The 72089-nt window shown below is 40.9% G+C and overlaps 1 protein-coding gene across 3 annotated transcripts; it reads right to left on the bottom strand.

Moving 5' to 3' along the window:
- Window positions 1-14979: 14979 nt before the first annotated feature.
- AGTR1 (angiotensin II receptor type 1) lies at window positions 14980-65795 on the bottom strand. 3 transcript variants are annotated; one of them, XM_034781763.1, is made up of 2 exons: window positions 65573-65795; window positions 14980-19080 (listed from the first exon to the last, which is right to left on the bottom strand). In XM_034781763.1, exon 2 carries the CDS (start codon window positions 19029-19031, stop codon window positions 17952-17954), a length of 1080 nt encoding a protein of 359 aa, XP_034637654.1. In that variant the 5' UTR covers window positions 19032-19080; window positions 65573-65795; the 3' UTR covers window positions 14980-17951. The 3 variants fall into 3 exon arrangements, with proteins under 3 accessions (XP_034637654.1, XP_034637653.1, XP_034637655.1); XM_034781762.1 differs by lacking the exon at window positions 65573-65795 and adding an exon at window positions 65043-65351; XM_034781764.1 differs by lacking the exon at window positions 65573-65795 and adding an exon at window positions 64869-65029.
- Between the last annotated feature and the right edge of the window lie 6294 nt (window positions 65796-72089).

Genomic DNA, 72089 nt, shown 5'->3' with positions numbered 1-72089 from the left:
TGTAGTCCACGAAAGCTTATGCTCTAATAAATTTGTTAGTCTCTAAGGTGCCACAAGTACTCCTGTTCTTTTTATATGAATTCAACTAACTTTAATCAGGCTATAAAAGTGTCTCTCCAACATAGAGCGAACTAGCACCTGGGACAGGAGGTCGCACAGGCAAAACACTTGGAACAGCCAACCGTCTAGAAAGCTTAGGTTGAGATTTGTGTTTCTTATTATTTGAGTCACCAGTTAAACCCAAACCCCAGGTAGGGAGTAAATTTCACTATATGCAATGTATGTATAACCTATTATGGCAAGAGCAAGGTGGGATTGACACCAGTTTACAGGCCTAACTACCAATTTTTTGTCATTCTTAGCAAGGTGGTGCCGTTTTTCCTCTTTATTTTCATGCAGTCATATTTTTGAGACTTTTATGATTGGTGTACAGAATCACTATTTATGCTGTAGGGGCAAATCCTAGATGTTTGAGGATAGCTGTTATACCAAGTTTGTAGGGCTTATTTTATGTTCACGAGAAAGCAGCAAATGCTTCCTGCAAAAAGTCAGTATTATGTCATTTAAATCTGTGCAGAGTTTCTTGTAACTTGTGATGGATTTTTTTCTGGCCTTCATTCTCTCCAAGAAGCAACAATGCGTAAATTGCTTATTTTGGGCTATTTCATCCTCCTTTGTCTTGATCCATGCTCCTGTTTGGAATGCTCATGATCTTTCTGTGTATATTTAAAATAACAGAAGATGCAAGTGTCAAGTTAAACAGAATGTTGATGTTACACATCACTTTTTTGTGTGTGTTATGTGTTGCATAAGTGATGTCAAAATAAAACCCTTCATGTTTTGTAATGGGAAGCTAAGGATATACCATTAATGAATTACCCCTCAGCAAGAAATGCTTATCCTTATTATCCAGCATATTTCACTGTTCTATGCAGCTGGGATACATCTGTTCCTACTTGGTTGTTTCTACAATTGTATGAAAGTATCAGATGTTAATATGTCTCTCTCATTCAGGGTAGAGGAAAAAGAAGCACATTATGGATTTGTTTTTCTTTGAGCTTTTCATTCAAGTCATTCTCTTGGGTTTCTGGCATTTGTTCCTTAGCAAATCCATTCACAGCTGTGTGTTTATGCTGGGGGATCGCAACCCATCATCATGGAATTCAAATTACAGTACTAAAATCTAGATATTTTTGTGCCTGGCATTTTGCACCAAGTTGTGTTAACCCAAAGTAAATTGTCATTGAATAGGCTGCATGTTTTAATTTATGATGTTGGTTTTCATCTTGTAGCATGTGAATTGCTTGCTGGTGGTCAATAGGGAGCTGGCATCTGACCTAGGTATCTGCTAGACCTTGTTTTCAGGTACACGGGCTCTTCCTGAGAATGCCAGGCAATATGTGCAAGTGGAAAGTGAGTTTAAGAAAATCCAGGGCAGAGCCCTGACATGGTGCCCCTGTGTCTCTGCCCCTATAGCCCCATGTCTGCACTGGGGCCCCCCACTTGGAGCAGTGCTGGTAGCCCCCCCCCCCCAGAGAAGTAGTGGCATGAGGCAGTATCAGCAGAGGAGCAGGGGCACCCTCTCCCTCTGGAGAAACAGGGTGACCCTCAATACTTACCCTGTAGGCAGAGTATATCTGCTTGTCTGGGTGGGTTGGGCTAGTTGCACTCTTTTGTTACACACAGCCCTCTGCTTGGGCAGTGTTGGAAGGGCCTCCTGGGCAGTGGTGCTTGGAGTTAAGACCCTATTCAGATTAATTGAATACTTCCCCCTCTTAGAACTGTTGTTTCATGCTGTCTGAAGACTCAGGCAAACATCATTGCATAGGTTAACTGTGATTATGTTTTCAAGCTTTCCTTCACAACCAGGAGGAACACAAGAATGCCCATGCTGGGTCAGACCAATCGTCCATCTAGCCCAGCTGTCTTCAGACAGTGGCCAGTGCCAGATACTTCAAAGGGAATTAACAGAACAGGGGAATTATTGAATGATCCATCCCCTGTTGTCCAGTCCTAGCTTCTAACAGTAAGGGGTAAAACATCTAATAATTTTTTTAAAATGAAAGCTGAGATTCTGATATAATCACCTGTCTTCAAGAGGCAGGGCCTAAAGGCCCAGAGCCACAAAGGTATTTAGACTAAATCCCTTTGTTGATCCGGGTCACAGTGTCTGTGCCTTAATGTGGTCCTGTCAAGTGAGATGAGGAGAAGGCGACCTGTGGCAGTGGTTCTCAACCAGGGGTAAGCAGAGGTCTTCCAGGGGGTACATCAGCTCATTTAGCTATTTGCTTAGTTTTACAACAGGCTACATAAAAAGCACTAGTGAAGTCAGTGCAAACAAATTGCATACAGACAAAATGAGAAAGTAAGCAATTCTCAGTAATAATGTGTTGTGACACTTTGTATTTTTATGTCTGATTTCGTTAGCAAGTAGTTTTTAAGTGAGGTGAAAGTTGGGGGTACACAAAACTTGGGTGAAACAAATCCAACTTCTGAAAGGGGTACAGTAGTCCCTTTCAGTGAACTAGGGGCCTGTTGGCAGAGAAGCAGGTACAGGATCATGGGTAGGAACAAATGGAAGAGGCAGCTAACACGAAGAGCAGAAGAGACCGTGAGATCAGTCCTTTTTCAAAGAGGAGTAAACTATTAAAAGCAGATAAAAATATACAATGTCTTTCCCAATACTGCTTTTCTATATAAACAAATGCTGTAGTTGCCACAAGGATGTTGAATGATTTTGAATAGGTTTGATTGGAAGGGGAGGTGATCCAGGAGATGGTCTTTCTGAAGTGTGGTCCACATTTAAGAACACTATTCAGAATCCCCTGATCTTTGGAAGCGTTGTTGTGTTACTTTTCGTCTTAACTTACAGTAACGTGTGTTACTGCTAGATGGTAGAAATAATTCTTGTACAATTTTATTTGTAGATATCTTTGTTCAGGTAGCGGTAGAAATTTTAGTGAAATAGCTGAAAGAGCTCATGTAAAATAGACTTTGTTACAACATTGACTTTTCTCTTTATAACATTTCTCTTTCTGTCATTTTGGTGGTACTTAATAAAATTGTTTCATAACCGCTGTTCCCCTTATAATTCCTTTACTGTAATTGGCTTATATTATGTTGTACAAAGGTGGAAAATATGTAAGTGCTCAGTACTAAAGTGCATGTTATTATTTCAAAAACTCTGCTTGGGTGACAAGAATTAATTAGAATTCTAAATTATTACATAAGCCTTCTGTTCTACAGTGGGAGCTTTAGTGAAATGCTGACACTGGATAATTAACCGGCACTATTCTGTCTCTTCATTTTGGATAGTCCATAAAAGATTTGATGCTTCCTTTCCTGAAACAAACAAAAACAGCTTCTGAACTGTCAGAAAATAACAGCAGTTCTTGAAGGCTAATCATTACCAGCCTTTGTCATGGGGTTGTAATTGTTTCATGAATTCTGCTTCAATCAGGGAAAAATATGTTTAAGTGCCAATAAAAGTTTTTATGCTGCTATGATTTCCCCCCCCCCAATTTATGGCTTTATTCTACTGTTTGTGTCTAAGCAACACTGTACATGTTAACACAAATTATTCCAAACTCTCAGACAGTGAGGCAGGATCTAGTGCCAATAGCATTGGGTTAATTTTCTGATTAATATGTGGTAAAAAGAAATGCTGCGGCACTGGAAAAGGCAGATAAGAAGGCTAGGAAGCTGGTTTGAAGGTCAAAAGGGAATAAAAGATTTTAATATTAATTTGAGTGACTGTAGCAATTCCACATTTAATAGCTGGCCCTCCTTCTCGAACAAGAGGCACCAAAACTTCGCCGCCCAAGGTTCTATCACTTTGATTGGCATTGCTTTTTGTTAAGCAGCTCAGTGGGTCGCACTGTGTACATCCCATTGTGACACAAGTTCTGTCATTGTGATTGTATGTCATTTTCATATGTGTACAAGAAGAGAGAACATGATTATACATCTGATATTTTACTTTTATTCTGCTCGATTTTCAGTATTGGGTGGTTTCCATTGAAGTCAATAGGAAAACCACCCCTTGACATCAATAGGACCAGAGCTAAATCAACACTAAAAGCTTCCGATAATCCCGCCCATGCTATGCAACCTCTTAAATATTGTTCATTGCAAGAGATTCCAAGTTTTATTCTCTGCACATACACTACTCAAGATAGTTTCATTTAACAGGCTTGAAATACAGTTTGTTCCTGAAAGTAATTTTTTAGGTAGAAAGAACTAAGGTAGACCATCTCAGAATGGTGCGAGAGAATGCTAGAAGCCACACTGAAGGGTCATGTTTGATCACAGGAGCATCTTATTTCAGAATTGCTTTTAAGGATTGATTATACCCTCACTGAAGTTGATGGCAAAACTCTTAGCATCAGGCCCTTAAAACGTTGCTGAAATAAACTGGTGAAATATAGAATCTTCCAACAGTTTAAGTTCTAGGTGTAAAACTTCATGTACTTGCATGTATTTTTACATTTTTAATTGCTATAGTGTGTGAAGATGTAGATCTTTAAAACAAACTAAAATGGGAATCAGCCTTGATTGGCCCAAAGAGCTGAAAAGGGACATTGAGACAGATTAGATTTCAAGTTGCCTAAGTATTAATAGTAATATAGTGAAAATAGCTTCAGATACTATTCATGCCAATGAGTCCCCCTCTCATTTTGTGTGGTTTTTATTACTTGTTTTCCATTTAAAAAAAATGTTTTCTGTCCTGTTGTGAAAGATCCACACAAATGGAAGGAGAAACTGAATATGCAAAGGAAACAGTGAATCTTACTGCACAGGAAATGGTGGTTAACTGTACAAAGTGAACAGACTGAAATTTAGAAAGAAAAATCAGTTTTCATCCTTAGATCTTATTTGCAATAAAAGATAAACATTTTCATACAAAAACCTGACTTTTTCTAAGCTGACGATGTCCTTTAAAAGTAATTGCATATAATCTGAGATAATAGACAAAAAAGTCCACAAATAAGAGCGCCTCATCCTTTCTCCTTATGTTTTAGAGAAGTGTATTGGATTTAAAAACATAAATGATAAAATTATGGATTGCATTCTTGATATTATCCTATGTGTTTTCCTCCGTAGTTTACAGCCACTTTAACAGCTGTGGATCAAAGTATTATCTGAAGGTTAAAAAAAGAACATGTATTACAAGAATTCAGCATAAACTTTAATAGATACAGTTAATCAAATTTAAGCACCTGCCAAATCCTAAAAACAAGCCAAACTGTACTTCATTAGCATTTGTAGTATGTGAGAATGTGGCTACAACACAAATACTGCATGTGTTTGCTAGTTGGAATATGCAGTATGTTATAAAGGAAAATGAACAGTGCAGGCATGGACATGGCTGATTTAGTGTAGAATTCAAAGAAAAAAAGATGTCACAGCCTATGCAATTCATTGGGCCAGATTCATCCACCTTGCTCACTTTAAGTAGGATCTTACTCCTCAAAACACTACTCAGCATGTCTATTGCTGGAATTTATGGAGCCGTAGATTTGACAAAATACTGCTAGCCTCTTCTGTTGCACAGACACATCATCAACAAAATGGTAACACAAAAGAGCTGCTCTTATTCTACTTTACTGTTACCACTTATTTTACACAAATATAATGGGCCAAATTTTTTGATAGTGTAACTTTTAGTCAATGGAGTTAATTTATAGAGAATGTGACCCTAAACCTACTCCAAGATAAGCACTAAAATGCAGGGTGAAAAATGTGCCTCTTGACTGTAATTTATTTAAAGCGTTTCATTGGAGAGAGGGTCAAAATTGAAGAACACAACTTAAGATTTTTTAAATGTACCATATTCTTTTTGTAACATTATGACAATACCATAGTTCACTGGTCCACCTAAAGGCAAAAGGTAACGTATTGACCACAAACCTGAATTTTAAGGTTTCTTTTTGACCCTGATCCTGCAAACTCTTATGCACATTCTTAACTTTATACACCTGTATAGTCTCACTGAGTTTAATAAGCATTTATAGTCTATCATGTAAACTAATTCACAAACCAAATTCATCGGCAATGTAAAAATCACATTACTGCTTCCTAACCTTTAGGAGTATATATTGTAGACAATTTGCATTTCCAATTGTAACACAGCATTCTTTCTTTTGTTTTGTTCTATATACTGGGACCCATTTAAACTGATTCTCTGTAGCACTGTTCAACCAAAGATATCACACTGGTATTGAGAAGCTTCATATTTTTGAAGAAGTATGATTTTTTTTCTGATAGGTAAACAAGTCACAGAGCAGTAAAGAGACTCTCCCAAGGTCACAGAGGGTATGTCTACCCCACAGTCGGGACAGCACACTTAAGCAGCCCAGAGCTGGCTGGCTGAGCTAGCTTGCTAAAAGCAGTGTAGTGTAGCTGTGGCATCATGTTAGCTGCCCAACTGTGTGTGTAGGATCTCAGGTGGGTTTGGAGTCGAGGCTAGCCTGAGTTGCTGCTCATGCTGCCATGGCTGCCTTGCTATTCTTAGTGAACGATCTCACTCAAAGCTAGCTCAGATATGCCTACTTGTGCAGTGATCATAGTGAGCCCTACCAGAGTCAGTGGCTGAGCCGTTCAGAGCCCAGGTGTCTTGCCTCCTAGTTTGTACTGTCAAATAATAGCCTCAGTAGGTTCACAAATATCCTGCTGACGCTAAACACGTGCATTAGACATTGTAGGCAAACAAAATTTGAACAAACCACCACCGGTTACAAACTGAAGATTAACTTGAACAAATGCTTAGTTTAAGTTCCGCTGGTTAGGAAAGATAGAAAATGTGGCAAAAGACCACCTTGGCTTAACCACGAGATCTTGCACGATCTAAAAAATAAAAAGGAGTCATATAAAAAATGGAAACTAGGACAGATTACAAAGGATGAATATAGGCAAACAACACAGGAATGCAGGGGCAAGATTAGAAAGGCAAAGGCACAAAATGAGCTCAAACTAGCTACGGGAATAAAAGGAAACAAGAAGACTTTTTACCAATACATTAGAAGCAAGAGGAAGACCAAAGACAGGGTAGGCCCACTGCTCAGTGAAGAGGGAGAAACAGTAACAGGAAACTTGGAAATGGCAGAGATGCTTAATGACTTCTTTGTTTCGGTCTTCACCGAGAAGTCTGAAGGAATGCCTAACATACTGAATACTAATGGGAAGGGGGTAGGTTTAGCGGATAAAATAAAAAAAGAACAAGTTAAAAATCACTTAGAAAAGTTAGATGCCTGCAAGTCACCCGGGCCTGATGAAATGCATCCTAGAATACTCAAGGAGCTAATAGAGGAGGTATCTGAGCCTCTAGCTATTATCTTTGGAAAGTCATGGGAGACGGGAGAGATTCCAGAAGACTGGAAAAGGGCAAATATAGTGCCCATCTATAAAAAGGGAAATAAAAACAACCCAGGTAACTACAGACCAGTTAGTTTAACTTCTGTGCCAGGGAAGATAATGGAGCAAGTAATTAAGGAAATCATCTGCCAACACTTGGAAGGTGGTAAGGTGATAGGGAATAGCCAGCATGGATTTGTGAAGAACAAATCATGTCAAACCAATCTGATAGCTTTCTTTGATAGGATAACGAGCCTTGTGGATAAGGGTGAAGCGGTGGATGTGGTATACCTAGACTTTAGTAAGGCATTTGATACGGTCTCGCATGATATTCTTATCGATAAACTAGGCAAATACAAATTAGATGGGGCTACTATAAGGTGGGTGCATAACTGGCTGGATAACCGTACTCAGAGAGTTGTTATTAATGGTTCCCAATCCTGCTGGAAAGGCGTAACGAGTGGGGTACCGCAGGGGTCTGTTTTGGGACCGGCTCTGTTCAATATCTTCATCAACGACTTAGATATTGGCAGAGAAAGTACGCTTATTAAGTTTGCGGATGATACCAAACTGGGAGGGATTGCAACTACTTTGGAGGACAGGGTTATAATTCAAAATGATCTGGACAAATTGGAGAAATGGTCTGAGTTAAACAGGATGAAGTTTAACAAAGACAAATGCAAAGTGCTCCACTTAGGAAGAAAAAATCAGTTTCACACATACAGAATGGGAAAAGACTGTCTAGGAAGGAGTACGGCAGAAAGGGATCTAGGGGTTATAGTGGACCACAAGCTAAATATGAGTCAACAGTGTGATGCTGTTGCAAAAAAAGCAAACATGATTCTGGGATGCATTAACAGGTGTGTTGTGAGCAAGACACGAGAAGTCATTCTTCCGCTCTACTCTGCTCTGGTTAGGCCTCAGCTGGAGTATTGTGTCCAGTTCTGGGCGCCGCATTTTAAAAAAGATGTGGAGAAATTGGAAAGGGTCCAAAGAAGAGCAACAAGAATGATTAAAGGTCTTGAGAACATGACCTATGAAGGAAGGCTGAAAGAACTGGGTTTGTTTAGTTTGGAAAAGAGAAGACTGAGAGGGGACATGATAGCAGTTTTCAGGTATCTAAAAGGGTGTCATAAGGAGGAGGGAGAGAACTTGTTCACCTTATCCTCTAAGGATAGAACCAGAAACAATGGGTTTAAACTGCAGCAAGGGAGGTCTAGGTTGGACATTAGGAAAAAGTTCCTAACTGTCAGGGTGGTTAAACACTGGAACAAATTGCCTAGGGAGGTTGTGGAATCTCCGTCTCTGGAGATATTTAAGAGTAGGTTAGATAAATGTCTATTAGGGATGGTCTAGGCAGTATTTGGTCCTGCCATGCGGGCAGGGGACTGGACTCGATGACCTCTCGAGGTCCCTTCCAGTCCTATAATCTATGAATCTATGAATCTATGAAAGTGCGACTGAGATTGTTTTAATGTTTCTGACAGCTTAAAAAACCTGATGGGAAAACCTTTTGTGAAAAACCATTACTATTTCTGAGAATAGTAGTATAATTACTACTGGATTTCTGTCAAAATGTTGATAGATTTTCAAACTAGTAATACATGACTATCAAAATATCTAATATTTATTTAATGATTGTGCAATAAACACATCCGCTGTTCAACTCTCATGTAAAGATTAAAAGAGTGAAACATGAGGGATAATAAATAAAATAGGTAATTGTCAAAGTTAGTGTAAATACCCAGAGAAACTACTCACTTATAAATATCAGATATACACCATTTCCATATGGAAAGCACAGAGATGCTTTGTAATATCATACTGAACTGTGTATAATATGGGAAAATGCACACTATCTTTTCTGTATTTTTCTTGACATTCATACTAAAGTAATAATCTCAGCCAGCTTCTTGAAAAAGTTTCAAAATTAATATATTTTTATTATCTAAAATGTACACATAATAAAATTCGTTTTTACCATATCACTGAAGGGTACACTGTAGGTCATTTACAATCTTTCTTGGTGGTCATATGGTGTACACAGTGAGGGGATGGGGTGTGTTTAAACATTGTTGGCTTACCTGATTATTTTTCACAGTGAAAAATTACATTCTAAGTTATAATAATAAATATATAGACTCTTATTTCCAGCTTTGATTTGTTTTTTCTATGTATATATTTTATATATAGTAGGTGTATATCTTTTGTGCAATGAACTAAGGAATATGTGATCTCATGTTATTTATGCATAGCTAATACACATTGCAGTATATTCCCTTTCATAGGTATAGAATTATCTATTGCAGTGGTCTTCAACCTTTGTTTTTTGTTTTTCCATTTGTGGACCCCTAGAACAATTTCTGAAAACGGACAGAACAGAATTAAACTATAAATGTAGCACATGCTCAGCACGGCATTTGATGCAGCATGAGAAAGGGCGCTAAACTGTGGGCTTCTATGGTAATGACAACACTTCTGGGTTTTGACCTGTGGATGGGGATATTCAGGGCCAGCTCCACGCACCAGCTTAACAAGCAGGTGGGTGGGGCAGCCAAGGGAGAGGGGTGGCACCTGTGGCAATTCGGGGCAGCAGGTCCCTCACTCCCTCTAGGAGCAAAGGACCTGCCGCTGAACTGCTGCCGCCGAACGCTTGGGGCGGCAGAAATGCTGGAGCCAGTCCTGGGGATATTCACATACTTTTGATTGATCAGAAAACCAGAATGCCTTTTCTGGGCTCTGAATTTTTTTATTTTCGTAGTCTTCTTTCATGGACCCTTAGACTGTGGTCTGGGGACAGGAAGGGGGTTCCCAAACTATGTTTGAAAATCACTGATCTATTGTTGCCTTTTCCCCTTAAGAACTCTTTTTTTTTATGGAAGAGCTGCCAAACAGTTGCAACTAGCCACTAATAGATCTGGTCTAAATGTTCTGGCCCAAAGATTTATTTTATTGTATTTATTGTGTTTGAGTTTTATATTAAAAAGCCTGTTTTTATGAAAATTTTGAGGAAATTTTTTTTGTGCATGGGAAACTTTGTCCCCTCCTCCCCCGCAAGAAAACACCAAATTAAAACCTTTACAATATTCTGGTTTTCCCCTTTTTCAGTGGCAAATGGAGAAAAAGGAGCAGAAGGACCAATTAATTGCTCCTTTTTTAAAACCTGTGGGACAAAAATGAGTTTGAAATTTTTGCACTTTTGCCACAAATAAATAATCTTTATTCAGCTGGCTTCTAGCTACTGCCAATATCCTCCCCCAGTTAGATTATAAGCTCCATGAGGCAGGGATTGTGTCTTCCCGTATGTTTGATTGCCTCCTATTAAAATGGGCCCTGATCCTGAGTGGAGCCTCTGGGCACTTCCACAATATGAATAATAATAGGGATAATTAAAGTACATCAAGACTAAGTAAGTTAAATAAAAATGTACAGGCCCAGATGTACTATAATACTCATCTGTTTTCTACAGTGTGGAAATCTCTACAAGGCTATGCCCGCGGGCTGAGCACTGCTAAGGATTTGCATGGTTTCTAGAGTTCAAAACATAGACAGGAGTGGTGCCATTTGATTTCAGCCTAGAAGTTCTGAGCACTGTGTTTGGGCTCAATACTGCATTCTTTCTGCAAATAAACCCTCCCTGGAGTCTGGTGCCTGATCCAATTTACAATGAAGTCAGGTGGAGTCTTTGCATTTATTTCAAAGGGAATTGGATCAGACCCTCCCTGGAGCACAACGACCATAGTATAGTATTAATTATGAGAACTTCAGTATGATTGAGGAACAGAGCTAACATTTCGTTCAAACTGCCATTATATTTGCCACTTTCTCCAGTTTTCAGCTTTTCGTCATAACTCTAATACTTCTTAAGTACTTGTAATAAAATGGAAACGTTTTAACTGTCCCTCCCAAATGGCCAACATAACAGGAAAGCTGCCCCTGTGAAAAACATTATCTTTAAATGATGACCCAGGCATTAATGTTCATAATAAAGACAACAGAAGCAACTCTTATCCTATACAAGAATAATACAGTTACACAAGAAGGCCTTATGCAATTTAAAATTATTTCTAATAAAGCAACAAACAGTTAACATTCATCACTTTACAAATTATCTGCACAAAAACACTGTAGAAAACATTCTACATTTAAATCTTGTTGCTTAGTTTTTCATACATCTATTTAAAGTTATAGAACATCACACTAGGCACTACAACTATCATATTTCTCACTGCTGCGCTGCTTTAAATTCATATGTTCTCCCCCCCCACAATGATCTCAATGAGTGTATACACAGGGCTTGGACCTAAGGCGACAATCAATGGCAATGAGCCTGTCAACTCTTGCCATTGGGATTAGCAATGTGTTAGTTCAGCCTTGGTAGCGAGGTCGCTGGGGAAACGGACTTGATGATTGATAACTCAGCCTCGTCGGCTTGCAACCTCAGGTGTCATGGGGTTTTGGCCAAGCCCTTCAGCATGATGTAGAGGAACAGCGTTGAAGAGACCTTGGCCTTGCAGTGGGATAACAATAGCTTGATGAGAGTAGATAGATATTGTATATCTGGATCTGGTCATGCTGTTTTCAGAGATATGCCTTTCAAAACTTTTTCTAGCTATTACTAACACAATGAACAGATTTTGTGTTTAGTGTTTTAACATCACATACTAAAAACAACTTTCTACAAACTCAAATGATGAAAATTTTCAATATAAGCAACCTCCCACTTTGTAGGGTTTTTTTCAGTGTTTCTGACGTTTGGCCCTCTTTTCTTTGCAAAACTTATCTTGGGGAACATCAGCACGTACAATTGTAATATACAGTATATTTTGACAGGAAGTCACATTAGATGAGAGATGAATCATTACTGGAGCTACACAAGGAAAAGAGAAAAACCTGGGAATCACATACACAGCCACTGATGCTGCCAGAATTGCAAGTACATGATGACACGTATCGGGGGTAGCCATGTTAGTCTGTATCCACAAGAACAACAAAGAGTCCGGTGGCACCTTAAAGACTAACAGATATATTTGGGCATAAACTTTCATGGGTAAAAAACCTCACTTCTTCAGATGCATGGAGTGAAAGTTACAGAGTACAGATGCAGGCATTATATAATGACACACGAAGAGAAGGGAGTTACCTCACAAGTGGAGAACCAGTGTTGACTGGGCCATTGCCTTGTGAGGTACTACCTTCTCTCCACTTGTGAGGTACTCCCAAGTAATGCCTGCATCTGTAACTTTCACTCCATGCATGTGAAGAAGTGGGTTTTTTACCCACAAAAGCTTATGCCCAGATAAATCTGTTAGTCTTTAAGGTGCCACCAGACTCCTCGTTGTTTAAGTACATGATGAGAATCTTAACAGAATGATAATTCTGGAAAATCAGAAAAGCCTTTTGGCATAATTCACTCCGCAGTACCTTGACAAACACTGTAAAACAAAAATCATTAAGATAATGGCCAAATTCATCCCTGATATAACTCTATTGTCTTCATTGGAATTTAGTCCAGTAAATGCGCACATATATGATGGAGCATAAGAACACGAAGTACAGGGTAGGAGGATGTTCAGAGTGAAACATGAGTCATATAAAGTACTATTACACAATAAATAGAAATAAATATAATGCACATCTCAGGTATACCATTGCTTAAACATGATTCTGCCAGCAGAAAGGAAATACAAAATATTCATTCAAACATGGCAACAGCATATATGTGTGAAGTGACAGGAGTGGGTGAAGTAATTCCTGTATTTAGGACTGTATACTGTCCTTGATTCACAGCTAGAGACTCCATTAATATATGCAGGAGTTTCCCATACTAACTGAGGAAAGTATTGAGACAGATTCATAGTTGATAAAGTGCTTTGGCCCTTCTCAGGATGAAAGGTGATCTATAAATACATCTATTTTAAAATAGTCACATTATAATGACCTCACCACACATTAAGCTGTGGGCACCTTTGGCTGGCTTGTTGGAAAAGGTGTGTGCCCCTGTAAGGGTTAGAGAGCCAGGGAATGACTTTGCTGCAGCTGAAGACCAGGTCAGCATGGGGATGTTGATCCATCCCCCCAGATCTACCAGAAGAGTGGGGGACTATAAAGGTCCATGTTGGTGCAGGAAAAGCCCTCTTTTACGTGAACCAGATGGAGCCTCACCTACCTATGGAAGTAGTCAAATCCCAGGTTTTGTCAGGACTTACTGTGGGCATTGTGTTAGTTGCTCCTTTCTTGGGGTGCTGGGAAGAAATTTTTCCTTCACCGCCAGATTGGCCAAGGTGAAGTGGGGTTTTTCCACCTACCCCACAGTGGGTTTTAGGGGGCTTAGTTGGGGCAAACATGAAATGGGAGTTAGGCTATAATATCACAACTCTTTACATGGTTGGGCAGATGTCCATTACCAGTACTCCACAGGGAATGGATACAGCGATCAGATAAAGCAGATTGGTAAAAGATTTAAGAGAGCAGAAACAGGAAGTGTTTGGGGCCCCTCCTTTATAGCCACCCCCTAGCCATCATTTTGGTGAGGTCCCAGCAGCCAGCTGGCTGGGGACCAGGATGGGTAAGGGGGCAGGTTGATGGAAGCGCCTGTATATAGTGAAATGATTATGGAATTACCTACACTGTACACTTTTATCTGCTGGGTACTCCCAGACATTTAAGAATAAAATTGTGGCCTAATTAAACCACATCCAGTGTCTCCTGTCCTTCTTCCAGCATACATGGACAATGTGTACATTATATTTATTAAACCGTGTATTTATTAAGCCCTTAGGAGTTTGTTCTCCTTAGGACAGTATAACTAACATTTATATTGAGGGCAAATTATACAGGCCTGATTAAAGGCCCACTGAAGTGAACGGGAGTCATCCGAAGTGTCTAAGGAGCCAAATCTTACTTTTTCCTTCTGACCATAGGCAAAGAGCTGAACTGCAGCAGTAGATTGTGGAGAGGCAGCTTTCTCCACAGAAGTGGAGAGGAGGAAATGGAGGTGTGGCCGGGGGGCATCTTCACTATGTGGATTCACTGGGCCAACTCCCCTTCCCCATATATTAGGGGCAGCTGCTGTCACTACAGCCAGTGGACTGTAGTAGTGGCTATGAAGGAGCTGTGCTAGTGCTCTGTCTCCCTCCTTACACATAGTGAGTTCAGGCAGATTTTGTGCAAGAGACCAAGACTTGGCCTGTGGAGAGCATTCCAGGGCAGGCTAGGAGATATGAGGCATAAAAGCAAGAACACTCTTGTGTTGCTGCAACGGCCCATAGTACTAAAACCAGGGATGAGTCTGCTCTTAAATGTCAATTTGGTGGCTTTGCAGAGGACCTGGGAACTGTACGTACACCTCTACCTCAATATAACACTGTCCTCGGGAACCAAAAAATCTTATCGCGTTATAGGTGAAACCGTGTTATATTGAACTTGCTTTGATCCACCGGAGTGCGCAGCCCGCCCCCAGAGCACTGCTTTACCGCGTTATATCCGAATTCGTGTTATATCGGGTCACGTTATATCGAGGTAGAGGTGTACTGTCCTTCCCACTCTTCTGACTCTGTTTTAAAAGAGTTAGCAGTGCTGCCTCCACCCAGTGTCCCTGGAGGCTGCACACTTGGAAGCCTGGTCTTTTTTAAGATTTCTTAATTTTAATCTGTAGTATTTGGGTAGTTTCTTATCCACCATCTGTTAATTTGGTTTTGCAAATCCTAGACTAGGAACCACCCACATTTAGCACCTATTCTCTTCCTCCCCTCCAATAAAAGCCATGACTAAATAATTATTTAGCAAAAGATTAATCCCCTACTCCCTCTAATTACCAGTGTGGGGTTGGTTGTTCATTAAAAACACACCATGTGCACTACTTCTCTACCTCTCCCATAGTCACACATCCAAGTATACATCTCTCTTATTTGCCCCAGGATTTGTACAAGCTTAGAACCCCAAGCAGTAGTTTTCCTGCAATTGTTACTAAGCCACAAGCTTTCCTGAGGCCAAAGTGATCAAAACCACTGACCAATGTACCTCCCTGTTCATTTTCTGCTGCTAGACAATTGTTTTTCCCCCCAGATAATTTTAAAAATAACACTCACAAGCCTGTGAGGTGGTTAATCCTATGGAACTCATACCCCAGATGGGAAGATGAATTGGCTTGCAGATGCATGAGAAGACAGGGAGATCATCTCTCATCTTAAGCTGATATATGAGTATCCAACACACATAAATGGCCTGGTCCAGCAGATAGCATCCACAGCCAGCTAACCTGCAAATGGGAAGGATGGATGCTCTCTGGTAGATGAGGCCCTAAATATCAATGCGTGCATATATCTATCAAAATCTAATACTCCTGCTTCAACTTATTGAGTATTTAATGCAATGCAACTACTTTGGATACTATTCAAAGTATAATGGACCAAATTTTGCCTTCGGGTACATATCTTCCATTGGTGTTAATTGAATATCATGTGCAAATCCGAGAGCAGATTTAGCCTAAATGTAAGTTATTAAATACATAAGTAGAAAGTTTATTTAGGTGATTATCATTTACATATATTTCATTGTCTAATTCTGAGCTATACTTTAATATTAAAATCAATATAATAAATAATATAACAATAATGGTGCCTTTCATTTTCCACAGTGAAAATAAATCCTGGAATAATATTTCTCTGTGTATAATATCTATATTCAGAAGTTAGGGATAATCCTACAACTCACAATCGGACTCAAAAACTAGTTAAATGTGTCATCTCTAATTTGTGAAAATACTGCATTTAGGATGATAATCTCACTGTTATGTATTTGTTTATATCATTCATCTGAAATGATCAGGAACTTTTTCTTAAATTTTTATCTTTCTCTGCCAGACTATTTTGTAAACAGATGATTTGCTTTTGCAGAGATTAGACAATTTTAAATTAGAATTGAACAAAGTTTTCTGGAAAGTTATTAGGTGAATTAAAAAGGAGGTAAGAAAATGTTATAAGTTTAGGTTTCCTCAAAGAGGTGTCACTGTTCTCATTTAGAATTATAGAATCATAGAAATGTAGGGCTGGAAGGGACCTCAAGAGGACATTTAATCCATTTCCCGCACTGAGACAGGATTAAGTATACCTAGACTATCCCGGACAACTGTTTATCTAACCTGTTCTTAAAAATCTTCAGTGACTGGTATTCTGTAATCTCCTTAGGTAACCTGTTCCAGTGCTTAAATATCCTTTATAGTGAGAAAATTATTTTAGAAGTTAGAGGTTTATCGGCAAGAATCTGTCTGCAAATATTTTTTTTTTAACTGGGCCAGATTTTGCTCTCAGTTATTCAGACGTAAATAGGGGAATAATTCCATGACCTTCAGGATCAAATTCTGCTCATAATTATTTTGGTGTAAATATAGAAATTGAGAGCAAAATTTATTCGTACATTTTCATTTCTATGATTGAGAGCAGAATTTGACCCAATAAGTATTAGTACATTTTTGCTTTGTGGAGTTTTGAGTGTCCAAAAATACTGAAGAAAATGGAACATTTTTTAGGAGTTTGAGAAGTTCTGAGTGGATTGAATTAATGTGTTTATTTTTCATTTAGTGCTGTAATTATTCTATGAAAATAATTTTGGCTTATCCTTTAAAGTTTGCTAACGACCTCTATCACAGGATGTCCATATTTTGCTAATATGGGGCAGATTCTGATTTTCTTACTCACATAAAGTAAAATTTTATTCCATGAGTAATCCCACTGAAGTCAATAGGGGATATTCATGGTCCAGTGAAAGTAAGACTGGTTCATATATAAACTATGGCCATAAAAATACCCAACCTACATTTAACATAGTGATAAAAATGTGTGTGTACAAAGTAATGTTTCCTTGTATAGAATATAACTAATAGAAATATAGATTTATAAAAAAATATATTTAATAAATAAAACTGCATTTTATTTCATATATTATATAAACTTTTGCCATGTTTAAAATGAATAATAATAGCAAAAATGTATGTGAACACAGTCTTGATCCTTAAATCTCAATCTGAGATGGGAGTGAGACCTGCATATGTAGAATATATATATTTTCACCAACTGGGTATATTATAAATGTAATGATACGCAATATTTGTATCAAGGAAAAATGGATATTTTTCATATTTCAGACATAGCTCTGTTCTCCACCATCCCCACCAAATATCATGTGAAAGAAAACAAACATTCTGTTTGACTCTGGCAACACTTTGCATAACAATTCCATGCTTAGAATTGCTTATGTATGTTGAAAGTAAATTCTGCAGAGTTCATATAATTCATAAATGATCATGCCTTAACCTAAGTTCTGAGATCTTTCCAGGAGCATCATGTACGCTTCTTCTAAAGTTCTGAGCTCTGAGGAAGGATGCTAAATGACTTCCAACTGCCACCTTCTTGGGTTGCTTCAAATAAAAATAACAAACTGTCCTCTTGACAATATAAAAGGACACTGCTAAATCTTCCAAAGATGATTTCTAGTAGATGATTTAATGTCTTAGTAATGTGCAGTAAGCTCTGATGGTCAGGACTGTGGGTGAAGTTTGATATGCAAGGTTGTTCTAGAAACATATAGCACAAAAGACATCACTCAATGTCAAAAGACCCAATAGTCTTTTTCATGGATAAACTTAAGTTTTCTGATGGTCGATAGGAAAGGGAGCTCATTTTTGTTGTTAGACTTGGATGTGCTCTGACATTTGGTGGAATGTATTTTAGTAGCTGCAGGAAATATTTTTTAAATTTTTTTCCAAAAAAACCATAAAGAAAGGGATTCAAGCAATTGTTGAAGTAAGCTATGCAGATGGTGAAGGGCATAGCTGTATCCACAACATCAACAATTTGGCAATCTGTTATGATACGTAGCTGGATTAATACATCCAGAAATGTAAACACTTGATGAGGAATCCAGGAAAAGAAGAAGAAAAGTACTATTGCCACAATCATCTTAAAAATGTCATCATTTCTGGTCTTGTTTTTCTGAATTTGGTAAGCCTTCTTGAGTGTCTTCCAGATTAAGGTGTAGCTTGTTAAAATTATCAAAAAGGGAATTAAAAAACCCAACATGTTCTTAGATAAACCTAGCCCAACAGGCAGTGTTGTATTATGGGTCTTGTACCGAAAAGCACAAATTGTCATATTCATATTCTCAACAAAAAATACATCACGGTGAATTAGGACAGGCAAACTAGCCAGTCCTGCTAGCAGCCAGATGCCGATGCAGGTTATTTTGGCAACAAGCATGGTGCGCCGAAGTCGGGACTTCATTGGATGTACTATAGCCAGGTAACGGTCAATGCTAAGACATGTGAGTAGAAACACACTGGCATACAGGTTGAAACTTACCACAGCTGATGCTATTTTACATAAACAGTTGCCAAAAGGCCAGTGGTATTCCATGGCTGTGTAGGCTGCCCACAGTGGCAATGTCATTAGGAAACACAAGTCAGCCAGGGCTAAATTCAACAGAAAGACACTAGCCACAGTCTTTAATTTCATGTAGAAACAAATGACAATGACCACCAAGCTGTTCCCGAATATGCCTACAATAAAGATGATGCTGTAAACAGTTGGAACCATAATGTATATATAGGCATGCCTTCCTGAAACGGGGCAGTCAACATGGATTCTTTTAACAGTCCCTTCGGTAGATGAATTAAGGCTCATCTTGATCTCTTCAATTGCAGGTTGGTTTCAGGCACAATATAAACTTTATCTGGGTGAAAAAGAAAAAAGTCATAAGTGAGGTTTTTTGGGGGGCTTTTTTACAGTTAAATTCAAGACTGTACCTTATGTAGCAATGATGAATCCAGTTCACTGAAGAAAATTTTAACTACACTTCTAAGGAAATGAGGACATGAGAAATTAATCTACTTTTCCTTAACTGAACATCTCCATCCGATTCAGATGAAGTCTGGGTTACAGGCCAAATCCTTAACAAGCCCTTATTCAGGCAAAATTCCTGTTGCAAACAGATGGGGAAACATTTTCCAGTTCTTTATATTTCTCTCAATGTGTGCTGTCTTCTCTTTGTATTAATGTATACCCTGGGCTATACATGCCTATTTTATGTATTTAACACTACCAAAATCCTTAATTTTTTTAAACCTCATATCATTGTATTTATTCTATTTCATTTTACACTCCTCTGGCCATATCCTGCCATCATTCTTTATGAAATCAGAATTTCAGTACACAAATGGATGTCGGGATAGGGCCTTTGGTTAGTTTCAGGTGGAAGCAAACATTCAGTGGTGCATTCTAGGAATACAAACTCACAGGTCTATTTTCCCCAGCGCCTTTGCACAAAACTCCCATTGATATCAACTGCCTCAATCCTGTAGTTGTTTCTTGCCTGGAACACTTATTGACTTCAGTGGGAAATTCACACAGAGAACCTCTGTGTAATTGGACCTTGGTGGAAATTATGTGCATGGAACAGGTAGAATATAGCTGTTGTTGCATAGGACCAAATATGGAGTACGATAAAAGTTGTAATGATGTTTAAATTCCCTAACCAAGTTTGCTCTCTCATTGAGCCAGTGACGTATCTCACCCAGCCCTGTTCTCTGATTTGGGATGAGAGATAAAGCCAGGTAATGAATTAAGGGCCTGATCAACTCCCATTGAAATCCACAGGAATCTTTCTATGGACTCCAGTGGGACTGGATGGAGACTCTGCAGTGCACTGCCCAATACCAAAGCAGTAACAAAAGAACAAACGCACCTATGGGAATCCTCAACACTGGCCCACAAACAGTATGAGACAAAACTCAAACAAGGAACAAACACAATGCCCAAAATGTGATACATAATGTCAGTGCTGTTCTGGAAGGTAAAAACCACTCCACTGCACTGCCAATTATCTACAGGAATAAAATGTCTTCCCATCCCCAGAACTGGCAGTCAGCTGCTTCTCTAAGCAAACCAGCAGGTATGGTTTATATACCACACTCTTAAGTGGAGAACAGCAGGCTGAAACTGACAACACTCAAACGGAAAAGTATTACTTATAAGTTGCCTTAATGCATACTCAAGAAATGGGGAAAAGAAAGAGGATGTGTAGCTGTGTTCCACATTTTTCTGTGGTACTGTAAATAAAAAGGAAAGTTTTAATTTAGCATAAATGATTCCTTTATTTCTATGCACTATCTTTCTAATGTCATTGCAGTAAAGACTAAAGATAGTGAATTTCCATGGTTCCAAAAGTCCTTGCTTTCTGTTCCAGTTCAGTCATGGGAAAAAACTAATTTTAACCACCTAAATAAACTACTTTTGAAATGCAGTGAGAATTTTGTATCTGTCCCCAACATATGTTTGGCTGCTCTCTGGAAGCCATGGCAAACTATATGAATTGTGTTGAAGAGATTTGCTTTGCAGCCTTCAGAGGTTTACCAGCATTTCTAACTCTCTGAACATGCACAAAAACCAGAAGGCCAGAGCCTCAGTTGCTATAAATTGCGATAGCTCCATGGATTTCAATGGAACTATCCTCACTTACGCCTGCTGATGGTTCAGCCCACTAAGTGTTTATTCTTACAAATTCTAAAATGATATTTCTCATAACATTTTAATTGTAAATGTAAAATTCTGAAGTGCTTAGTCAGGTAATACTGTCAAGAAGGTCAATAGACCTTTGTCAACTGAACTGAACATGAGTAAGGTCTTTAGGATTTGGCTCAATATTGATAGCTTCTTTTTAAGGCAAGCTAAAACTCAGATTCAGTATAATTTTCAATGAGGCTGCAACTTAAAGCAGAAATAGCTAATGACTATATGCAAAAAAGCCTCACTGTGATAACAGGCAGGGAATAAAAAAAACCCCAGGTAATTACATTTTAGAAGAATCTTCTGTCTATCCAGCCTACTTTTTCAATGTGCCAAATGGACCAACTTACTCAGATGTTTTTTAGATTCTATACTTAGATGTCATGCCAGTTCATACAGTAAATATGATACATGTGCCATAGGCTGGAGTTTTATCTAAAGCTGTGAATTCAAGCTAGGTACTTATTTGGTTCTATGGTATCTGTACTCTAATGTTCTTTCGACATAGTAGTTTAAGCCTAATTTTTTAGGACTATTTAGAGTTTATATAGGCAGAACCGAGTGGGTCTTACCACTTAGTGGTTTGTTGCATTCACCAAGATTGTAAACACATAAACCACTCACAAATTATACATCCCAGCCATTTAGATTGAAAAATATGATGTTTAATTGACAATGGAAAACAAAATCTGTAAAAATCCAGGGCCAGATTGTTTTTGTCCCACATTGAAACCTTTAGAAAGGTTTCAGGGGAAGGAATCACAGCTCCTGTTACCTCTTCAGTTAGTGCCTAAGTATGGATCTAAGTGCCTAAATTTAGGTGCCCAAGTGTGAAAATTTTGGCTTAAGTCTACTAAAAATATATCCAAGCTGCGCAAACATGTGCAAGTTGTGTAAAATCTATTTTATGTGGCATCTTTGGCTTTGCTAGGGCTTCTATGGTGTGCAAAAAACAACTTACTTCTTAATGAATTGGAACCTCAGGGTGCAGATACTAAATTATAACTAAAACAGGCAGAACATTTTCTCAACCGCCTACAGACCAGCAAATTTTGCACCCAAATTAGTGGAAACTTCCAAGATGACACAGCATTCATTTGACAGGTCTGTGAGGACCCTAGCTGACTATCAAACCTAACTTGTGCCTGAAACACAGATTAATATATTGGCTTTACTCTTAAAACAACCTGGTAAATGTTAAGTCACTATTACAAAAATGAATATGCCCCTAAACCACTGGGGCATTATAACTACTTTACTTCATTTAAAAAAAAGATATCTGCATCTAAAGAATCTAACTATATACTGTACAGGCAATGGAAAACTTCAGGGACTAATACTGATACTTTGTTGTTGCTCATTATTTGTACTACAGTGGCACCAGAGGTTCCAAATAAGATCACTCTAAAAGTTTTACACAGACATAGTGGGAGACACTTCCTGTCTCAGAGAGCTTAAAACTAAACATACAAGCCAGACAATGGGAGTATTATTTTCCCTTTTTTAAAAAATGGGAAACCTAGACACAGAGAAATTAAAGCTCAGATTTTTAAAGATATTTAGGTGTTCTGCTCAGTGTTGCAACATTTATCTGATTTACAAGTCTACGGGCTTGTCTACACAGCCCTGCAGTTTGGGCTGGGTGTGAATTGCAACATGCACCAAAGTGCTGCGCTGTATCCGCCCCATGTGGATCCTGTTGGCATGAACTAAAAGGTACCTAGTTTGTACTAATGTAGTCCTGTTAGAAGAGGGCTAAGTTAATGCGAACTAGGTATCATGCTGGCAGTGTCTGCATGCGGGAGTTACAGTGCAGCACTTTGGTGCGCACTGCAGTTCACACCCCTGTAGTCTACACTATGCAGCGCAGCATCGAAATAGCCTCAGAGTATGTCTACACTGCAGTTGAAGGCCTGATTGCAGTTTGGGTAGGCATACCCATGCTAGCATGCCTAAAAACAGCAGTGAAGACACAGTGTCTCCTTACCCAGGATTCAAAGAAGGCTTGTAAAGCCTACGCAAGCTGCTGTCACACCTCGGACTGCAGTGTCAACGTAGCCTAAGTCTCACTGAAAGTTAATGGGACTTAAGTGCCTAGGTGCCCAAGACACTTTGGCCTTCCAGTGTTTAGCTGAGGAATGCCTAAAAACCTTTAAAAATCTGGGCCTAAGTGACTTGCCCAAGATCAGACAGGAAATCAGGCAGAGCCAGGAATTGAATTAGATCTCCTGAAGTTCAGTGCCTTGAGCCACAAGATCATCCTTTTACTTTAATAGGTTGCTCTTTTCTAAAAATGGAGTGAGCCTCAAATGTTTTTTTTCCATGAGTAATGATCTGTTAATGCCTCATTTATCCTTCTGATACACTTCCTTGTTCTAGGAATAATGCCGGACTTACAAAGCTGATTAATTTAAAAAAAGATAAAAGGGCAATTTCAAGATTTAGCTTCTTGGGAATTACACCAAGACTGGAATATCTAATTAAATGTAGCTTTAAATACAAAACATTTACCAAGAACTCAGGGCTGGCTCCAGGCACCAGCTTGGCAAGCTGGTGCTTGGGGCGGCCACTCCGGACAGGGGCAGCAGGTCCAGCTATTCGGCGCAATTTGGCGGACGCTCACTCCCGCTAGGAGTGAAGGACCTTCCGCTGAATTGCCGCTGCAGATCGCGATCGCGGCTTTTTTTTTTTTTTTGTGTGGCTGTTTGGGGCGGCCAAAACCCTGGAGCCGGCCCTGCAAGAACTACAATTAATTCCTCCCAATCTCAGCAACTCCTTCTGTAAATTACAATCTAGGTACCTCATTTGTTACAAATGCCTCAAAAAACAAACAAACAAAACAAAAAAACCAAAACAACAACAACAAAAACCCTCCCAATCAATCCTCAGTTATTTTTACCATTTTTTCAAGTAAAAAAGTCACGCTAAACCAGCTGGTACAACAAATACCTTATATTCTGATTATCAGTGGCATGTTAACTTATTAACCCCTCAGGCTCAAATTCATGGCTGTCCATGCATCACAAAATCTGGCATGTCACAGGTTTTAGCTTTGTGGCCAGTCACATTATCCAGAGCCTATAAGGAAAATAGCAAATACTCCCCTGAAGCACGCTGTGGAGCCACCCAACATGATGTGAACTCCTGTGAATGCATATTTTTGTAGCTTGTGCTCTGCAACAACATGGTCCATCTTTTTATAACTTGCCTCAGCTCCAGGCTGGGACTGTACAGTCGGTTAGTCATTATAGCCTTTCTTCATTCATATATCAGAGGGGTAGCTGTGTTAGTCTGGATCTGTAAAAAGCAACAAAGAGTCCTGTGGCACCTTACAGACTAACAGACGTATTGGAGCATAAGCTTTCGTGGGTGAATACCCACTTCGTCAGACGTCTGTTGCTTCATTCACATAGAATCACAGAAGTATCGGACCAGAAGGGACCTCAATAGATCTAGTCCAGTCCCCTGCATTCAAGGCAGGACTAAGAGCGGGTCTACTCTACAGCCTAAGTCGATATAACTTGCATCACTCAGGGGTGTGAAAAAGTCTCCCCCATCCCCAAGGTTCATGCTTGCACATCGGCACTATGTTGGCGAGAGTTGCTCTCCCATCGACATAGCTTCCGCTTCTTGACTAGGTGGAGTAATTGTGCCCCTGGGAGAGCGCTCTCGCATCACATCGGCATAGCATATTTTCCCCAGATGCGCTACTGCGATGCAGCTACATGAATGCAGCTGTGCTGATGTAGCATTGTAGTGCAGACTTGCCCTAAGAAATAACTAGGCCATTCCTGACAGGTGTGTGTCTAACCTGTTCTTAAAAACCTCTAGTGATGGAGGTTCCACAATCTCCCTAGGTGATTTGTTCCAATGCTTAACCACCCGACAGGAAGTTTTTCTTAATGTCCAACCTAAACTGCCGTTGCTGCAATTTAAGCCCATTGCTTCTTGTCCTATCTTCAGAGGTTAAGGAGAACAATTTTCTCCCTCCTCCTTGTAACAACCTTTTATGTCCTTGAAATCTGTTATGTCCCCCCTCAGTCTTCTCTTCTCTAGATTGAACAAACCCAGTTTTTTCAATCTTCCCTCATAGGTCGTGTTTTCTAGACCTTTAATCATTTTTGTTGCTCTCCTCTGGACTTTCTCCAATTTGTCCACATCTTTCCTGAAATGTGAGGCTCAGAACGGGACACAATACTCCAGTTGAGGCCTTATCAGAATGAAGTAGAGTGGAAGAATTATCTCTTGTGTCTTGCTTACATCACTCCTGCTGATATATCCCAGATTTCTGTTCAATTTTTTTATTTGCAACAGTGTTACACTGTTGACACATAGTAGCTTGTGATCCACTATGACCCCCAGATCCCTTTCCGCGGACTCCTTCCTACGTAGTCATTTCCCATTTTGCATGTGTGTAATTCATTGTTCCTTCCTAAGTGGAGTACCTTGCATTTGTCCGTATTGAATTTCATTCTGTTTACTTCAGACCATTTCTGCAGTTTGTCCAGATCATTTTGAATTTTAATCCTATTCTCCAAAGAACCTGCAACCCCTCTCAGCTTGGTATTCTCCAAAAACTTTACAAGTGTGCTCCTTATGTCATTGTCTAAATCATTTATGAAGATACTGAACAGACCCAAACCTAGCATTGATCTCTGCAGGACCCCACATGATATGCCCTTCTAGCTTGACTGTGAACCACTGATAACTACTCTATGGAAATGGTTTTCCAACCAATTATGCACCCATCTTATAGTAGCTCCATCTAGGCTATATTTCCCTAGTTTGTTTATAGGGAGGTCACGTGGGACAGTATCAAAAGCCTTACTAAAGTCAAGATATACCACATCTACTACTTCCACTCATCCACAAGACTTGTTACCCTGTCAAAGAAAGCTATTCGGTTGGTTTGACATGATTTGTTCTTGACAAAGCCATGCTGACTGTTATCACCTTATTATCTTTTAGGTGTTTGCAAATTGATTCCTTAATTATTTGCTCCATTATCTTTCTGGGTACTGAAATTACAGACCAGTCAGCTTAATTCCCCAGGTTGTCCTTATTCCCCTCTTTATAGATTGGCATATATTTTCCCTACTCCAGTCCTCTGGAATCTTTTTAGTCTTCCATGAGTTTTTGAAGATAATTGCTAATGGCTCAGATATCTCCTCTGTCAGTTCTAGGATGTATTTCATCAGGCCCTGCCGACTTGAAGACATTTAACTTGTCTAAGCAATTTTTAACTTTTGTTCTTTTCCTATTTTAGCTTCAGATCCTACTTTATTTTCACTGGCATTCAGTATGTCAGATGTCCAATTGCTGCTAACCTTTCTGGTGAAAACTGAAACAAAAAAGATGTTTAACACGTCTATCATTTCCACATTTTCTGTTATTGTCTTTCCCCCATCATTGAGTAATTGGCCTACCCTGTCCTTGGTCTTCCTCTTGCTTCTAATGTATTTGTAGAATGTTTTCTTGTTCCCCTTGATGTCTCTAGCTAGTTTAATCTCATTTTGTGCCTTGGCCTTTCTAATTTTGTCCATACATACTTTATATTCATCCTTTGACCCAGAATTTGACCCGTTTTCTACTTTTGTAGGACTCTCTTTTGAGTTTCAGATCATTGAAAATCTCCTAGTTAAGCCAGGGGGGTCTCTTGGCATACTTCCTATCTTTTCTACACAGTGGGGTAGTTTGATCTTATGCCCTTAAATAATATCTCTTTGAAAAACTGCCAGCTCTCTCAAACTGTTTTCCCCCTTATTTCCCATGAGAAGCAAGCCTATCTACCAACTCCCTGAGTTTGGTAAAGTCTGCCTTCTTGAAATCCATTGTCTTTATTCTGCTGTTGTCTCTCCCATCATTCCTTGGAGTCATGAATTCTATCATTTCAGGATCACTTTTACCAATAGAAACTTCTAGATTTGAAGGCCAGAAAGAACAATTATCGTCTAGTCTGACCTCTAATATGCTAGCTAAGAACCTGATTTTACCAGTGTTGTGCTGAGCTGGACCTTACTCCATGAGTAGACCCATTGATTCCAAGTAGTAATGTCCTACTCTATGTGTGTAAGGTTGGTGGAATTGTGACATAAGATGTGTACTGAATACAACTGTGGATTTCATAGCAAATGGTTAACAGTCATGTCTAATGCAACATTTGGTAGATGTCGCTCTGCAGAGGGGTTAAGTAGTTTCCTCTCAAAACAGGTTGCAGCTTTTATGGTTGTTCAGTCCATGAATCTTGAAGCACTTCTAATATCCAGCAGGAATACCAGGCTCTCTCTGTAGATTGGCCCGACCTTTGGAATTTATTCCCTTTGGCAATGGACCACATAGCCAAAGTCTAGTGTGCTTTGGGGTATGCATCAGTATTTAGGTTTTGACTTCCCTCTCCTGCTCACATGGTGGCTAATGTTTCTGATGACAGCGGTGGCCTTGATTAATGCTAACTACTGTTATCTGTGTTTTAAATGTTTGTAAACAAGCACCTACCTTAAATGTACTAAAATTCATTACAATCAGCAATAAAATCAAGTTTGTTAATTTGAGCCTGACCCTGTAAGTTCGTGAGCACTTTCTGTGAGGAACTGAATGGCGTCAACTCCCTTTGAAGTGAGGGGGGAAATAAAGAAGTTCAGCATTTCATAAGTAGAATCAGGGCCTTGGTCACGAAAGAGTTTTGAATTGCTGTACATGAATACTAAATTAAAACAGCCGTTTCAAAGTTAACAGGCCAAGCTCATTCCTGGTGTAACACCACTGATTTCAGTAGAGTTACACCAGGGATGAATTTGGCACGTTATCTTCTTCAAAGTATATCAAGCAATTTCAAATATGTTATTAATTATTCAAATACACATGTACAAAAATGAAAAATATGCTAATTTTAATTACAAAATGAGAAATACCAAAATAATAATTTAAAAAATACTACAGAGCTGAGGAAATGGAGAGTGGAGAAAGAGATTATTAAGAAGGAATAAGGTAAGAAACATAGTTTTGTGCATTTTCCTTATAAGAGATGTTGATGCATCAGAAAGAAAAGAATGTTTTTGTGGATATATTTGAAGTGTTTGAAACACACAGAGTAGCTCTGTAAAGTGTTTGCATGCAATAGGAATATGGAAAGACATTTCCTTTGAGTGCAAATATCTCCTAGGAAGACATGGACCATGTCTCCCTAGGAGAAACACATGTGTAAATTTCCCTTGATTGACTAACAGTGACACACACTTGTAACCTTATCACCTGGCTGTATGACCTTACCATCTATGTTGTGCTCTATATATTTGAGTGCACAAATGGCTTTATATCACTGCGAGACTGAATTTCTGAATGGCCTGACATCTTAAGTTCCAGTAAGGAAAGCATTGCTAATGCTCAAATGGGACTTTTACAGTCTAAGGAACTCGTTAACATTTCAAAAGACGACACAGTTGGTTTTGCTTCTCAGGAGATGCACATCCCCCTCACTGCTCTGGAAACTTTAAAGCGATAGAAAAAGCTTCAAACCTGAAGTGGAAACTCATTCCTTCTGAAGAGCTACTCAAGATGGCAGCTCTGAGAGGTGTGATGGAACATCACTGTTGATATCAATTCCTTGCAGTGAACTGTGCTCTTTCTTTGCTAGACATCATTGGGGTTTAGTTACATTAAAGAATAGAATACTTTAGTGTGGGGACACTTCACCTACTGCAATCTGCATCATTACTTCATCAATGACAGCCAAAGCATCAAAATAGTCTGAAGGGTGCATAAAAGACAAACACAGAGGCTGCAGACAGACAGATTTTACTCTAGCCAGTGCCTGGGAACTTTAAGGGCGACATGGCAGTAGCATTTGCTAAAAGGATTGATTTCAAGTGACTGAGAATAGGGGGTGGGGGCTGCTTCAGAGTCAATCTCTAAGCTAAGTGTCTGGTGAGCTGCTAATCCTTGTTGTACATTACTGTCCTGTTTGACCTTTTATTTTTTTTTAATTACAATGATTATAAGTCACTGGTAATGCAGGGTTTCAGACTGTTCTACTAGCTATTATTTACCACTCTATTCATTTCCTGTGTTGGATGAGCATGCATCCTAATTAAACTGCCTATGGTAACAAGGCAGGATGCTGGCCCAGGCAAGGTAAATAGTGCTTTGCCAACTGAAACATAAGATGAGATACCACTGACTCCAGCTTCCTGTGAAAACTTCATTAGCTATAAATGGGTAACCAGATGTCACAAGTCAGGTTTGAAACAAATAAACAAACAAAAATGCTTTCAATATTTGTGCTTTGGCACTGACTCTATTGATACAGGCAGACCCAGCCTTAAGCATTTAGCTGTATTACAGTAGGTAATACGCCCTTTTCTTCTCCTGATGCTGGCTGGATTATTTGTTGCCCCTGTAAATGAGAAATAAGACTTCTCTGTGTGTATAAGGATGAAATCTTCTTTTCACATAAGAGGACCGTGGATTTAACTCAGAGTAAACTTCCTGAGACAGGCTGGAAAATGTTTTGGAATAATATGCTCTATACTAAAAAGTATTTGTTCCTTTTTTAAAAAACTCTGTCCCAGGTATTTAGTCTTGCTTTCATTTCTGCTCTAGGTCTGTTGTTACTGGTTGCTGCAAAACTGTTAAGGCTTTACAAGCTTTTTATTTCATTGTCCTTTTCCTATACAGCAGTATAAACAGCATGTTCATTCCCACAGCCATAAGTGACTGTACTTTCTTCCACCTCATATGATCACAAGTTCATCCTCCTTTCCTGCTTCTCATGGCAATGAGACAGACTGCATCCTGTAAACACTCTGCAACCAACTAGACCCAAAGCCTACCCACAGAAAAAGTAGGTGGTGGTAGAATTCTTGTTTAACAAACACAGATACAAAAGATAAAGTAGCAGATATACTTAATGACACTCCTCTCTGCCTCTACATGACAAGATATTTTGGCTGAAAAAATACAAGTGCTTAAATAGGATAAGTTAACGCAGGGTGGACTTAATTCTAAAGAGCTCTGTGATCAACAGATTGCTCCTATGCCCAGACTTATGGTACAGTGGGAAGACTTGATGGTGAAGCCTGATGAGCACTGCCGGAGAGGCTGCTTCCTCTAGATTGCTGGTTCAATCCAGTACAAGTCAATAGAAGCAAAAAGTGTTAACAATATGATGGCTGCTCAGTGGCCTGTCTAGAATAAGCTGCTGTTTTCAGACTGTTCCCTAGGGCAGCTTTCCATGTAACAGCTGTAACTTGCAGTTCAAGATAGAAGCATGTTCAGATTCTCAGATTTAAAGGTAAGTTTATTTTAAAAATCTTTTTTTAGTATATATAATAGGCTGATGGACACTATACACCAGGCTTTCCAAACTATGCGGCCTGACCTCACTTTAGTTACAATCCTAAATAAGAATATGCAAATAGCTGCAGGGGATTTTCTTTCATATTTTCTGTGTGCTTGTCCAGCTCCAGCTAAAGCCTATCACAATCCCAGCAGGGATTGAGCTGAGCCACGGGGTTTCCCCTGCAGTTACAATTCTTGGACTTCAAGCGCTCCTGTGGTGCTGCCACTGAAGGCAGGGAGACTGGCTCTTCTCCTCTGCTCTCAGGGCTCACCCTAGTGGCATCCAGCTGGCGTAGAACAACCAGGTGGGAGAACAGGCAGCAGCAGCCTCAGGGCCTTGCTGGCAGGGAGGCAGAGATTGGAATGGAGGGTGGCAAGGGTTCAGAGAATGCTGCTCGGTTCAGAACTAAGTGCCAGAGACTTTCCCAGGGGTGTTTCTTATAGGTTTTTAGGGAGCTATGGCATGTGCCCTCTTCTGTCAAGACATGAACTCCTCAGACCTGTCAAGCTCAATCTGTGTTCAGCCACAACCTGCCCTTCTGCTGGTTCAGGGCTTTCTAACCTCCTCCCGCCAAATGGCTTCCTTAGGTCTCTCTAGTCCAGAGTTACTGCTGAGGAGCCCACATGTAGGCTGAGGAGACTGTAAGAAATGTGTTCCTGCCTTTAAATCACACCATGTATTTATATAAGTAATGGAGTCTTTCTATTTGCATGGGCTTTACAGTCACGTGACAGCCTCTCCACATGTTTCACGATGCTTAGTGCCTAAGACTTTAACCTTTTAAAAATGTAATCATGAAGAATAGAATTAGAGAAATACAATACAGAATTAGAAACTTTTCTCCAGATATACTCATTTGTATCATACATGCAAACAGAAAAGAAACCTACAAAAGCAGCTTTAATAATAATTGTTGAATTTATTGCTGCTTGGGCAAATTTTGGAATAATTAGATAAAACAGTGGTTTAGTGTGTGAGTCACCAGAAATCCCAAGAACTATATGCCTTCCTGTCCATTTCTAACGTATTTGGACTCTTTCACTAAGCAATTACCATAATCACATGAGAACTCACTACCAGTATTATTTGTTAAGTGCTTTCTTTCTGCTACAATCTTTTGAATTGGATTAAGCTACATTTTTGGTTTTATGTTTCACAAGAATTAGTGAATGTATGTCCTTGTATTGACTGTTAAAATATACAGTGTAAAAGTACTATTGTTTGAAAAACAATGCCTATTTGTAAGTTCTGCATTGATATGCTTTTGGCTGACCCTGTGCAACTCCCATGTATGCTTCAGTCCATTTATACAAGTATATAATCCCAGTGAGCTCAGCAGGACTACTCCTGTGTGTTCAAGTGTTTGCAGGATTGGGGCCCTAACTTGCAGTAATTATTTTGGTTTCTTTCTTTCATTGTGTTTCTATTTAGGCTTTGTAAGAATGGCACAATTAGGCTAATTGTGTACTCTACATACTTGGTTAATATTTTCAGCTGAAGTAATGTATGAGTAGAAAGAGTGAGTTATTGCTTGCCCTGGACAGTTAGATGATCTAAATACCATTTTTTTTAGACCAAAATATTTTTAATTTTAAATATCTTAAAATTTTCAGTTTGTGAAAGAGTTTTCAAATGTGACAACAGTTTTTAAGCTGCCATGGTAAAAGCTGGGCTGCTTTATGGAGCCAGTTTTTCATAGCCAGCAAACAAACTGCAAGGGTGAGGCCTGACATCTTAGGAGGATGTGAATTTCTCCATTAGAGTGAAACACTGACTTTCCTTGTCAAATTAGCTTTCATGTTATTGGCTCTGGAGTAGCAGAGGCCCAGCTATTGTTAGCCTGTAAACTGGTACTGTTTATGCACTGTGATGCTGGGAACTCTCCTCTATATTTATCTCCTTCTACATACTTCGATACTTAGAAAAATCAAATTATTTTCATTTCTTGCTTTTCTTCCTTACTTCCAGTTGTTTTTCATACTTTTCTTCCCCCCCCCCCCGCCTGCTTTCCTTTAATTTTTTTCATTTCGTTCCCAAACCTCCTTCAACTTTGCTCAGTTTTACTAGTGCAAGTTTCTATAAGGGAAAAGTGCAGATTAATGTGCATTCTCTGTGGGAAATCATCGGCTTTCAGAAAGAGTAACCAGGGTTGAAATTATGGGGAAGGTATTTTGAAGGATATTTTTTTGTTTTCTGGAATGGAAAACCAATGGAAAGAAGATAATAGCAAAATCATAGTGATGCTGTTTAATTTGCTCTGAAATCTACTTCACACTATGTATGACATTCTGACCACTAGAGGTCTGTATTTCCTATTTTAAAAAAATATAAAAAACAGTTTTTTATTTTCAAGTGTCATCATTCAGTGTCAACCCCAGAATGTTGTTTACATGAAGAATTGCTTCAAAGACACAAACACAGTACAAAAAAGTACTATCCTTAAGCATTGCATTTAAGCACTGACGAGTATAGCAGAAGGAGCAAATTTAGGATGGATTATAGGACATAATACACCTCTACCCCGATATAATGCTGTCCTCGGGAGCCAAAAAATCTTACCACGTTATCGGTGAAACTGCGTTATATCGAACTTGCTTTGATCCACCGGAGTGTGCAGCTCTCCCTCCCCCCCGAGCACTACTTTACTGCATTATATCCGAATTCATGTTATATCGGGTCGTGTTATATCGGGTAGAGGTGTAGTTGTTTTCTCTCTCCAATTGCTATTAATCTAGGATATTCCCGGTTTTGCTGACATCTAACCCAGTATCCTGTTCTAGTAAATCATGGAGCAAGAGCCTGACATTTGTTTTTCCAAGGACAAATGGAGTTTGATCACCCTAAATTTCCTGATGCAAATGTTAAAAAAAATGTATTTGCAGTCTGGGAAAAAAATTATAGTTTCCTATAAAGTTGTGAATGAAAATACTTGACAACTAAATATTATTCTGTAAGATTTTTAGCTCTCTGTGTTATTAATTATACAGCATTTTTTTTTAAATACCAGCCAGAGAATAAAACTGAAAGTAATTTTAGCTAATTCTAGGTCTACTTGACTTAAACATTCATTTTCCTATTTAGTGGGTGGTATTTTTGTTGTTGAAGTTGTATGAAGATTCCACTTCAGATCTACTTTGGTTATTATTTAAAAAGCACCATTTTTTAAAATTGGGATTTTGGAAAAGTACATGGCAATGTGATTCTATATTGATTTTTAGTACCCCAAACTGTCAATTTTAGACTTAAAGGTCTTGATATATTTAATTTCCTGTAAAATCAGTTTCAGGTTTTAAAATAGTAGTTGTCTGATTTCCTCCCCCCCCCCCCCTTCTGTTTACACACCTAACTCTCACATTAACCCTTGGGGCCCTTGTGAGACATGATGGTGTTTATATAATTGTTATACTAAAATAATTCTCTTTTGAGTTAGGCAGTCCGCCAGGCCCCATAAAAGTAAACATCATTGTAGCGCTTTCCTCCATCTGAGACTTCTAAATCTACTCAGAGGTGAACTTCTGTAGTACACCTCTACCCCGATATAACGCGACCCGATATAACATGAATTCGGATATAACGCGGTAAAGCAGTGCTCCGCGGGGGCGGGGCTGCGCACTCTGGTGGATCAAAGCAAGTTCGATATAACGCGGTTTCACCAATAACTCGGTGAGATTTTTTGGCTCCCGAGGACCGTGTTATATCAAGGTAGAGGTGTAGTTGATTGCTACAATGGTATTTATTTGGGGACTGGAAGACTATCTATCATGTCAATAGAGGAACAACAGGGAACCACAAATGAGTTATATTACTTCATGCCAGGCAAACAGAAATAAATCGTGTATTCTACTTTTCACTACCATGTCTCATGTTTGTGTCAAATAAGGTAGTCACATTCTGTCTGATGGTGAATCCTTACAGAGTTAAGGAATGACTGGTTGTATCTCAGATCCAGCAAAAACAGCAATATTTTTGAGAGAAAACAAAGGGATCTGAGAAAATGGGGGATGATGGAGATGGGGAGAAGGGTTGGACATCGGTGGTGGCTGTAAAACCCAAGGTGAACGGATGTCACCAGTGCCACCAATTTTCTAGGCTGGGTTTAAAAGACAGAAGAAAGAAAAAAAGGCTTTCACCTGCACAGACCCAAATTCAGCACTTTGCATGAGAGCAGACTGTGGCAAAAGTCAGCAGGAACAACAGGCCTCACCTAAATGCTGGGGTGGGGGACACATCTGCACTTTTGCAGAGGAACACTCCATGAGGCTCTCCTTGGGAATTTCCCCCAAAGTAATGTCATTGGAGGAGGACTGGATTTGCCCCTTCCCCCCACCAACAGACAAAATGAGTTCTTCTACCCCCAGAAGCCAGCAGATCCACCAAGATTCAGAGGAAACAAGGAGCATCTGCATAGAGGGTCTGTGCTTTGAGGCTCCAATACCCTGCTCACTCCAATGTCCTAGCTGTGCAGCTCCAATAGGACTACATTGCCAGGACCTCTCTTGGCCAAGGTTCAGCCTGAAGCAGCATTCTTTCTTTCTAGTAATCTGCAGGGATTGGTGAGGAGAATACAGCAATTACAGCCTTATTTCCAGCCCACTCTTCTGTCATAGAATCATAGGACTGGAAGCGACCTCAAGAGGTCATCTAGTCCAGCCCCTACACTCAAGGCAGGGCCAAATATTATCTAGACCATGCCTGTCAGGTGTTTGTCTAATCTGCTCTGAAAAATATCCAATGATAGAGATTCCACAATCTCCCTAGGCAATTTATTCCAGTGTTTAACCACCCTATTGACCAACCTAAACTACCCTGGCTGCAATTTAAGCCCATTGCTTCTTGTCCTATTCTCAGAGGTTAAGAACAACAATTTTTCTCCCTACTTCTTATAACAGCCTTTTATGTACTTGAAAACTGTTATGTCCTCCCCTCTCCCCCCGTCTTCGCTTCTCCAGACTAAACAGACCCAATTTTTTCAATCTTCCTTCATAAGGTCTTCCTTCTGGACCTTTAATCATTTTTGTTGCTTTTCTCTAGACTTTCTCCAATTTCTCCACATTCTTCCTGAAATATGGTGCCCAGAACTGGACACAATACTCCAGTTGAGGTCTTATCAGCATGAAGTAGAGTAAAAGAATTACTTCTTGTGTCTTGCTTACAACACTCCTGCTGATACATCCTGGATTGCTGTTCAATTTTTTTTTGCAACGCTCTTACACTGTTGACTCATATTAGCTTGTGATCCACTATGACCCCCAGATCCCTTTCCGCAGTACTTCTTCCTAGGCTGTCATTTCCCATTTTGTATGTGCAACTGATTGTTCCTTCTTAAGTGGAGTACTTTGCATTTGTCCCTATTGAATTTCATCCTATTTACTTCAGACCATTGCTCTAGACTGTCCAGATCATTTTGAATTTTAATCCTATCCTCCAAAGCACTTGCAACCCTCCAGACTTGGTATCGTTTGCAAATGTAATAAGTGTATTCTCTGTGCCATTATCTAAATCATTGAGGAAGATATTGAACAGAACCCTAGTGTGCTTCATCACTGCTCTCTGTCTGCATGGACCTGGCCATTCTGAAAGCCAAGAAGTTGGAATGGGATGAGTGACCCACCTGCTGCGTATGGGGCAGGAGAGAGCTTCCTGGGCATCTTGGAACAAAGTCATGCCTCCAGCATGTCAAAATCATAGGGCCTGACTCCCATTGACATCAGTGGGCTTTCGATCAGGCCTTTAAGGCAGGACTAGCCAAGTACTAACAACATTTATTCAGAAAAGTTTTTGTTTTAGTAAAAACATCTTGTTACTATTGAAAGGCAGAAATAATGTTTAGTAATACTACACTGTATCAATAAAAAAAGTGTGCTAAATTGCCTACACATTTGTTGTGCCTACACACTGTCAAGTGATTAAAAAAATTAATCGTGAATAATCACGCAATTAAAAAATTAATTGCGAATAATTGCATGATTAATCAGGCTGTTAAACAATAATAGAATACCATTTATTTAATTATTTGTGGATGTTTTCTACATTTTCAAATATATTGATATCAATTACAACACAGAATAAAAAGTGTACAGTGCTCACTTTATATTATTTTTATTACAAATATTTGCACTGTAAAAAATAGAATATATTTCTATTCACCTAATACAAGTACTGTAGTGCAATCTCTTTATAATGAAAGTTGAACTTACAAATGTAGAATTATGTACAAAAAATAACTGCATGCAAAAATAAAACAATATAAAACTTTAGAGCCTACAAGTCCACTCAGTCCTACTTCAGCCAATCGCTCAAACAAACTAGTTTGGTTACAATTTGCAGGAGATGCTGCCCACTTCTTGTTTACAATGTCACCTGAAAGTGAGAACAGGCATGGCACTGTTGTAGCGGATGTTGCAAGATATCTACATGCCAAATGCGCTAAAGATTCATATGTCCCTTCATACTTCAACCACCATTACAGAGGACATGCATCCATGCTGATGACAGGTTCTGCTCGATAACAATCTAAAGTAGTGCGGACCGACGCATGTTCATTTTCATCATCTGAGTCAGATTCCACCAGCAGAAGGATGATTTTCTTTTTTGGTAGTTCGGGTTCTGTAGTTTCTGCATTGCAGGGTTGCTCTTTTAAGACTTCTGAAAGCATGCTCCCCACTTTGTCCCTCTCAGATTTTGGATGGCACTTCAAATTCTTAAACCTTGGGTTGAATGCTGTAGTTATTTTTAGAAATCTCACATTGGTACTGTAAGAGGTCTGGACTCACCCCTGCAGCACCTCCTGCTGGTCGACCAGGGAATTACCTCACCAGCCTCTGGAGTGCCCTCTGCAGGCCGGTGATCTGCCTTGTCCTCTGCACTGGCCCCCGTGTCCCTCCCAGGACCCCGGTGCCCCTTGCTCTGGGTGCTGCCCCTGGCAATACCCAGACATGCTAGGTCTCCCCTCCCAGGGGAACCCCCACCCACTAACCCCACCTTACCTCAGGATAAGGCCACTGCCAGTCACCAACTAGCCCCTACTCTCTGGGGCAGACTGCAGTATAGGCCACTCATTATCGGCAAGGTTGGGTTTGGACCTGCTGCCTTGGCCTAGCCCTGGGCTGCCCTCTGCAACCCCCAGTACCCCTTAGCCTTCTCCTAGGCCACAGCCTGGGGCTTTCCAGGCTGGAGCTCCCCAGCTCTGCTCCACCCAGGTACTCTGTGTCTAGCTCCTTGCAGCCAGGCCCTTCTCTCTCTGAAGGTAGAGAGAGACTCTTGAGCTCCTGGCTCCCAGCCTCTTTATACAGGCCATCTGGGCTCTGATTAGGGTGTGGCCCAGCTGCAGCCACTTCCCCCAATCAGCTCAGTAGCTGCTTCTCCCTGCAATAGCCCCAGCCCTCTGCAAGGCTTTTCCAACCCCTCAGGGCAGGAGCTGGTGTCCACTCCACCCGCTACAGGTACCTTCTTTGCATTTTGTCAAATCTGCTCTGAAAGTGTTCTTAAAATGAACATGTGCTGGGTCATCATCTGAGACTGCTATAACATAAAATCTATGGCAGAATGCGGGTAAAACAGAACAAGAGACATACAATTCTCCCCCAAGGAGATCAGTCACAAATTTAATTAATGCATTATTTTTTTAACGAGTGTCATCAGCATGGAAGCATGTCCTCTGGAATGGTGGCCAAAGCATGAAGGGCCATATGAATGTTTAGCATATCTAGCACATACACACCTTACAATGCTGGCTACAAAAGTGCCATGCAAATGCCTGTTCTCACTTTCAGGGGACATTGTAAATAAGAAGCAGGCAGCAATATGTCCTGTAAATGTAAACAAATTTGTTTGTCTTAGCGATTGACTGAACAAGAAATAGGACTGAGTGGACTTGTAGGCTCTGAAGTTTTACATTGTTTTGTTTTTGAGTGCAGTTATGTAACAAAAAATCTACATTTGTAAGTTACACTTATACAATAAAGAGATTGCACTACAGTTCTTGTATGAGATGAATAGAAAAAATACTATTTCTTTTGTTTATCATTTTTACAGTGCAAATATTTGTAAAAAATAATATAAAGTGAGCACTGTGCACTTTGTAGTCTGTGTTGTAATAGAAATCAGTATATTTGAAAATGTAAAAAAATATCAAAATATTTAATAAATTTCAGTTGGTATGCTATTGTTTAACAGTGTGATTAATGATGATTCATTTTTTTTAATCACAGTTTTTTGAGTTAATCGCGTGAGTTAACTGCGATTAACCGACAGCCCTAGTTGTGAGTAAACTACAGAGTGGTAATTCCACACATATGGGAACTACATCAGTTGTAACAATGATGAAACTTTTGGTTACAATTTTGCCTTTGCACTAATACTTACAATGTCCAGGAACATTATATATATTTCTTCACATTTAGCAGCATATAGTTAATTCTACATAGACCTAGCAGCTGTAATTTCCCATCTCTCATTTGTGCTCTGCTGCCAGAAGTTGGGAAATCCTGATGTACAATTTCTATTCATACATGATAGATTGCACCACCCTAGGATTGTGCAACTTTACTGGTGTTCAGACATTAACACTAAACTGGCTTTTTGTTTAAAATACTTGTATATATACCACAATTTGTTGTATGCTGCTTGCTGCTTTGCAGCGCATTTGTGGCAGGGTTAGCTGAAAGAGTGCTATTTTCCAATTTGCCATACGGTTTTAGCAAAGTACTTCACTTTGTAAGTTTCATTTTTCAGTTGGATTTGGTTCAAAAGATGACCTTTGATTTCCATATGCTCTTCTTCCTTATAAAGGGCCCGACTATGCTCTGACTGCAGTTAATGGAAAAAACTCTCTCTGACTTAGGACTGAACTAAAAAATGCTGCAGAATCACTGCATTCCAAAACATTACAGATTCGCTGGATGTTCATCACAACCTCAAAAGCCATCCGTTAGGCGATGCAGAGTGGGCAAAACATGATGCCAACGGAGGCCACCTCTCTCCACTGAAAAACAGCCTATAATCAGCAATCCCCATGTCGTGGTGTACTCCTTGCTCTTTCACCGACTTCTGCAACCTTGTGATACAGCAATTGCCCAGAATCCACATGCTGGCAACCCTGGCTGCATACATATGTATTTTCCCTCAGCAGTCAAGGTACCTGCATTGTCAGTTCCAAACCTTGACCCTATGCAAATGCCACATTAATTTGTCCTGTGATCAGGAAGTAGCCACTTGCCCTTCCCTCCCTCCCCAGGCCTAGTAAAATACAGATTTTTCTCAACCACTCCAAGGTTTACCTACTACCCATACTCATTGCCCACCCTCTCTGCAGCTGCAACCCCTCTCCCTGTCCCTTGTCCTCTTCCCCCTATGTCTCCAGTTCCTCCCCCACTGATATAACAAAAAATTGGATTAGACCACGTGGTGACTATTCTGCTATGTTCACTGTAAATCTTCCCATAAAACATTATAAAAGAGACTATTATAACAGAGACAACTTGTGACAAGCAACATGAGTTATTTAATCTTTATTGCACAGGTGTACAAAGGTTTGGACTAGACACATCAGTGTCAAGGTGTTCACCAGAGTAATGGCATTGACATATTCCCTCCAACTGACCAGGAAAACAAAGTGGCTGCATAGAAACCTTCTCATGGTTTCAGGCCCAGTGAGAGAAATTTGAGGCCCTGCTACATATATTCAATGGGGTCTCCCTCCCTCCCATTTCACTTTATTTATTCAGATGTTACAGATGTTTTGGGGCATATTGAGTTCAGGGCTCAGTACAATTGACACCCATTCAACCCCAGTTCGCCCTGTGTGTGTTTTTCTTTATTGGTGCATGCACACTGTAATTCTTCTGGACAACACATCTTCACAAGCAAAGAAGTGAACAAGTTCTTAAATACAATGATTAATCTGGGTCCCCCAAAGATTCAGTGGGGGCTGTGCACTTCCTTGGTAGAGTGAGTTTGACCTGCATGAAGTCAATAGTTTGAGCTGTAGCTCTATTCAAAACCTACCCCCGTAGCAACCTTTTGAAAAACGGGCTCTTTTTTTTTCAGGGTTATATCTCTGCAACCCCTATCTCGAATGAGTCTTCCCCTCCCACACTTTGGGTCAGTAATCCTACCCTGAATTCCCTGAACACCAAATTTCAAAGGACTCCAACTAAGCATGTTGATTTTAGAGGCTTTAGAATGGTCGACCTTTACACAGAAATTGTGACAACCATAACTGCTGCCCCACAGTAATAACTGAGACAGTCCCTAGTCCAAAGAGCTCACAACCTAAGTGAATTTGTGGATGTGGCCGGAGGTTTGAGCACAAGTTGGGTGGCACTGGCAGAGTTGTAGGATGTAGGGGGATTGGGCTGCACTGGCAGAACTCGGGGGTGTCATGCCTCCCTCATCTTTGTCCCACCCTTTCTCCCCTCCCCCTACCACTTATCCCCATTTATCCCCCTCCCCATAACCTCCTTCCACTCACTGCAGCCTCGAGCCCCTTTTCTTCCCTATTCCCTCACTCCACCCCGAGACTTCTCCTGGGGAGCATTCATATATTCCCCCCCAACTTACATGCCCCCCAAATTGCCACCCATGACTCTCAAATTGTAGCAATCTCCAGTCATTGAATCCAAAACTCTTTTTGTTGTAGGTGGGGGCTTGTCATTCACTTATCCTTCGTTACATGAATTGAAGGGAGAGTTCCCAGCCATCAATTTCAACAAGGTTTGTGACATCCAGGCTTGAATAGTATAACTTGTATCTAGAAACACAGGCACCGGCTTCCTCTGGGCCCCAGGAGGGCTCACCCCTATGAACTCCCCAGGCCCCGCCCTCACCCAACCCCTTCTCCCCAAGTCCCCACCTGCCCCGCCTCTTCCTGCCCTGCCCCAGGCCCCATCCCCACCCCTTCTCCCAAGCCCTTGCCCCGCCTCTTCCCACCCAGTTCTACTCCCTTTCCTGAGCACGGCCCATCCCTGTTCCTCCCCCTCTTCCCCAGTGCCTCCTGCACACTGCGGAACAGCTGTTCCCGGCGGGCTGGAGGCGCTGGGAGGGAGGGGGAGGAGTTGATTTAATGGGGCTACCGGTGGATGGGAGGCATTGGGGGGTGGGAGGGTGGAGCTGGCTATTGGAGGGTGCTAGGCACCCACTAATTTTTTTCCTTGGATGCTCCTGGGCTGGAGCACCCACAGAGGTGCCTATGTCTAGAAATGAAGCCATTGCCTTGATAGAGCTCAAGATGCTACTAAAAAACAGTGCATCGTCAACACAGGTCACAGCGAATGCATCACTGCATTGGTTCTCCCTTCAATAGAGAGTCCAATGAAAATCTCTGACCTGATATTCAAAGCCCTCCCCATGTTTGGGCCTCACTACCTGAGCGATATTCCTCCCCCCATGGCTGTGACAGCTACATTCCATTGGAACAATGAAAGTGTTGATCACCGAGGAAAGAATCTTGAGTGTGAAAATCAGAATGTTCACAGGGCTAAATGTACACTATGGAATTTGCTTCTGCAAGAAATAAGGATGACCTTAGAAGTAACTACATTCAGAACGATATACATAACCTATTCCTGTGATTTAGCTTTCCTTCAATAAGTTACACACAATCACTAAACTACTCAAGCTATTTCTCCTACAGGCAGGAGAGGGAGAGAGATTATTATTGTTATTTCTATTTTTATATACTTGGGAGGCACCCAGATGCTATGGTGAAGAGGACCATATAAGTACCTAAAAGAGAGAGCTGAAAGGGTAGATTAAAGTGGATATAGAATTTACATGCCAAGTTTAACACTCAGCAAGCCAGGAGCCATTTTAAAAATGGTCAGAAAGGAAGATCGATCAATATTCATGTCACAGTTGCTCTACTTACTGCTGGATGGCACTACCTCCTGGTGGTTCTGGGGATTAGCTTGGTCAGGCCAACGGCCCTTCCAGTGGTTGCACCCCATCAGTATCTCCTCTGTAGCCCCACTCTCATGAGCTTCAACTGTCCTCTTCAACGGCTATCCTCCATGAATTTATCTAATTCTTTTATGAAGCCAATTGTACTTATGGCTTTCACAACAGCCTCTGGCAAAAAGTTCCACAGGGTGACTGTGCTCTGTGTGAAGAAATACTTCTTTTTGTTTGTTTTAAACCTGCTGCCTATTAATTTCATTGAGTGACCCATGGTTCTTGCATTATGTGAAAGGGTAAATAACATTTCCTTATTCACTTTCTCCATACCATTAATGATTTTATAGACCTCTATCATATCCCCACTCAGTCATGCCTTTTTTAAATTGAACAGTCCCAGTCTTTTTAATCTCTTCTGATACAGAAGCTGTTCCATACCCCTAATCATTTTTATTGTCCTCTCTGTATCTGTTCCAATTCTAATATATCTTTTTTGAGATGGAGCAACCAACCCTGCACACAGTATTTAAGGGTTGGGAGTACCATGGATTTATATACTGGCATTATGACATTTTCTGTTTTATTATCTATCCCTGTCCTAATGATTCCTAACAGTCTGTTAGCTTTTTTTAACTGCTGCTGCCCATTGAGCAGATGGGCAGCAGCAGAGAACTGTCCATTATGACTCCAAGTTCTCTTTCTTGAGTGGTAACAGCTAATTTAGAGCCCATCATTTTGTATGAATAGTTGGGATTATGTTTTCCAATGTGCATTACTTTGCAATTATCAACTGAATTTAATCTGCCCTTTTGTTGCCCAGTCATTCAGTTTTGTGAGATTTGTTGCCCAGTCACTCAGTTTTGTGAGATCCCTTTGTAACTCTTCTCAGTGAGCTTTGACTTAAGTATCTTAAGTAATTTTATATTATCTGTAAACTTGGCCACCTCACTGTTTACTGCTTTTTCCAAATAAATAAATTAATGGAGATATCCCATCTCCTAGAACTGGAAGGGACCTTGAAAGGTCATCGAGTCCAGCCCCCTGCCTTCACTAGCAGGACCAAGTACTAATTTTGCCCCAGATCCCTCAAGGATTGAACTGACAACCCTGGGTTTAGCAGGCTAATGCTCAAACCACTGAGCTATCCCTCCTCATTTAAGAATATGTTGAACAGCACAAATTCCAGTATGGATCCTTGAGGGACCCTGCTATTTACCTCTCTCTGATGCGAAAACTGCTGATGATTTTTTGGAGTCTGACTCATAACTTTTGAATGCTTGTGGCTGGCAATACTAAGTATACAAAGGGGACAAAGGGCAGGGAGCAGGCACACTCCTAGTTAGTGTGGTTGGCAAAGGGACAGTGTCTTAGGAGAAAAATGTTTGAAGCACAAGAACCCAAAAACTGTATTGGGTGTAGAGAATCCTCTTGTGTGACAGCCTTTTTATTTGTCAAAGAAGAGACAATGGAAAGATGAAGCCATCTATCCGGTAGAAGTTTCAAACATATGTTGAGAATTCAGAGTTTGTATGATATTGGTGGGAGTTATTTTTACACAGTACTAAGGACTGTTCCAAGATTAATAATCTCCAAAGTACCCCTTAACTATCTTTTGTGAGTTTGAAATCTTTCATACTTTGATTTTTCCCCCCCATATGCACTTTTGGTTTTAATTTACTGAAGATCACAGTTGTGACACAAGGAATCCCAAGGGGCCCAATCCACCAAATATTTTTTCAGATATTTAGTCTTTATCCATGTTGAAATCCAAGGGACTTCTTGCATGAGTAAGGACTCTTCACATAAATTAGGGATTGCAAAATTGAGCCTGTGACACTGCACCCCATATTCTTCATAGTGATATTATTACGATATGAGTATGGCATAATTATGATGAATTTTAGGCAAGATGGGTCATGTGAGATATCATTGAAAAGGTTATGATTTACTGAATATGACTATCCTATATGTATGCATGTATCACTTTTGTATCTGAAGTTAGGAATATTGACTAAGTAGGAGTCTACTACAGGCCACCTAACCAGGTGGAAGAGGTGGATGAGGCTTTTTTTAAACAACTAACAAAATCATCCAAAGCCCAAGATTTGGTAGTGATGGGGGACTTCAACTATCCAAATATATGTTGGGAAAATAACACAGCGGGGCACAGACTATCCAACAAATTCTTGGACTGCATTGCAGACAACTTTTTATTTCAGAAGGTTGAAAAAGCTACTAGGGGGGAAGCTGTTCTAGACTTGATTTTAACAAATAGGGAGGAACTCGTTGAGAATGTGAAAGTAGAAGGCAGCCTGGGTGAAAGTGATCATGAAATCATAGAGTTTGCAATTCTAAGGAAGGGTAGAAGGGAGTACAGCAAAATAGAGACAATGGATTTCAGGAAGGTGGATTTTGGTAAGCTCAGAGAGCTGATAGGTAAGGTCCCATGGGAATCAAGACTGAGGGGAAAAACAACTGAGGAGAGTTGGCAGTTTTTCAAAGGGACACTATTAAGGGCCCAAAAGCAAGCTATTCCGCTGGTTAGGAAAGATAGAAAATGTGGCAAAAGACCACTTTGGCTTAACCATGAGATCTTGCATGATCTAAAAAATAAAAAGGAGTCTTATAAAAATTGGAAACTAGGACAGATTACAAAGGATGAATATAGGCAAACAGCACAGGAATGCAGGGGCAAGATTAGAAAGGCAAAGGCACAAAATGAGCTCAAACTAGCTGTGGGAATAAAGGGAAACAAGAAGACTTTTTATCAATACATTAGAAGAAAGAGGAAGACCAAAGGCAGGGTAGGCCCATTGCTTAGTGAAGAGGGAGAAACAGTAACAGGAAACTTGGAAATGGCAGAGATGCTTAATGACTTCTTTGTTTCGGTCTTCACCGAGAAGTCTGAAGGAATGCCTAACCTAGTGCATGCTAATGGGAAGGAGGTAGGTTTAGCAGATAAAATAAAAAAAGAACAAGTTAAAAATCACTTAGAAAAGTTAGATGCCTGCAAGTCACCAGGGCCTGATGAAATGCATCCTAGAATACTCAAGGAGCTAATGGAGGAGGTCTCTGAGCCTCTAGCTATTATCTTTGGAAAATCATGGGAGACGGGAGAGATTCCAGAAGACTGGAAAAGGGCAAATATAATGCCCATCTATAAAAAGGGAAATAAAAACAACCCAGGAAAGGTGGGTGCATAACTGGCTGGATAACTGTACTCAGAGAGTTGTTGTTAATGGTTCCCAATCCTGCTGGAAAGGCATAACAAGTGGAGTTCCGCAGGGGTCTGTTTTGGGACAGGCTCTGTTCAATATCTTTATTAACGACTTAGATATTGGCATAGAAAGTACGCTTATTAAGTTTGCAGATGATACCAAATAGGGAGGGATTGCAACTACTTTGGAGGACAGGGTCATAATTCAAAATGATCTGAACAAATTGGAGAAATGGTCTGAGGTAAACAGGATGAAGTTTAACAAAGACAAATGCAAAGTGCTCCACTTAGGAAGGAACAATCAGTTTCACACATACAGAATGGGAAGAGACTGTCTAGGAAGAAGTACGGCAGAAAGGGATCTAGGGGTTATAGTTGACCACATGCTAAATATGAGTCAACAGTGTGATGCTGTTGCAAAAAAAGCAAACGTGATTCTGGGATGTATTAACAGGTGTGTTGTGAGCAAGACATGAGAAGTCATTCTTCCGCTCTACTCTGCGCTGGTTAGGCCTCAACTGGAGTATTGTGTCCAGTTCTGGGCACCGCATTTCAAGAAAGATGTGGAGAAATTGGAGAGGGTCCAGAGAAGAGCAACAAGAATGATTAAAGGTCTTGAGAATATGACCTATGAAGGAAGGCTGAAAGAATTGGGCTTGTTTAGTTTGGAAAAGAGAAGACTGAGAGGGGACATGATAGCAGTTTTCAGGTATCTAAAAGGGTGTCATAAGGAGGAGGGAGAAAACTTGTTCATCTTAGCCTCTAAGGATAGAACAAGAAGCAATGGGCTTAAACTGCAGCAAGGGAGGTTTAGGTTGGACATTAGGAAAAGGTTCCTAACTGTCAGGGTGGTTAAACACTGTAATAAACTGCCTAGGGAGGTTGTGGAATCTCCATCTCTGGAGATATTTAAGAGTAGGTTAGATAAATGTCTATCAGGGATGGTCTAGACAGTATTTGGTTCTGCCATGAGGGCAGGGGACTGGACTCGATGACTTCTCGAGGTCCCTTCCAGTCCTAGAATCTATGAATCTGTATTTCAAATGTGTTTATGCCTGGGGAATGCCCACTAGACAAGATGCTTTAATTCTGAAAAGCTGGGTGGGGAAGGGCCATTAGAGAAAACAATAGGCCATAGAAGAAGCTTATCTCCCACCTGGGGAGCCTTCCTGAGGACGCTGCAGACAGCCTCCAAGTAATGGCTGCTGTGACACTACAGGGATATGTGACCAGGTCACCTGGTGCTGGACTCCACCATGGGATATCAATATTTTTCCACTGGCTGGCTTTGAAACAAAAGGTTCCAGCCATATGCAAAAGCTTTATAAGGCAGGAGAGTGACACCATCTTGGTTCTTCACTGACTCCCCACCCAAAGAGACTCCTGGAAACAAAGACTGAACTGTGAAAGTGCTAGACTCAGGCTAAAAGGATTTTTAGCCTGTGATTAGAACACCTGGTGATTCCAAGCTATAAGCAAGTGCAGGGTGCCCCGTAAGAATCTGCAGCCTGCTTGTATCATCACTTAAGGTGAGAATTTACTATTTGTATCCGATCTATGTAATATATTAACCTTAGTTTGTGTGTTTCGTTTATTTGCTAGGTAATCTGCTTTGATCTGTTTGCTATCCCTTATAATCACTTAAAATCTATCTTTTGTAGTTAATAATTTTTTTTACTTTGTCTAAATCAGTGTGTGGGAGTCATAACTCAGGGCAGAAAGCTACTGTGTGTTCCTCTCTGCAGTGAGGAGGGGGCGAATTTCATGAGCTTGTGCTGCACAGTTCCCTGTGCAGAGCAAGACGGTATAATTTTGGATTTACACTCCAGCGGAGTGCATGCTTGAGGAGCTGGCAAGTTCCCTGGCTGGAGCCTTCTGATGCAGGGCTGATCACAGCATCTGCATGTAACTGCAACTGGGTGTGTCCCTTCCTATATACGTGCTGGTGAAAGTGCAGGCTGGTCACAGCAGTACAGTGTAAAGGGAGTCCAAGCTGGTGGCTCAGGGCTCAGTGGTACCCCCGTTCAAGGTGGCACCCCAGGGGGAACCATCATAGAGCCCATGAGTATTAGAGTCTCTGGGGCTTTCTTTGCTCATGGAAATAAATAATTCTGGTTCTCCAGGATGCAAGAGACTGCAAATATATATAAAGGGCTTCCTACCAGGGCACAGAGTGTACAAATATTTTACATTTTTGTTTATATTAACTTCAGTTCAGAAATTTAAATCTCGTTTACAGCTCTTTCTGCCTGAGTCATTCCTATAAGAGTAAGAGATTCCTATTTCACAGAAAAGCAGTGCTAGTCTAGTAGAATGTCTGCAGGGAAATGATTTGTAATTGTCTTTATAAAGTTCACTTTTCTTCTAGGGTCTCCTGTCCCTTGCACTGGGGAGGTTTACCACCCTCAACATTTGTTATCTATGGATGAGTCAATGATTAAGGAAAATATCAGATAGCTGTTTCTGAATCATGAAGCATATCAAGGCTATTAAGTTTGGATTGAAGTCTTATGCACTTCAATCTGGGCCCATGCTCCTTCTCAGCCTGGAGAGAGAAGGAAAAGCAGACAAAACATAGAAAATTATCCTTCATATTCTCTTGCATTTGCAAAAGCCATAAAAGGCCTGTCACATCAGAGGGAGGGGAGGAGGGAGGAAGAGTATGGTATGCTGGGAAGGTATAGGAGAGGATTCAGGACACCTGGCTTGGGCAAGTCACTTAATCTCTCTGTGCCTCAATTTGTCATCTATATAATGGGGATAATACTTCTCTACCTCCCAGAGCTTTTGTAAGGATAAATTCATTAATGTCTCTGAAGTGCTCAGTTACTATGGTGAGGAATGCCATAGAAAAGCCTGTAAGAAAATCTCTATAGATACTTGGCACACGTTTTTGATTTACAGTAATTCCAAGCAAGAACATAGGTAGTTTGAGGGGTGCCTGACAATTAACCAAAAATAGGGTTTTGGAAGTCTAAAATTGGGGGATTAGAATATTCCAAAGCATTTTAATATGTAGGTAATATGCACAAGGCAAGAGACCAACACCATTAGCATCCTTAATACATCATCACAGAAAGAGAGACCGAAGATATAATCACCTTCTGGGCCAAGTCATTCACTCACACAGAAAAGCTTGTGGGAGAGGAAGAGTCCTGTTGTAAATCCAAGCATTAAACTCTTGGGCCTGACTCTGATCTAATGTATACTCTGATCTCATGAAATCAATGGAGTTACACCCTTAAGTGATATTATAAGCAGGCCCTCAAATTTTCTGCGGCAATCTTGCTTCAGTAGGGAAGACTTTGTCTGCATGAAGGAAGAAGGGGATGTGACTGGCAAACCCTGAAGAGCTCAAGGATCTGTGTGCAAAGACTGCAGGACTTCCTCTACTTGCTGTCAAATTTTGCTTTTTGCCTTTCCTTCCCTCTCCTCTCTAGTATCGTTGCTTATACAGGGACCATACTGCCCTTGGCCTTCTCCCTCACAGCTGCACATTTCTCCCCCTCTGCAAAGGCTGAAGGTGTTTTTTCCCAGCTAGATCTCAGGTCATCCGCATATGACAATATGTTTTGTAAGGAACAGGGGCTACCACAAGCACATTACACCAGTCCTCTGCTCTTTAGGCTGGCTTCCCATGGAATATAAAATCCTTACCTTTGAGACACTCTCTAGGCCCAGAACACCTACAAATTTGACTAAAGCTCTGGGATTAGGATTGTGGTTGATAATTTCATCCCTTAGGCACAATGCAGCAATTCACACTCAGGGTGAAGCTTGTCTATGCAGGAGACAGAGCCCTTGTGGGCTAGTCCCAGACAGGAATAAACTCCCACATGAACTCAGGCTCTCAAACCTCTCCACTTTCCATTCACAGCAAAAGTTGTGCAACTTTGAGTTTGCTGATATAAGGCACACAGCATAGTGTACATATAATTAAATAACAAGCACTGCACTGAACATACACTTTTGCCCTAGGGAAGAGGATGAGAAAGAGATGAACCATACATAACAGATGTTAGTTACATTACTTAAAGCACTATTAGAATGTGCTTATGTACTCTGGTGATGAGGGTGAGAATAAAATAGCCCCTTCTGCATTGTACTGCAAATGGGGAACTGTTGGGCCTCTCTAGATGGTGTGCCCTTGGCACATCAACATTTTACAGCATCGTGGCTACACAGTAAACTTTAGTTCCTTCCTGGTAACAGGAGCAACAGTGCTTACATTTGGTGTGCAGAGCCCCATGGTTTAGGGAGAGACTTTCAAAGATACGGTGCTTGACTGACATATGTGCCTTTGAGAATCTCCACCTAAATTCTACCCTTATTGCTCATTCTTGATGTTCAGGTGTGGTATTTCCACCACATTAGTCCTTGGCAAGGCCACCTTTCCATGTAGCTTTCTCAAAGTCACCAGGTATGAGCAGTGTTCCAACAGTACACTGCTAGAGTCCTGATGCCTTAAAAAACAACCTGTCCTGCAGGGAGGGAGGGAGAGTCTTTTATTCTTGGAACTAAGGTGTTAGTAGTATTCACCTGCCAGACAAGTATTATTTGATGGCTCCAGGATAATAGATTTTTCCACTGAAACTTTTCAGATAACCACATTATAACATATAATGCATCTTCATCTGCAACTAGGAGTAACCTCACCAAAATAAAACCAAACTAACCCGCCTCCACACACAAACTGGGAAGAGAAACAAAGTAACTTCATGTTGGCATACTGCACCCAGGCACCATCCCCCTGAAAATTAAAATCTCCCCACTTTTTAGCCAATGTAAAGAGCCTATATGACCAACTAATCAGCTGTACAAAGTAGTTGATATTACACATCATACTTACGAAAAGAGGGTTTCTCCCATCTACTAAATATAGGATTTACTGACTATGATTTGGTATAATTGACAAGAATATTCCTATTTGGTACCAATGAGGTTAAAGTTACTGACAGAAGCTTTTACTTTAAGAATGTATGCCAGCACTAGCTTATAAAAATATTTACTCATGCTAACATAGTATTCTCACACACACAAGTGTGCCCGCATTATGTCCCCAGATAACAGGCATGTTTACAAATTCAACTAACACACAAATTATAGCATCACATTTTTCACATTACAGGTCTGTCGCATCTTACGCTGGGGTTACGTTCCGCAGTCAGTGCATACAGCGAAAATCGCATATAGTCAAAATTACATTGAGTGTAATGGCGGGCGGAGTCGCCCGCGCTACAGGTACAGTATTAAAATTGTTATTTTTCTCTTTTTTTTTTTGCTGACCGTGTAAAGCTGAAATCGCACATGTTAAATGTGCATAAGATGCGACAGACCTGTATAGTAAAAGAGCTATCAGGAATTCTATTATAATCCAAGGTTTTTGGAAGAAAAAATCCTTTGTGCTGAAATGTTTTAAGGCTTCAAAGTAATGTCTGTCTTACTGTTTAAGTCTGAAAATAAAACACACTTTGAGTTCAGATGCACAAAAATAACTGCTTATGTCCCCCCTCAAACCAAAACAACTGTGCTCTTATAACTCAGAGGTACATGTTTTCAATATGTTGTTTTGATTTAGTCTTCAGTAACAGGAATAGTTATAGGATGCAAGTGTGACTGAGCCACTGGGTTTCTCTGACCCTTGTGTAATTAAGTTAGACATCCTCACAGCAGGGGCAACATCCTAAGACACTCTGCTTCAAGAAAGGAGATTTTAAAGAAGGGGAGGATGTTAGAAACAGCCTGAAGGAAAAAAGTTAAAAGATTAAAAGCCACAGAATCAGCATTAGTCTTAGTCATTATAGTCTATAGACCAGTGGTCGGCAACGTTCGGTACGCGACTCACCAGGGTAAGCACCCTGGTGGGCCGAGCCAGTTTTATTTACCTGCTGACGTGGCAGGTTTGGCCGATCATGGCCCCCACTGGCCGTGGTTCACTGTCCCAGGCCAATGGGGGCGGCGAGAAGGGGTGCGGGCGAGCGATGTGCTGGCTGCAGCTTCTCGCCGCCCCCATTGGCCCGGGACGGCGAACCGCAGACAGTGGGGGCCGTGAGCGGCCGAAGCTGCTGTGTCAGCAGGTAAATAAAACTGGCCCGGCCTGCCAGGGTGCTTACCCTGGCGAGCTACGTGCCAAACGTTGCCGACCCCTGCTATAGACTATAGTCATTATAGGCTCAGAAGAAAACCATAGGTGAGAAGGTAAAATGGTATCGTTAAATGGCAAGGTACAAGAATTTACTCAGACAAAAACCAAAAACAAACAAACAAACAAAAAAAACACCCCACCACAGTGATGCAGCCCAGCCCAAGTGAGTCTAGCAGGAGCATAAGTATTAGTAAGTATGATGTGGAAAATATAGAGGGCCCAATCCTGCAGTCCCTACTAACACAAAACTTCTATCTAATTTTGAATGCAGGGTTGGATCCTAAGAAGGTTAGGTGGATATTTGAAGAACAAATTGCTAAAGATATAAACAAATGGATAAGAAATCTTTAAATACAGGTATGTCGGTAATTTTGGGCAAGTCAATGGGACAACTACAGTGCTAAGCGGACAATCAAAGAGGATGAACAACCAAATTTTGCCACTTTTATCGATGTATAGAGAGAAAGTTACCAAAAATAGAGATGATGGAACAATCTGAGAAATTAAATAGACTGCCATTGTACTTTGTGTTCTGTGGGGCCTCAAACACTTTCTACTTTAAAAATTAAATATTCTTCAATTGTAATTAATCACCAGTAGGGTGACCAGATAGCAAGTGTGAAAAATCAGGATGGGATGGGAGGTAATAGGCACCTATTTAAGACAAAGCCCGGAATATCGGGACTATCCCTATAAAATCCGGGACATCTGGTCACCCTCATCACCAGTACTCCAAAGGAGATCTGAAAGTAGTGAAGAATGGAGCAGCTGCACTACTAAAAAAAACTTGTAGTCTGCCATTGTAATACAATATATTGTATATCATTTCAACATCTATGGGCCAAATCCTGCTTCACCTGAGTAAGGGAGGTAGAATCTGGACTTTCATATATAATAGATCATTAAAACATCTACAGCAAAGGTTGGATGCTGGCAATAATACTTAGCATTAAGGTAGCATTTTATATACTGTATTCGAAGCACATAAGAATGGCCACACTCAGTCAGACCAATGGTCCCTCTAGCTCAGTATCCTGTCAGTGGTCGGTGCCAGATGCTTCAGAGGGAATGAACAGAAGAGGGCAATTTATGGAGTGATCCATCTCCTGTCATCTAATTCAAGCTTCTGGCAGTCAGAAGTTTACGGACACCCAGAGCATGGTGTGGTATCCCAGACCATTTTGGCTAATAGCCACTGATGGACCTATCCTCCGTGAATTCATCTAATTCTTTTTTTGAACACAGTTATACTTTTGGCCTTCACAACATCCCCTGCCAACAAGCTCCACAGGTTGACTGTGTGAAGAAGTACGTCCTTGTATTTGTTTTAAACCTGCTGCCTAATCATTTCATTGAGTGATTACTGGTTCTTCTACTATGTGAAGGGGTAAATAACACTTCCCTTTTCACTTTAACCAGACTATTCATGAATTTGTAAACATCTCTCATACTACCCCTCAGTCATCTGTTTTCTAAGCTGACCAGTCAAAGCCTTTTTAATCTTTCCTCATATGGAAGCTGTTCTATATCCCTAATAATTTCTGTTGCCCTTCTCTGTAGCTTTTCTAATCTAATCTATTTTTTTTAAGATGGGGCTTCCAGAACTGCACACAATATTCAAGGTGTGGGCTTACCATGAATTTAGATAGTGGCGTTATAATATTTTCTGTCTTACTATCTATCTCCTTTCTAATGGTTCCTAACATTCGGTTAACTCTCTGAACTGCTGCTGTACATTGAGCAGATGTTTTCAGAGAACTATCCAGGGTGACTCTAAGCACAGTACAGACATTAACAAATGTCATTAGGGATTCTGAAAGTGAAAGACAATTTGGGTGAAAGTGATCATGAAATGATGGATTTCATGATTCTAAGGAAAGGAAGGAGTAAGAGCAGCGGACTAAGGACAACAGATTTTAAAAAAAGCAGACTTTAACAAACTCAGAGAACTGGTAGATAAGGTCCCATTGGAAGAAAACATAGTACCTATCTTTAAAAAGGGGAACAAAGAGGACCCAGGAAAATATAGACCAGTAAGCCTAACTGTGATACCTGGAAAGATATCTGAACAAACTGTTAAACAATCAATTTGTAAGTACCTGGAGGATAATAGGATAATGAGCAATAGTCAGGTTGGTTTGGCTTGATTTGTTCTTGAGAAATCAATGCTATTTTCCATCTTTGACAGGGTTACTGGCTGAGTAGATGGGGGGAAGCAGTAGTTGTGATATGTCTTGATTATAGTTAGGTTATAACTTGATATACACAATGCACATTGCATTCTCATAAGCAAACTAGGATGCATACACAACTGGTTGAAAGACCATACTCTAAGAGTCATTATCAATGGTTCACTGTGAAACTGGGAGGGCATATTTACTGGGGCCCCACAGGAGTCAGTCCTGGGTTCAGTACTTTTCAAGATTTTCATAAATGACTTGGATAATGGAGTGAAGAGTATGCTTATAAAAATTGCAGATGACACCAAACTGGCCAACTGGGAGGGTTTGTAATAACTTTGGAGGACAGAATTAGAATTCAAACTTGCTTAATAAATTGGAGAACTGGTCTAATTCAACAAGTTGAAATTCAATAAAGACAAATGAAAAGTAGTTCATTTAGGAAGGAAAACTCAAATTCACAACTACAAAATGGGGAATAACTGGCTCAGTAGTAGCATTGCTGAAAAGGATCTGGAGGTTATGGTGGATCACAAAGTGAATATGAGTCAATAATTAGATGCAGTTGCAAAAAAGGCTAACAAAAGAATATAAGAACGGCCATATTGGATCAGAGCAAAGGTCCATCTAGTCTAGTATCCTGTCTTCCAACAGTGGCCAATGCCAGGTACCCCAGAAGGAATGAACAGAACAGGTAATCATCAAGCAATCCATCCCCTGTCACCTATTCCCAACTTCTGGCAAACAGAGGTTAGGGACACCATTTCTGCCCATCCTGGCTAATAGCCATTGATGGACCTATCCTCCATGAACTTATCTAGTTCTTTTTTGAACCCTGTTATAGTCTTGGCCTTCACAAAATCCTCTGGCAAAGACTGATTGTGAGTTGTGTGAAAAAATACTTCCTTTTGTTTGTTTTAAACCTGCTGCCTATTAATTTCATTTGGTGACCTCTAGTTCTTGTGTTATGAGGAGTAAATAACACTCCCTTATTTATTTTCTCCACACCTGTCATGATTTTATAGACCTCAATCATATCCCCCCTTAGTCATCTCTTTTCCAAGCTGAAAAGTCCCAGTCTTATTAATTGCTCCTCATACAGAAGCTGTTCCATGCCCCTAATAATTTTTGTTGCCCTTTTATGAACCTTCTTCAATTCCAATAGATCTTTTTTGAGATGGGGAGACCACATCTGCATACAGTATTCAGGATGTGGGCATATCATGGATTTATATAGAGGCGATATGATTTTTCTGTCTTATTATCTATCCCTTTCTTAATGATTCACAACATTCTGTTCGCTTTTTTGACTGCCATTGCACATGGAGTTAATGTTTTCAGAGAATTATCCACAATGATTCCAAGATCTCTTTCTTGAGTGGTAACAGCTAATTTAGACTCCATCATTTTATATGTATAGTTGGGATTATGCTTTCCAATGTGCATTACTTTGCATTTATCAACATTGAATTTCATCTGCCATTTTGTTGCCCCGTCACCCAATTTTGAGAGATCTTTTTGTAGTTCTTCGCAGTTTGCCTGGGACTTAACTATCTTGAGTCATTTTGTATCACCTGCAAACTTTGCCACCTCACTGTTTACCCCCTTTTCCAGATGATTTATGAATATGTTGAATAGGAGGTTCCAAAACCTCCTCTAATGACACCTCAATCTGGGACAGTTCCTCAGATTTGTCACCTAAAAAGAATGGCTCAGGTTTGGGAATCTCCCTCGCATCCTCAGATGCGAAGAATTCATTTAGTTTCTCCGCAATGGCCTTATCGTCCTTGAGTGCTCCTTTAGCACCTCGATGGTCCAGTGGCCCCACTGGTTGCTTAGCAGGCTTCCTGCTTCTGATGTACTTAATTTTTTTTTGCTATTACTTTTTGAGTCTTTGACTAGCTGTTCTTCAAATTCTTTTTTGGTCTTCCTAATTATATTTTTACACTTCATTTGCCAGAGTTTATGTTCCTTTATATTTTCCTCACTAGGATTTAACTTCCACTTTTTAAAGGATGCCTTTTTGCCTCTCACTGCTTCTTTTACTTTGTGCCTCTCACTGCTTATCATTCTGGGACGTATTAACAGGAATGGTGCATGTAAGACATGGGAGCTAATTGTCCTTCTCTACTCAGCACTGGTGAGGCCTCACATGGAGTATTATGTCTAGTTCTAGGTGCCACACTTTGGGACATATGTGGACAAATTGGAGAGAGTCCAGAGGAAAGCAACAAAAATGAGAAAAGGTTTAGAAATCCTGACCTATGAGGAAAGGTTAAAAAAACTGGGCATGTTTAGTCTTGAGAAAAGAAGACTGAGGGGGGAACCTCATAAGTCTTTAAAGATGTTAAGGGCTGTTATAACAAGGATGGTGATCAATTGTTCTCTATGTCCACTCAAGGTAGGACAAGAAGCAATGGGCTTAATCTGCAGCAAGGGAGATTTAGATTAGATATTAGGAAAAACTTTCTAACTATGATGACAGTTAAGCTGTGGAACAGGCTTCCAAAGGAGGTCATGGATTCCCCATAATTGGAGGTTTTTAAAAACAGGTTGGACAAACACCTGTCGGTGATGGTCTAGGTTGACTTGGTCCTGCCACCTGATCAAGGTCCCTTCAAGACCTACATTTCTGTGATTCTATGAAATCACTCCTCACAACATCCCTGTAAGACTGGTGGATAGGTGTTGTTATTCCCATTTTACTGAAGTTTAAGAAACTTGCCTTGGATCATAGAGAGACTAAGTGACAGAGCCAGGATTAGAATTCAAGCCCTCCTGACTCCCTGTCCTGTGTTCATTTCTCCAGCCCTCACAGAGGTCCAGGGCTGTCCCCACCAGAAAGTTCTAATAGCAATCCCAGCAATTATGTTCCAGTGAGCTTTACTTTAGTACTAGGGAAATACTAGAGAAAATTGATACTAATAGAATTACCTTCTGTGTGAAGGTAGCCTAACTGTATGATAGAAACATTATCCACTATTTTGTTAAAGAAGAGTAGAAAGATATTATTTAGTTAACTTTTTTTAAAAAGTTCTCTTATAAGGTGCTTTTAAGAAAATTTGGTAACTGGGTTAGAGATGAATCTTGTTGTGATACTACACGCCATATTCTTCATAGAAATATTGTTATATGAATATGGCATAACTAAGATGTTTTATGCAAGATCGGTCATGTAAGGTATCATTGGAAAGGTTATGTTTTACTGAATATGATTATCATATTCATATACATGTATCACATCTATATCTGAAGTTAGGAATATTGACTATGTAACAATTACAACTGTGGTTACACCTGGGAAACGCCCACCAGACAGTATGCAATCGGCCTGGATGAGCCATTAGGAAAGACGCTGGATCTTTGAAGATGTTGATCTCTCATTTTCCTGGAGTTCCTTCCTGTGGACATTATAAATAAACCTTGTCTGATAGTGGCTTTAACACTGCAAGGCCATGTGATAATGTGTATGGAGTACCACCTTGGATACTGCTGGTATTTTTCCACTGGAAACAAAGGATTCCCGCCTTATGTAAATCCTATTTAAGGCTGGGTAGTGAGTCAATCAGGGCTCTTCTCCAATGCTTCCCTGCCTAAGAAGGAAGACTGCTGAAAGCAACTGAAGAGACAAAAGGAACTAAGCTGGGGAAAGGCAAGGGCTGAGATGGGGTATAGCCTGTGAAGAGAAATAACTGGACCTCTGAGCTGCAGAAACTCTGCAACTTGCCTAAAACAACATTTAAGGTGAGAAATTACTATTTGTAGCCTGTTTCTTTAGTGTATTAAGCTTCGTTTGTGTGTTTTGTTTTATTTGCTCTGTAATCTGCTTTGTTCTGTTTGCTATGCCTTATAATCACTTAAAATTTACCTTTTGTAGTTAAAAAAACTTATTTCTTGTTTATATCAAAACCCAGTTTGTGCAATTCATAACTGGGGGGCAAAGAGCTGTGCATATCTCACTCCACATTGAGGGAGGGGACGATTTTTATGAGCTAACACTATGTAGATCTCTATACAGCACAAAACAATATAATTTTGGGTCTACACTCCAGAGGGTGTGTGCACAGGAAAGCTGGGCATTCCCCTAGCTGAGCCCTCCCACAGAGAGCTAATCGCAGACTCTATGTGAGTCTACAGCTGGGTGTGTCCCTGTCTGTGTGTGTGCTGGAAAGGGACTTTAGAGTCTATCACAGCAGCACAGAGTAACGGAAACCCAGGCTGGTAGGACAGGTGAGCTCAGTGGGACCCCAGCACATCCGTTGGCATCCCGAAAAGGGGGTCCAACCCATCACACTTGTCATGGGTTAAAACTGATTAAGACAAAGAAAGCAAAGAATAGGAGTAAATGACGTGGAAAAATGTTAATAGTGGGGTGGTGCACCTCTGTGCAGGACTACAATAGCACTTCTAAAATACCTGTTGATATCCACTCAGTGCATGCAGCTAAATGGAGCAGGAGTATGGGTATAGAAAATGCAATGTATTCCGTAGGAGAGAGGAACCAGGGGCTGTTGTGGGTAGCTGCTGCTAGGGAATGGAGGGTAGCAGAGTTTCTCTCTCTCTCTCTCTCCACTCCAGGACCTCGTAGAGGAACTTGCCCCTCTGTGTCCAGCTCCTCCCATGCTTACATTTAAACATGAAGGGCTGTTACTGAAAACTCAGAGCAGAGAGAACATTGAACAGCTGCCAGAGACAGCTGACCCACCCTCAACCCTTCGGTAACTGGAGTATAGGTGAGGGGATAGTGGGGCAGAGGGAAAGGAAGCCCCTCAGGAGAGAAAGAGATAGGGAGAAAAGGAGGAGACAGAAGTGGAAGAGTAATGAGGAGGTACATTCAAGGACAGAGTGAAAGAGAAAGGGGAACTTCAGGGGTGAGTGGAGAAAAGGCTGTTAGCCCTTATGAAGGTAGATTACGTGGTATGTATGTTATTTAGGCAACAATGTTCAGGGTGATTGCTCATCTTTTGTGACAGGTACTTCAAGAACACAAGCTTGCCAGGAGAGAGCAATACTAGAACGAGGGCCAGCCGGAGGATATTGCCAATAGAAAGAACATTTTCTAGTGAAGTCAGATAAAATGTTTCTTTTACTTGCCTAAGCCCGCCAACATGAAAGGAAAGTTGTTGTGCAGAAGTTTCCAGGAATGTTTCCCCAGCTTTACATAGATCTGTCTGAGGTAGAAATGCTGAGGCACAGTACTCCAGTCAGTATACACCTGTACATTTTGGGCAAGGTTAAAGTGGAGTGAGAAATCTGTTCTATTTGGGGTCTTGTACTGCACCTATCACAGCAGTGTCTAAGCACTGTGGTGTGTGATAGACCCAGACCAGTTGGGAACAGCAGAGTAGCAGAAGGGAGATATAGTGGCCACTGGATAAGTAGTTTTCTGTTCTCAGGGGCTGCTCCAGGCTAATAGATCACCTGACTCCAATTAACCTGCTAAGAGTCAGGTGAGGCAGTTAAGCACCTGACTCTAATTAAGGCCCCTCTGATGCTATAAAAGGGCTCACTCCAGTCAAGCCAGGGAGAGCCAGAGGAGAGGAAGTGCGTGTGAGGAACTGGGAGCAAGAGGTGTGCAAGAAGCTGAGAGAGAGTAGGTGTACTGCTGGAGGACTTAGAAGTAGAAGCGTTATCAGACATCAGGAGGAAGATCCAGTGGTGAGGACAAAGAATGTGTTGAGAGGAGGCCATGCGGAAGTAGCTCAGGTAGGTGTCATGCAACTGTACCAGGAGACACTCTAAACAGCTGCAGTCCACAGGGCCCTGGGCTGGAACCCGGAGTAGAGGGCAGGCCCGGGTTCCCCCCATACCTCCCAACTCCTGATCAAACACAGGAGGACTTGACCTGGACTATAGCTTCTACCAGAGGGGAAGGTTTCTGGATGGTTTCCTGACTCACAGGGTGAATCTGTGAAGCGAGCAAATCCGCCAATAAGCGCAGGACGCACCAAGGTAGAGGAGGAACTTTGTCACAGGTGTCATTAGCCAGCAATCTTTCAGCAAGTGGGAAATGTGTATGTTCTGAGAGGTAAGGAGCAGGGGAGTAGAGGTACCACCCTCGCTTTTCTATCAGGAAGTCTCCCCTCAAGGGAGTCTATCAGCAGACACTGGTCATATACATTATTTCTGTGGTCTTGTATCTAACAGTTATTTCCTAAAAGGCACCAGCGAGAGCATCTTCCCTTCACGTGCCACCTTGTCACCCTACATCTTAGGGTGCCCGACTTTAGCACATTTCTTCAGATATTGCCAGTGCTGCCGTTTGATTTTTCTCTCTCCCACAATCATGCCACTAACTGGTGCCTTGTTTTATTGATGTGAGGTTGCCTTCAACTGTTACCCCTTTTCTACCCCTACAGGAGACATGCTATGGAATAATGATACCAGATAAACACCACAAATGATAACCAAGCATGCAAGCCAATATTTTTACAGTTGATACATGTTGTACCTGGATAGTTCTGCTATCTCACAGATACCATATGGGATGAAGATTGCAAGAGGTGATGAGAGTAAATCTGTATTAGTTTGAGGAGGCGGCACAATAGTGAATAGAAAGATCACACCTTGTTGACCATCCTGTTTTCCACTTTTAGTTATGATTCACTTGAAAGCCCAAAGTCATTTTAGCTTGGTCCATCATTTATCTAAAAGATAAGTCTGTTAATGATTAGACTAACCATTTAGTTTCATAGGCATTTTTGTTGTGAGCAATCACAGTTGCTATGATTTATAGTAAGACTGCTGGCTAAAAAAGGTCCAAAACAAAGTACCAAGAACTGTATATTTCATGGTGTCTAAAGTATTCTTATTATCCATTGAGTCCCCCAAAGTATTCAAAATAATTCACATTCTTCTTAGTGTGAAGACATGGGCTAAGCACCTTTACCAAATATTATTTTTTTTGCCAAAATATATTTTGCAAAGTACAAAAGTTAGAAGCAGCAGAACAATAGGGATTAGAGAAAGGTGTACAATATTTCAGATCAGGTACCTACAAAGAAGGGAAAGAAGCATGAACATTTGTATGTATCTCTGTCTACTTTTAATTTTACTTTAGAAGCTCTGATTTGCTACTGAGTATTTGACTGAAGAGTACACAGCTGTATTGGATGAGAAAGATAGCGTGGTGTGAGATACTTTTACACTCAAGCTCTTTTAGGAAGTGGTGTTTTCAGAGTGCCTGCTCTGTAAGTGGTACACGTAAATGGAAATAGAACAGGAGTACTTGTGGCACCTTAGAGACTAACAAATTTATTAGAGCATAAGCTTTCGTGGACTACAGCCCACTTCTTCGGATGCATATAGAGTGAAACATATATTGAGGAGAGTCTCTAAGGTGCCACAAGTACTCCTGTTCTTTTTGCGGATAAAGACTAACACGGCTGCTACTCTGAAACCCGTAAATGGAAAGGATATTGGGGGAGGTAAATCTGTTGTCATTTAAACTGAAAGAAAATGTGTCTAACAAAAGCTTGCCCTTGCTCTACACCTTGTAGAGTGTGGATGTATGTTAAAGTCATAAGCGGGAACAGGAGATTAAAATTATGTTTAGTAACTTTGTTTAGTAACTTTGCTATATGCCTGCAGCTTCTACTGTGTTCAATAGGAGTTGTACATATGAAACCAAGGACAGGAATTGATCCTTTATGAAGTTCACTGGGGAAGAGAAGGAGATGGAATTGTTAGGCACATAGCAGTGTGCCTAAAATTCAGAAAGCACTATAGGTTTTACATAACAGCTCAGATGCTGTAAAATGTGAGGAATTATAATCAAGAGAGCAGTTACTTATTCTCCTGGTACTGCTTGGCATCTCGTTGGGGTCATACTGGGAGGTGGTTGCAGTCTGACCACTGCAGGAGAATACTGATCATGATAGAGAGCTTTGTGCTGGCAAGGAGTTTGGCTGCTTTTTTTCCACGTGTGAAAAAGATGTTCCAGAAATGTCCTGAAGAAAATGGAAGGTTAGTTAGTACTTGAATGCATGACTGTGAATGTTTGGTCTAGTATCCATACATGAGGCTCTCCTTTCTCACTAGTGAGAGTTGTTTAATTGGTGTTCTGTGACTGGAGCTTGTAATTTATATCATGTTTTTGAAACAATGACATTCCCATATTTGTGTAGTTAATGTGACCGATGGTACAGAAGCACAGGGGATTACCAGAGAAATTGGTAATACTGAAATAAGAGATTTGATTCTTAAATATTTATTCCATTACAAAATATGGTACTTAAAATGATTACAGTACAGAAAACTTATGCAGTGGGCCCAAATAAATGCAGTGCTTTCCCACCATCTGAAATGAAATTGTCAAGAATTTAAAGTATCGTTCTACTCTGAATATTAATATTTTCTGAACACTTTCTGCTCCAGAGAACAGCTCCCTTTATGTATTCACAATATCCGCTTAATTTACTGAGTAAAATAAATATTTCCTACCTCTTACACTTGATAGCTCTGAAGATCCCATACAGCACCAGGAGACTGAAATGGAATCGATTCTGTCTCATGCATTATCAGCAGAATTGTTAATTAAATTCAGATTAAGGAGACTCTAGTGGTGTTAATCCATGAGCCAGAAAAAAAAAATCCATTTGACTTTGAGATCCCTGGCTGAGTTTGGATGGCTGGTAGCCTTCAAAACTAGCTTTTAACTGAACAGATTTTATCTGGAAGTTATTGAGAGGCAATAAATATGTAACACCATGATGCCAATTTCAGTCAGTTCTCATAGTAGATCAGCACTTTAAAAGAATAGATTATCTAGCCCAAGAAGAGTTTCATACGTCAGTTACACTGTAGACTTCAAGGGGGGAAAAATCACCTTTATGTCTGCAAATACAGTACAATATTTCAATGGTGTAATTAAAGTGTAAATGGGACTCTACTTCCACAATCTGTCTCTCTGCGTCTTTCTTTTACACACTTACAATAGTGGCAAAAAGGAAGCTACCAGGCAGACATTATTAGTCCGCAGATAAAAATGTAGAAATTTAACTTTTTTGTCTTACATTGGGAGATTAATTAACAATATCTAGAGTGGTGATGTAACCTGACAAGACAGCATGCTCCTCCTTTCTGCAATGTTGTGGTACTATCACCTCTGCCTGTCATTATTGCCATAGAAACAGATAGCTTCCCATTACCATGGGTTGGTATGGCATGTGCAAATTGCAAAGCGCTGTTGCCAGGCTAGAAGATAGGACATGTCACCCCCCTCAGAACAACGGGCCCAATTCTCCTTTCCCCTTCTCTGATGTACATCAGGAATTAACTCAATTTCAGTCAACAAAATGCACAAGTGTAACTAAGAGAATTGTGCCCACCATTTTCAAATCTCAAGATGAACACTGTTCCCCCTACAACAAGCAGTAAAGGGGCAGATTAGCTTCCCTCTCTTAGCAATACTCTTAGCAAGTACATCAGGAAGTACTCAAGGGACGTATTCCTGACTTAACATTGCTGTGAGAATGTGGTTCAGGGTTTGTAGAGATGAAAAATACACAACAAATGCTCAGTTCCAGCTGGAGAATTATACCAGTAAAAGATTGTTTTAAAAGATTATGATGGCAGTAAAACAAAAAGGATCACCCTAATCAAGAGTGTGAAAGGTTTGTCTAATCATAAAACACTGCTGCCAGAGCACTTTAACATCACCACATTAATTACCTGCTTTAGGCCATATTCAGCCCTTTTTATTCAGGCAGATCCTATTGACTTTAATTCTAATCTACTGTAGTGTTCTTGTGTTCATTCAGCTATGCTAAAGGGAGTGGTGATTTCCCATCAAGAATATACAGAACGAAACCTCTCCAAATTCAGTACTTCCAGCAATTACAAGTGACAGGTTCACCGAGTTTATTTACTGAACTTTCCCATGTTATGGCAGTTCGTTATTAAAATACAATATTGTTACACTCCACTACCTGTGGAAATTCAAAATGAATTGCAAACTGTTTGGAATGAATGGCAGGATTCAAACCACATTAATTCTCTATTAATTTCAGAAGAGTTGCACAGGTGTAACAAAGAGCATAATTTGACTCTGCAAGTTGATTACTTGTAAATACTGTGAACCAATTGGTGATTTATCCAGTTGCTTTGCTGGCACCAATGGGTTTGCTCAGATCTTGAGATATTCCAGGATGCATGTCTCTGTAACTAACATATCATAGATTTTTACAAGCATTATACCTCATACATTTAAGGTCTGCAGTCACTTAAATATTAAATGTTAAAATATGGAACCTCCTGTTGCTGTATTTTTCTTCACATGTTCAGAAAAAATGGAATGAAATTTGGTTATGCACGGAGAAAGTTACAGACTCTAGACCAAACCAATATCTGATATTAGATAGCGAAAGCTGCATTTCCAACCCTTTAGAATGTTCACTCTGGATTTGTAATAAAAGTAAATAGAAGAGATTGCACCATTGTCATCTCTGGTGCCTTTAATGGAGTTACACCAGGACTCCATATGGTCTGTTATGAATAGCCTGAATAATCTCCCGAGTCAGAGGGGTCACTGCTCTAAGTTCCATCACTTTTGTTAAGTGGCATCTTTACTCTGTCTTGGAAGTGTTGACAAGACATTAGAGAGCATCCGTATGACACGGCTGTGAGTTTGCAAGCTGGACCTATCTAGCTATCTGCAAAATAAAGATAAGTATGTAGCATGGTTTCAGTAAATTGGCCTTAATGCAACTGTACTATCTTCATGCTAGGGTCTGCTTGTAGATGATTGCATTTTGGCAAGGGAAAAGGGATTCCACTTCCAGCTTTATATAAACAAAGTATAAATTTATCATAAAACTATGTAACAGATCGGAAACCATGGATACATTTTTTCATTAGGCACCTGGACATTTTATTTTTTCAATGAAAATAAGAGTAAATTAAAATTATCTGAACCAATACTCCCCTGATGAAAATGAAACAAAAACACCTTCCAAGGGAAAATGCAATGCCCAACAAATACGAATTAACTCCCTCAGATATGCTGTAAACTTTTCCCTGCCATTCTGACCTATCAATTAACTTTAAAAGCAACTGAACCAAGACACAATGTAGAATAGTTTAGTGCTCTCATAAAGCAAATGCAAAAAGCCTGAAACCTTTCACTGATGTCCATAAAGCAACCCCCGCAGTGCTTGAGTGGCAGATGAGCACAAAACCAACTTACCTGGCCCTGGTGTGGGGAGACGAAGGAAAACCACAAGGGCTGTTACTACCTGAAGTACTGGCAGACTTAGACTTACTGTGCCCTCCTCGGTGCTGCTAAAGTACACGCGCCCCACGCGCCCTCCTGCCGCCCTCAGTACAGTCTATGCATGAAGCCCCTGCTGAAAAAACTTACAAGGCAGCAGGAACTTGCAGGCTGGTGCGCGCCCCGCGTGGTGAGCTGGCGGTGCAATGGCAAAGTCGGGAGGTCCCGCCCGGGCTCTCTGCGCGCTGCCTGGGGCGAGCAGCTCAGCCCTGGGCGAGCCAGGCTCCTCCGGATCTCCCCCCACCCCCGCCAGGAGCAGCCCGTCGCCGCCACCGCCGCCCGTCTGTCCCCTGGCTAGCTGGCCGCGGCTGTCACGCGCTTGTATCCCTTTGCGGCTCGGACCCCCAAGATTTATAGCAAGAGGCGTTGCTGCACAGCCGGGTCCCTCTCGTCTCTCACTCCCCCGGTTCCTCTCCCTCCTGGGAGACCCCCTGTGACCTCTGTCCCTCCCACTTCCCCCCACGCATGAGTGGAGCCTAGAGACTCTCCCTAATTCATCACCCCCCTTCCTCTCCTCCGGTTGCTGCCGCTTGACCCCCCTCCCCTGCCGGGGTCAGTTTGCATCCAGAGTCGGGCACAGCTGCGTTGTCTGCCTCTTCAGACGGTGCTTGTCTTTCTACCTTTTAATTACACGCCTGGAGCAGGGAACTTTTCTTTCCTCCTCCAGAACTTGGCCCATTGGGAGGGGAATCCAGGGGACTGAACGAGCTGAAACTTTGCTCTGCAGCGTCTGGGCTGCTCTGTTTCCGAGATTCCCCTTTCGGTTGTTCAGCTGTTTGATCGCAACTTGCGTGCTTTGGAAGGGGAAGGCACACATGTAGTTGTGGTGAGCACTGAATAAAATAAAGGCGACCCTGTACAGAGGTTTCCTGCTCCCGAGCCATTAGTACAGAAGAGCTTAGTGGCGTATATTTCACACCCTACAACAGCGTCCAATAGACATGCTGCTCCGCAGCCCCAGGGAAAAAAGTTATTTTAAGGGGAGGAGGGGGGACAACTCCACCATAAATGCAGATCGGGCAGTTTGTGTGGGGCTAATACATGCATGATGAGTGGGGGGGGGGGGGGGTTCATTCTCTACGTGCATGCTGCAAGATGAGGCATATACATTTCCAGTTTGCATAGAGCTTCAAAAGCCCAGTTGTAGGTATCTCCAGAGCCATGTGGCAAAACATTAACAGTGATCTGAAAATTAATAATATACAATAAATCAGCCAAACTTTACTACTTGCAGCTGAATACCCAAACAAAGGTGAAAGAAGGGGACAGGGAAGCAGTCACTTTACATCAGGTAGGAAAATATGCCCTCTAAATGGGCACACACTGAAGGTCAGTGCCAGACAAGGAATTTTTATTTATCTTAAGTCTGATCTCAGTTAGCTTGAAATAGAGAAAGTTCACAAGCAGGCTTTCTAAGACCCTTATGATGTTGCTGGATCAGCACAGGATTTTTTAGATATGCTATTAGGAATGTGTTTAAGTGCCATCATCCACCGTTAAAAATATAGATCCTTCTGTGAAGGGTCATAGGTGCTGGTATGATGCCATACTGCAAAAAAGGCTGATCTCTAAATGTCTGATGCCCAGGGTAAATTGTGAAAGCCCCCTGAAGAGGATGACCTTGCTACACAGGATAGTAAAACTCACTGAGTGTTGGTGTATTTTCATGGTGTCCAGAAGTGGTTGGAACCATGGAAATACATTACTATGCCATACCACAAAAGAAAAAAAAGCAAATCAGGAGGAAAAATTCCAATTCTATACTAATTCTGACATTAGCTGGAATAACATATGTTCTCCAGCATCTGCATATGTATATTTGATAGGGATTTGTCTGGCTACAGGTTTTTTTAAACATCTGTTAGCTAAACCAGAGATTCAAATGAGAAATATAGAATTCAGAAGCATGACATGGACTTAAATTCTTTTAAGGAGTGTCTTATTGCTCTTAGCAATGAATGAAATACCTGGAGACACAAATATATCTGTGGACACAACGTTGTCCTAATATTGGTCGAGTTATGTAAAGAAAAGGTATCTTTCCACCAGAATAATACTGTGAAATTTCTAAAGGAGAGAAGCATCTCTGTGCATGAATAAAATGACTAATATCACACCACATTTAAAAGCTCCTTAGTTCTGTGATTAGCAATTTAGGCACAATTTTCCTTTATTTTAAAATCCCATGTGTTCAGTAACACACTAGAGTGCTTATCCAAAGTGCATTCTGAGGTTGCAATAATTGTGGAAGGTGTTATATGTCAGCAAAATGGGAGGCATGTCACACAAGCTTTTTTTTTTTGACAATGATAGAGTAATTTGACTTTGCCATGTTTTAAACTAGCAGTGTTGTAGCAAGCCCACATGACTTTGCACAGTCCAAAAGCCACGTGTCCCAGACAGTGCAAATCTGGCTGAGATTGCCTGCCCCTCAAAGAAACGTAGGGCTGGAAGGGCCCATGAGAAGTCATCAAGTCCAGCCCTGTACTGAGGGAGGAACAAGTAAACCTAGATTGTTACCAACAGGCAGGGCTGCCCAGAGGATTCAGGGGGCCTGGGGCAAAGCAATTTCAGGGGCCCCATCCATAAAAAAAAGTTGCAATACTATAGAACAGGGGTCGGCAACATCTGGCACATGGCTCGCCAGGGTAAGCACCCTGGTGGGCCGGGCCAGTTTATTTACCTGCTGATGCGGCAGGTTCGGCCGATCGCGGCCCCGACTCACCGCGGTTCACTGTCCCTGGCCAATGGGGGCAGTGAGAAGCGGCACGGGCGAGGGATGTGCTGGCCGCGCTTCCTGCCGCCCCCATTGGCCTGGGACGGCGAACCGCGGCCAGTGGGGGCCGCGATTGGCCAAACCTGCTGCGTCAACAGGTAAATAAACTGGCCCGGCCTGCGAGGGTGCTTACCCTGGCGAGCTGCGTGCCAAATGTTGCTGACCCCTGCTATAGAATACTATATTCTCAGCCTGGGGCAAATTGCCCCACTTGCCCCCTCCTCTGGGCAGCCCTGCCAACAGGTGTTTGTCCAACTTGTTCTCAAAAACTCCAATGATGGGAATTCAACAAACTCCTTTGGAAGTCTGTTCCAGAGCTTAACTATCCTTATAGATAGAAAGTTATTTCTAATATCTAATCTAAATCTCCCTTGTTGCAGGTTAGGCCCATTACTTCTTGTACTACCTTCAGTGGACTTGGAGAACAATTGATCAGCCCATAACATATTTGAAGACTGTTGTCAGGTCCCACCTTAGCCATCTTTTCTCAAGACTAAACATGGCAATTTTTCCTCAGAGGTCAGGCTTTCTAAACCTTTATCATTTTTGTTGCTCTCCTCTGGATTTTCTCCAGTTGTCCACATTTTTCCTAACGTCTGGCACCTAGACACAGTACTCCAGTTGAGGCCTCACTAGTGCCGAGTAGAGTGACAATTAGCTCCTGTGTCTTACGTAAGCCACTCCTTTTAACACACCCTAGAATGATATTAGTCTATTTTGCATCACATTGTTGACTCATATTCAGTTTGTTATCCACCATAACTCGCAGATCCTTTTCAGCAGAACTACTACCTAGCCAGTTATTCCCCACTTTGTAGTTGTGAATTTGAGTTTTCCTTCCTAAATGAATTACTTTGCAATTGTCTTTATTGAATTTCATCTCGTGGAATTAGTCCAGTTCTTCAATTTGTCAAGGTCATTTCAATTCTAATCCTATAGTCCAAAGTGCTTGCCAGACACCAGCTTGGTGTCATCTGCAGTTTTTATAAGCATACTCTCCACTCCATTATCCGAGTCATTTATGAAAATATTGAATAGTACTCAAGGGCCGGTTCCAGGCACCAGCTTAACAAGCAGGTGCTTGGGGCGGCCAAGGGAGAGGGGTGGCACCTGCGACAATTCGGGGGCGGCAGGTCCCTCACTCCTTCAAGGAGTGAGGGACCTGCTGCTGAACTGCCACCGCCGAGCGCGGTTTTTTTTTTTTGCTTGGGGCGGCAGAAATGCTGGAGCGGGCCCTGATAGTACTGGACTAAATATGCCCTCCCAGTTTCACAGTGAACCATTGGGAACTACTCTTTGAGTTTTCTTTCAACCAGCTGTGCACTCACCTAAACGTAATTTCACCTAAACCACATTTCCCTAGTTTTGTTTATGAGAATGTCATGTAGAACTGTATCAAAAACTTTACTAAAATCAAGATATATCATAACTAGTGCTTCCTCCCTATCCACTAGGTCTGTAACCCTGTCAAAGAATAGGTTGGTTTGGCAGGCAGGGCCGGCTTTAGGTCCTGCGGGGCCCGATTCCGTGGTCTGGGTCTTCGGTGGCACTTCGGCATTGGGGGGGTCTGCTCCACGTCTTCCACGGCACTGAAGGACCCCCCCGCCACCGAAATGCTGCCGAAGACCCTGGAGCGGCCCCCCAAACTCCCCTCCGCCGCCGCCGAAATGCCACTGGAGTGGACCGCTACCAGGTGAGCCTAAAGCGCGGGGCCCTCTTAGGCGCGGGCGCGGGGCCCTCTTACCCGCAGGGAATTGGGGGAATCGGCCTAAAGCCGGCCCTGTTGGCAGGATTAGTTCTTGACAAATCTATGCTGGCTATTGATTGTATCCTATTATCCTCAAGGTGTTTATACATGGTTTAATAATTTGAATCACAGTTAGGCTGATTAGTCTATAATTCCCCAAGTCCTCTTTGTTCCCCCTTTTAAATATAAGTACTATGATTGCCCTCTTCCAGTCCTCTGGGATCTCACTCATCCTCCTGTGTTCTGTGACTGACTGATATTTCCTGCTGGACAAAGCTAATCAAAACAACTTTGAATTATCTCATTGCCTTCATGATCCAGTTGTGTTGAGTGGGCCCGAATGAAGGGAATCCATTTCCATTGCATTTTAGACAAATTCTTGTCACTATATAAAACAACATTCCTTAGGCAATCAAAAGACCCCTAACCCCCCTTCACAGAATGGAAAAGTGAACAATTCTATATTCTGAGCATAGAAAAGATCCTTCCCTGCCACATAGGCTACCTGGAAATCTTTTACAAATCATTGGGGCTTCAAGATACAATCTTTTCTTAACTACTCACTCACATAAGGCTACAAGATATGCACCTACACAGGGGGTCTAAATATAGGCTCCTGTGATGGGGTAGATCAGGCATTCAGTGCCCCCTGCTGGACGCCTCAGTGCCTTGATATACCCGCCCTAAAAAGGTGCCCAGCTGGAAGGGAAGAGCAGTGAGTTCAGACCTCTAGAGGTTGTCTAGAGAGGCCTCCCACAATCAGTCACTAGCAGTACGAGCGAGAGTTGATCCTCCAGCACCTAGAAGGGCTAGAGGCAAATTAGAGCTGAGCAGAGATGAGATCTGGCTGCTTCTTCTAGGGGACAGTTCTGGGTGAAGCCAGGATGGGCAAGGAAGGCGCTCCCTGCCCTAACCCAAGTAACCTGGCCCAGTCGGGGCTGAGCCTTGACAACATTGTCTGTGGGTCTCTATGAAGGACTAGCATTTATATTATGGACTTTAATGCTCCGATGGCTATTTTGAGTGAAGATTTAATTTGTTTTTGGTTAACACTGGAAGGAAACTGGACTGAGACCTGATCTGGCCAGAGGACTAGGCCATCAAGGTGACAGACCATTGCAGAACCAGGACACAAGGGGATGCTAGAGACAAAGATGCAATGCCATGTCCTGACATTATGGCAAAAACATCTGTAAGAAGTTCCTGCTAAGCTCAAAGCATCTCCCAATAGATCATTATCAATCACAGAAAACAGCTTCCCCTCATCAGTCACATGTAGGCCCTTTCTGACCATGTGGGCACACTTCTTAAGGATCAGAAAGATGACATCCAGTGTATCACTGATAACAAGTTAAGGTTCAGTTTATTGATAAACACTAGGTTCAGCTAAGGTTCAGTTTAAATTAGGGCTGTCGATTAATTGCAGTTAACTCACGCGATAAACTCAAAAAAATTAATCGCGATTAATCACAGTTTTAATCACACTGTTAAACAATAGAATACCAATTGAAATTTATTAAATATTTTTGGATATTTTCTACCTTTTCAAATATATTGATTTCAGTTACAACACAGAATACAAAGTGTACAGTGCTCACTTTATATTATTATTTTTATTACAAATATTTGCACTGTAAAAATTATAAAAGAAAGGGTGTTATTCAGTTCACCTCATATGAGTACTGTAGTGCAATCTCTTTATTGTGAAAGTGCAAATTACAAATGTAGATTTTTTTTTTGAGCCAACAAGTCCACTCAGTCCTACTTCTTGTTTAGCCAATTGCGAAGAAAAACAAGTTTGTTTACATTTATGGGAGATATGCTGCCCAGTTCTTATTTACAATGCCACCTGAAAGTGAGAACATGAACATGAACAGGCATTCACATGGCACTTTTGTAGCCAGCATTGCAAGGTATTTACATGCCAGAATGCTAAATCTTCGTATGCCCTTTCATGCTTCGGCCACCATTCCAGAGGACATGCTTCCATTCTGATGACACTTGTTAAAAAATAATGCGTTAAATAATTTGTGACTGAACTCCTCAGGAGAGAATTGTATGTGCCCTTCTGTTTTACCTGCATTCTGCCATATATTTAATGTTATAGCAATCTCGGATGATGACCCAGCACATGTTGTTCATTTTAAGAACACTTTTACTGCAGATTTGACAAAATGCAAAGAAGATACCAATGTGAGATTGCTAAAGATAGTTACAGTACTCGACCCAAGGTTTAAGAATCTGAAGTGCCTTCCAAAATTTGAGAGGGACGAGGTGTGGAACATGCTTTCAGAAGTTTTAAAAGAGCAACTACAGAACTCAGACCACCAAAAAAGAAAATCAACCTTCTGGTGGGTGCATCTGACTGACATGATGATCCAAAGCAGTCGGTCTGCACTGCTTTGGATTGTTATTGAGCAGAACTTGTCATCAGCATGGACGCGTGTCCTCTGGAATGGTGGTTAAAGCATGAAGGGACATACGAATCTTTAGTTCATCTGACACATAAATATCTTGCGATACTGTGCCATGGGAATGCCTGTTCTCACTTTCAGGTGACATTGTAAACAAGAAGTGGGCAGCATTATCTCCTGCAAATGTAAACAACCTTGTT

The sequence above is a fragment of the Trachemys scripta genome, chromosome 9 (assembly GCF_013100865.1).
Source record: "Trachemys scripta elegans isolate TJP31775 chromosome 9, CAS_Tse_1.0, whole genome shotgun sequence".
Classification (NCBI taxonomy): Eukaryota; Metazoa; Chordata; order Testudines; family Emydidae; genus Trachemys; species Trachemys scripta.
Note: the sequence above shows the minus strand (reverse complement) of the source record. Positions and strands in the feature narration are given on the sequence as shown.

Coding starts and splice junctions, on each gene's coding strand:
- AGTR1 (XM_034781763.1), bottom strand. CDS start 19,031: ATGAGCCTTAATTCATCTACCGAAGGGACTGTTAAAAGAATCCATGTT.